At 32.1% G+C, this 72089-nt stretch overlaps 5 protein-coding genes and 1 long non-coding RNA gene across 6 annotated transcripts in view; 4 read left to right on the plus strand and 2 right to left on the minus strand.

The window, feature by feature from the left end:
- Positions 1–11182: 11182 nt before the first annotated feature.
- On the plus strand, positions 11183–13099 carry LOC136270040 (tyrosine-protein phosphatase non-receptor type 11-like). Its single transcript, XM_066066256.1, has 5 exons — positions 11183–11276; positions 11397–11525; positions 12036–12187; positions 12409–12545; positions 12959–13099. Coding segments are annotated over exons 1-5 (483 nt in total). The 5' UTR covers positions 11183–11213; the 3' UTR covers positions 12961–13099.
- An 802-nt stretch (positions 13100–13901) lies between these two features.
- On the plus strand, positions 13902–16578 carry LOC117689335 (putative inhibitor of apoptosis). The gene is made up of 4 exons (XM_066066260.1): positions 13902–14105; positions 14891–15079; positions 15292–15345; positions 16382–16578. Exons 1-4 carry the CDS (start codon positions 14024–14026, stop codon positions 16543–16545), a joined length of 489 nt encoding a protein of 162 aa, XP_065922332.1. The 5' UTR covers positions 13902–14023; the 3' UTR covers positions 16546–16578.
- A 2646-nt stretch (positions 16579–19224) lies between these two features.
- LOC136270042 (uncharacterized) lies at positions 19225–19939 on the plus strand. The gene is made up of 3 exons (XR_010707673.1): positions 19225–19483; positions 19589–19708; positions 19800–19939. It is a non-coding gene; the product is annotated as an uncharacterized lncRNA (long non-coding RNA).
- A 13739-nt stretch (positions 19940–33678) lies between these two features.
- On the minus strand, positions 33679–44141 carry LOC136275843 (bacterial dynamin-like protein). The gene is made up of 6 exons (XM_066085909.1): positions 44067–44141; positions 38687–38877; positions 37176–37447; positions 34349–34495; positions 33928–34140; positions 33679–33738 (listed from the first exon to the last, which is right to left on the minus strand). The coding sequence occupies exons 2-6, from the start codon at positions 38760–38762 to the stop codon at positions 33679–33681; spliced, it is 768 nt and encodes a 255-aa protein (XP_065941981.1). The 5' UTR covers positions 38763–38877; positions 44067–44141.
- A 13209-nt stretch (positions 44142–57350) lies between these two features.
- Positions 57351–59755, plus strand: LOC136275844 (tyrosine-protein phosphatase non-receptor type 6-like). The gene is made up of 6 exons (XM_066085914.1): positions 57351–57489; positions 57610–57738; positions 58247–58398; positions 58620–58755; positions 59169–59315; positions 59660–59755. The coding sequence occupies exons 1-6, from the start codon at positions 57427–57429 to the stop codon at positions 59753–59755; spliced, it is 723 nt and encodes a 240-aa protein (XP_065941986.1). The 5' UTR covers positions 57351–57426.
- A 9362-nt stretch (positions 59756–69117) lies between these two features.
- LOC136270043 (uncharacterized protein in xynA 3'region-like) overlaps positions 69118–72089 on the minus strand; it is a 17001-nt gene continuing 14029 nt past the window's right edge. Inside the window, exon 8 of the mRNA XM_066066270.1 lies at positions 69118–72089. This exon is cut by the window's right edge and continues 212 nt beyond it. Coding sequence (XP_065922342.1) covers positions 71495–72089 — 595 coding nt within the window. The 3' untranslated portion in view covers positions 69118–71494.

Raw genomic sequence — 72089 nt, forward strand, 5'->3', positions numbered from 1 at the left:
GTCATGTTTTATTAAAATATTAGTTTTTACGGGGTAAACATTTGTTTAAAAAAATCAGTGGACAAACCTTTTGATATTCCGTTTTAAATATGCACTAAAAGTTTACATTCAGCAATATTGTTTTCTGAATGATACTTCTGTTTAAGCTGATTGTGATTCGATCTATAGCATTGCTTTTGGTTCATTTAACTAAAATGCGTATATGTTCCTTGTTAAACTGAATCTTACCTCGTACGAGCTGTATTGATTTTCCACTGAACAAACATCACATGAATTTACGTTCATATAACATCGACAATGTTATCATTTATTATCAAATTATCAAATGTATGTACTCGTTATTCAGTTATACAGACTATAATCAATCCAATGTAAATAGTCATTCGCGATAACGCATTAAACAAACATATAATTTGCGTTTAACTGAAAAATAAGGAAGGCTGCACGGCTGTGTTTTAAAGAATACGGAAAATATACATACAACTGAACTAATATCGAAAATAGGAAAACTTGCATAATATATAGTATGCCTTTGTAATCTTAAAAATGACATTTTCTGTAATATAATTTAAACTTTGTCAACACTTTAAAGTATGAATTGATAACACAAAATGTTAAGACCATTTATTAACAAAATGGAATTTTATCACGTTACAGTTTGTTAGTAATGTGATCATGTGTCTAAGAAAGCAGAGTTGTAAGTAATATTTGTTGCGACTAAGTCGTCTTTCGAAAAAATATATACAATAGAATTTATTTGTGACTCTTTAAAAATATTCCAATTTTTTCAATGTTTCTATCGGCACATGTTTGCAAATTCAACTTACATTTCCTAAAAGTCAAGGAAAAATTAATCCCAATTTTTGCTTAAAATTAGCTTATTTCATGTTATATCTCAAATTTTACATTATAGACTCATACTTTTATTTTTATTTTCTGAAATTTTCAGAGGTTTTTGACAAGTTTATTATAAATTGAAAAAAAAGAGTTGGATACTTTTAAATAATTTCTTCACATGTTGAATCGTTACTGGATCAAAAAATGAAAGCGTTTTACCAGTGCAAAAAGGTCAAAATATCAATTAAGTGAAGAAATTGGGACATTGTTCTTTATAATAATTTTAATTTTATTTATTTTAAATAGTATAAATTTGTATTTGATGCCGTGACTTGCATTCAGTCACATTTCAGTCACATTTCAGTTGACCGAATGGCACAGATTCATCTCATGACACATTGCTGATCCCAACTCTCCACACCTTTACCTACATACGCACAAGTATAGCATTTTGTTCTTATCTCAGTAAATTTCAGCCTAATATTAACATGTTTTCGTTTATCTATATTTAAACAAACCGAAACCTTCCATTTTGCTCACAGAATGATCGATAAAATCTACCCCACATAAAAGAATGTGTCATCGGCGATTAAAAAAAATATGCAGCGATATAACATACGGCGGATATTCCTGCAATCGATTAAACCTGTACAATAGGATAGTGGATAAAGGTTTACGAAAACATTGTTATTTTTAAAAATATAATAATTAGCATCACACACTAACGCACTGACGATCATGCAGGTTTTCAATTAATGACTATCAGTGTTATGAGCGTGCAGCGGCTCCTTGCATTAATTTATAAGAATATATATCTAACTAGAGACGAGCTCGTTGCAAGCAACGATTAGGTTTTCCGTCGTAGCTGCGTCATACTTGTCACGTATTACAAAAAATTGATAGCTGACCATCGTACAATATTAGATGTGTAAACACTGAGAAATAAAGTATTATATTTCTGTGACCGCGTAGATTTTACGGTGATAGAGAATTCGTCTGGATCTGCATCGGTCGTGTGCAGTACGAACCGGGTGAGGGAATGTTGGCGTAAAGTGTATAAGGTAAAAGGTTAGGGCGCGCTGTGGGCCGTAAGCTAAAACGAAGCTAGGGTAGGTTTGCCGTATTCCCGAAGGTCAACCAGTATACAGTTCCAGAGAAATAAACAGGCAATTGATGCAGGATTCCACATTATTGGACGAGACTCAACGATGGCAACATTATAACAATTTAACAGACAGACATGTTACAAACAAGTCGGATATGGCCAGAAGTGGCCTCCGGACTCAAGACTCTGGGAGAGTCGGACGTGGCCGGGGTGGCCGCCGTATTCCAGACTGCGCATTGACAATTGTACATAACTATTTATAAGAATCTTAACAATGAGTATAAATTGCAATTAACAGGTAATGATATAAGTAAGCTGAGTGAAAGGTTCACAGATATAAAAATAATTAAATAAACTCAATGAGTATTTGATGTCCAAGAAATGAAAATATGATAATTGCACAATGTTGATTTAAGAGATAAACAGTCCTTGAGACATGACACTCTGTCTCTTTGAAATCACATATAAAGTCTGAAAAGTGTCAATCACTAAATATAAAAAGTAGCTATGTACATGTAAGAAATAAACAGTGAGAAAAAATTACGAAACAGATGTTGAATTTTACAAGTAAAGTAAAAAAAAAATATAATTGAACAGTGCATTTTGCACGATGATACTACATGTTTATAAGCAAATACAGATCTTAACACGTTGTCTCTAGTTTGATTCGCCGCATTTTATTCACAGAGTGGGACTGTGGTTATGCCCTGTACGATGGTAAAAAGACCACTGGCAAACGTTTTACACGCATTTTTATCGAACGCAAGCGCCAATGAATCTATTAGTATATATGCGTAGATCCTGGAAATTTTACAAGGGGTTTTGAAGAATAATTTTGTATTTCGAGGAGGGGCAACATGCGCGGATCAGAAAATTTTTCCGGGGTGGGGATTGAAAAGTCAGACGGTTATTTGAGTTTGCCAAGGGATGTCCGAGGCATATTTGGTAAGTTTATAATGTACACGTAATTGAAAGAAATTTCGCTGGGGGGGGGGGGTCTGGAACCCTTCCCCTTCTAGATCCGCGCACGGAGAAGACCGATGCCGGTAATTTTACTGTAATTTTAACCATTTTTATTTAATTATTCATGTTCATAATTATCAGAAAACCAATATTACCTTTCAAAGCAGTTAAAACTTAAAACTTAAGATACGAACCATTTAGTCTCTGTGAGTATTGCGTCCGCGTACGAAAATAATGGCAATTTTCAAGAAATTCGGATGGACGATCTGTGTCCTAGGTCGTCCATCCGATTCTTTTTCTGACTAAAATCTACAAACCTGAAGTTAGAGATTTTCAAACTCTTATTGATTATGTCAATTTGTTTGTCTCAAAGAATCCTTTTTTAAATCAATAAAGTTTTACCTTAAAAAAAAGAAAGAAATCGGGCACAGTTTTCAATGTTAGCATTTTACAATTTTATGGTCTAATAAAATTTCAAGAAACAACTCTTCATTGCTTTATCCGAAATATTGCATGGAAAAAATTTACATTGCATTTTTTAAATTACAAAAGGATATTCAAAATGAACTTGGATTAACCGCTAACAAACAGGCATAAAGAGAGACTGAGAACCAATTTCTTCTCTTTTTTTTTTTACATCAAAAGAAATTCAAAAATAAATCAAAATATATATGTTTTTCTTTGTACGCGTTAATGAAAATGTAGATCAGCAGGGGGTTCTTGTTCGTGCAAGCACCTTCTTAACAGATTGTTACACGGGTCTACAACGATGACAAATATCGAAAAGGCAATATTGTGGGTGAAGGATGAATGTGTAGTTTGTTTTTTAAGTTTATTTTTGATACATGTAATTATATTTATCTGGATCGGTTATGTTTGTTAGTTTGTTTTGATTATTAAAGAGGGGAATAAAGAAATGAGTAATTTCCAAGCACGTAGCATAGTTTTTGAAAGTGGGGGGGGGGGGCAAACTCATCCAACAAATCTTGACAAGCAAAAAAAGAAAACAAAATTGAATTTTCCAAAATTTCACTCATAATTTCATGATTTCATACCATTTCGTTTACATGCTACCACAATTGGGGGGGGGGGGGGGATGGTAGTCAATTTTTCCGGGATACAGACAGAGTGGTAAATATATGCAGCTAAGGTAACTAAGAATGATCCCAATAAAATACTTTGTTGAGTAATGCAAGCCTTTAAGAAAGCAATACTTATATTTGTTTAAAATATAACACCCAAATACTTCGTCTTACATTCGCTATTTATAGAACAAGCAGAACCGGTATCAGTCTGACCGGCCTCACCATATACATGTACATTGTTGGAATTTTATTGTCCTAGCATTGCAATGCTCTGCATGTACACAATTTCTTTTAAAATTTAAACACTTAAAGTGTTCATCTATATGGCTACACATAACGTACACACGTGATTCAAAATTACCCAGACGGAAAACGGTAAAGAATTCAGTCATTGAGTCTACGTTTTATAGAACTTGTAAGAAAACACAATGCGGGTCTGAATGTTTGTTGATATGTCAATCTATCAATATACAGTTTGTTAATTATTTTCGATTGATAAGGCTACAGCGTATTTGATGAACATTGAACAACATTTTTTCCATGCCACTTTTTTCCATGGAAGATAGCGAATACAAGTATAAAGCATTTATAAAATTTATTTAATTACCTCTTTAGAATTGTGTATGGAATAAACAATTTATAAGTTGCTGCTGAAGGTTGTTTGGTATTTTCGTTTGTAGATGCTTCGAAGTAAAAAACCTGAAACGCGGGGCAAGTCATAATTAATATCCCTAATAACCGTAACTTAAAACTAGCGGCTTTGGATTCAAATACTATCGTATACGAATATTAAGTTCACTTTTTAAAATCATCTCCACGATGATAATTATATTATATCCATCGCAAATCAGTTTTTTTTTTTTTTTTGCTTTAAAAGAATTGTTCTATCGGGAGCAATCCCGCGTTCGTTTAAATTGTCATGTCAGTAATACACATTGTGCTTTATATGACGGCCGTGTATACGTATTGTAGAAAAGTTGAGTTTAATTACCATGCATTGGAACCATTTTATAAACACATCTCCCAGTACTGAAACAATTCAAAATGTCTCTGTTACAGTGACACAGTGGGGCGTTAATCGTGTACGTCCAGCTCTACAAGCACATGCACTGTCGTCTAGGCGACGGCCTGAATACATCTAGCGACTCTCCTATCAATCGGTTACCTGAGTCTCGTAATGCATCTAAATATAGACAGGGGCACAGTTATGAAACAGACAACAAAAATAAGGTCAAAGAAGTTTATCTATATGAAATGAAAATGTACATATGTATAAAAACATTTTGGAATTTTATGTGGAATTATTTTTGCCCGCTACATGTATCAGTTAGTGCATTACAAGAAGCCCTTTCATAACCTCATAAACGTGCGCAACCCCACAAAAATGAATCGAACTGACAACAATTGTTTCTGCAAATACTGACTATAAATTACGAAAACATTAAATTGAATACAATAGAAGGATTCAAAATTAATTTCTTTACAACTTTGCTTCAATAATGCATCAGAAATATTTATTCTTTTTTAAGTTATTGACAAGAAACTTTGGACGCCTCTAACTCCCTAATTATAAGGGCCAGCCCCTTTTTCGGTATACCGAATGAAAGGTCTGGCTAAGAACATGTTATAACAAATTTTTATCGGGTAGAAAACTAACACGGAAAATACGCGAATTTTTTTGATTTTTTTTTCTTACCTTTGTTTCAACATCTAAACCACCCCTTTTATTTGCATTTAAATAATAAATGAAATATATCTCGCACAAATTCAATGTATTAGCTTCAAAACAAGCCCATCTTTGAGACTCTGCCAGTCATCGTTAAAGCTAAACCCCCTGGACAAAAGAAGTCGTTAAATTTTACTAAAAGGGGAATAACTCAAAACCGGATAGGGATTTTCCTCAACTAAAATATGCACCGACAACATCACGCGGCATGTTATCAGTCCTGAAAATTTCAAAACAATCGGTGAACAAACGAGCGAGATATTAAGGATCAAAGTTGGCGTCTAGAAGAAAAAAAAATAATAAGAAATTTGAAAAATTTTCAGAATAAAAGTAAGGTTTTCCGCTGAGAGCGGAAAACCTTAAATATAAGAAAGTTTGCTCATATAACAAAGGAATTTTTTCCATGCATAGACTTGCTGGGCCTGGTCTGGGACCCAAGGTTATATTTGCTTGGCATAAAAACGAGTGTTGAAAATTCATCTAATAAATTTCTAAGGCGTATGCAAAAACAAGGCTAAACTAGATAAGCTACCATGGCGGCATCAGTTTCATCTGTATCAAACCGATGTTAAAAGAATCAAAACACTACTCCGAATAAAAACGTTCATTTTGATGTTAAGTTTTGATGATCATTAAGCAATTATTTATACTCTGAAGTTTTGTAAACAGACATATATTTGTCCTAAAATTACAAAATCTGAAATAATTTTAGAAGATAACTATCTTCTTTAAATAAATGTACATATATATGTTCATTAAGATATTTTTACGCTATTCAATAAGTTAAAGACGTCATGCAGTGAAGTCACCAATTCTGGGTCAGGTCAGACTCTTTGTTGATAGTTTGCAAAATGTGTTAAATATATATCTTATACAATAAACATATTGAAAGTACAGTTTGTGAGCTATTCAACATTTATTTTGTTCCTCAAAATAATTTTTCGGAAATAATTTTCAGAGTTATTTCAACAAGGCTTAATTTCACTTTCATTTTTTTGTTTCCATTCCAAGGTCTATGTAGTGTCAAATAATCGTTTTGGAACACAAGTTTTATTATCTTCCATCATTGAATAAATAATGCTGATTAGAATCATTTTTTTCTACAACTTTTGAGAAACTTGGACCATTTTCTTAATTCAAATGGCAGCAATGATTCAGAATAATACAAAACTAAAAAATTAAAGGCAAAAAATAAAACGAAAATGATAAATAAAATGACACCGGAGCCACATGGAATTAAAATTGAATTGATTTTTTTTTTATTATAGTCGTTAAAGCACAGGAGAAAAATGTATCAGGTAAAGTGACCAATAAATGAGAGAAACTCCTCCGGTTTGATTTATTAAACAGTGTAAATTTATTTAAGGAATGATCATTCTGAAAAATCACACACATTTTACCAAATGCATGTGCAATACGATGCAGTTATTAATGTGCGCACACAATCTAATTCCATGTCCAATATCTTGGAACTGTAAATGTTCGAACAAAATTCTCTTATTAAAAACGCTCCAGCGTAATGAAATAATCGAAGTAGAATGTCAGCGATTTGTGAAAATCTCCATCTAAACATTAACAACACAATTTTATTCAGGTTTCATTTTCAGATCTTTTTAATGACGGAAAATGGAAATCCAAGTTTCTTACAGCCGCTTATGCAGACACCTTCGGGACTAGGCCTGAAAGCTAAATCTAGTAATATATAAGACTGCGCATATAACACTACGGGATCAATAGATGACACTTTACATACGATCAGTTCGGCACATACAATGGCGGGTTTTCTTATGATTCATACGGACCAAAAATGTGAACAAAAAGAAAAATTATATTAAACAAGCAGTCTGAGAGTATTGCATAAGCAATACACGTCACCTACCGGTTTGTGTCGTCCTTTGAAAGCTTCGAAGTATACATCTATTTCAAAACTATTAATAACGAGATGTTATTCTTTAATCAGAGATGAAAGAACAGAGGGAATTTAAACTACATACTTGATAAAGAAATTAAATAAAAAATAGGTAAAATATAATACTCTTTATTTTATCTCCTATAATTTCGCCAAGTCCATTAGGTATTTGCTGGTAGGAATTTATTTAAACAATGCACTGTTATGCATAATTTCATTTCTTACCGTCTTCTGTTCCCCGAATCAACAGACAAACCCGATAACGAATCCGATTGTAAAAATACAACAACAAAAACATGTCGATTTTTATAACACAATGGATGACACTGTTTTACAGAAATAATTTGTTTGTTAGAAACAATGAAAGGAATGGTACAACTAATGAACGACATTATTACTGACTACATACGTTCCTTCTTTATTCAATACACACCGAACCCGATAACTAAACTGAACATTAAAAAATTGGAATACAGAAAGTTATTTTTCTCGAAAATATGTCGACCAGACGCTTCAAAAGTATAAACTTGATCTGTATTTTGACATTTTAAAGCTGTTCAGTAAAAGTTATATTATTCCTCAAACGCATAAAGAAAAAACGTTGACAGCTTAATCTAGCTTAATCTAGCTTAATCTACCATGTTCGTGGATAGGACAAGATAAAGGTTGACAGTTAGATTCCCTAACTCCGCGCTATTCGTCGAGTTGGTTTCTTTTTTAAATGTAAATACTTGAATTGGCCCTGATCTATTCCTAATCACTTTTCTTCAAATTAAGTCTTCTTCGGAGGTAGATGGTAATGTTTACATCTCTTTTTCTGCGGGTTCAGTCCGAACCTTGCCGAGCTACCTTGTCTTCCTGATCATGACAGAGATATAGGTCCTTACATCACTATGTAGCTCTGGCCAGTAATAGTTTTGCCTAATTTTATTTAGGGTCTTTGTGACACAGAAGTGAGCACAAATTTTTGCATCATGCATTTGCACTAAGATACGTCTTCGTTGGGATAACAGGACAACTTTCTGATATGGTGTCATATTACTGTCATATTACTGTCGTCAAATCCCCACATACTGCATGGAAAATTATCCCTAAGTGTAAGCCTACTCCACTCCAAAATTGACTCAACTTCATAGCTCCCAGAGAATATAAAACTATATTCTGGACGCGTCTTATTTTGCAACAAAGACTCAACAAGTTTTATGTCCCTACATTGGATTTATCTTTTAAATTATTTCTCTTATTTTGTCCTCGATAATTCTGTCATGTCCTTCGGACACATCTTATTTAGGTAATCTAAATACACGCATTTGCCACGTAATAATCGGCTGAGTCCGTATGCATTCCCGTGAAGTTAACAAGCTCGATGCTTTATTTCCACTAGTATGTCTATTTAACCTTGATCCAACGAGCTAACTTCTCCTCGGGTCTTTGAATTGAAGTAGTGATTTTGCCGAGCTGTGATCTGTTATAACTGAGAACTTGTGGCCATAAAAGAAAGTCTGAAATGCTTTATGAAAGTGAAAAGAGCCAACAGCTCCTTTCTGGTGACGAGATATTTCTTTTCTGACTTACTAAGGACTTTACTTACGCCAAAGTCGACTGTAGTAGATCCGCCTCTACTACAGTCAACCAAGTGTATGTTTAATAGATCATTGCCACGAGTTTTTATCGTGCGTCTGACCTTGGCTGATCGGCCTGCATCTTCATTTGTCCCTAAAGATACAGCTGTATACTTAAAAAAAGCTTTTGCTTTCACGATATCATGGTTATCTTCATGGCTAGTGTTGCTTATGCATTTGCATCTTGCAAATGAGCTGGTAATTGTCTGTCAACATCCAAGTGTTTATTTCCCTCTGACACCTAATTAAGAGCCTCATCAACAGCATGTAATTTCCTAAAAACAGTGCCAGGGTAGATTGTCTTGCTATCATATAAAATAGTCATGATACGAACCGGAATAGTGTTCAGTTTACGGACAAGTGTTCTACAACGCATACAGTTACTCGGAGCAAAATTGGCCACCTTGTAGGAGCTCGCAGACCCTTCAAGCTGAAATATTTTCACAACATTTCGCACCGTTATCGAAATTTTGCGCAATTTTACATTTTAAGTTTGATTTACACAGAACATGGTCAATAGGCAGGTAGGTTTTTCACAGTCTTATTAAAACTGGTACATACTGTCTCAATTGCACGTAAAATATGCTACGATACCAAGCTTGTTTTACATTCATATGAATATCCCCATTTTTTTGTTTACTCGTAGCAAGTATAGTTTCCAAACCACCGTTTATAAAAAAAAATTCACCTTCTATAAAGTTTTAAAACTGCTGTTTTTTATACACAATCATGATTATACTAAATTCAGTATCATTAGTATATACAACATAATCAAGTGGTTTACACGTTGCGATACATTCCTTGATAACGATCAAAATGAATGTAGATTCTCACGTCAAAGTTAATGATATAATCGATCGGAAAGTGTTAACGTACCCGCTTTTTTTAATTAAACAAAAAACTTTCTTCTGTAACTTGTATGGGAGCTTCCTCAGGTAGAATATATTTATGTTTGCTGAAATCATGAAGTCATAGAATAGGGTTTGACTACAATGGCGATTGAATTTTTACATATGAAAGTATAGAGAAATAAAACAAAAATAGCCTTCTCAAAAACAATTGAAAATCTGTAACGTGTGGAAGCATATTCAGGAAGCGTAGATTTAAGTCTGTTCCAATCATGATTCCCCGGTGTAGGTTTGGGCCATCTTCTCAAAAAACAATCGGTCTTGTAACTCGTGGTGGAGCATCTTCAGGTAGAGTAAACTCAATTTTTTTTTTCTTCAAATTATTAATCCAGTGGGTGTGGTTGAGCTCAAGTAGGGGTGAAATTTTACATTCGAATGCAGATTTAAAAAATATTTTTGAAAAACAAATTGGTGAGGCAAGCTGTACATATACTTTGTAAGGAAAGATCTTTTGGTATTGTAGATTCAAGTTTGTTTAAATCATGATCCCCTGGTGTAGGATGGGCCACACAGGGCAGGAGTTAAGAGGATTGAAGTTTTACATAGGTTTATACTTTTGAACTTTCAAACATTTAAAATTGTAGTTATATATGGTTTTACTAATATGCAAGCATCTTGATGTCTGATGGCTCTTAATTGTTTAGACCCTGTTAATTCTATGTACAATTCTTGGACAACACAAAGGGCTCACAGTTTGACGTTGGTAGCTATTTATATGAACAGTTTTTTAGGATCTTCATAACAACTGCAATGTTCAAATGTGAATTGGCTATGAAATCGTCCAGTTCGAAAGTGGCTTAACGTTAAGCAAAGAATTTTCTAGAAAGTCTGGAAATATTTTTAAAGATGTTTTTACTTTTTCCAGATATTTCCATAACTACATAAAGATGATTTTTTCTTGTTTGCTGTTGATGCCCAGTTGAACAATATGGCTTATGGGCATGTTGTTTGTCATAAGTTATCACACTACCCATGATAAAATGTCAAAATTGCACATTAGTGTATAATCAAGCATTTTTACAGGACCAAAACAAAACACGGTGGATGACTTTTGGTGGATGATTTGGCAAGAACATGTGGAGCAGGTTGTAATGTTAACAAATATCATGGAAGGCGACAAGGTGAAAGATAGTCTGTTATATGCATTTTGTTTGATTTGCCAAAAAAATTTGTAATATTTATTGTCTTTAAAATAGTTTAGTTAAATCTGTCATTTATATGTCACTTATGTCATTCCAAAGTGGAAATGCATCCAATATTGGCCTAACTTACAAACATCTATAGAGTGCGGTAGTTTCACGGTTCACTCTCTTGAAGAGAAACAGTATGCGTTTTACGTTATCCGGAAACTTAAAGTCACCAATAAGAAGGTAAGTGTCATAAATTATTTTCTGTGGTTTTCATTGTTTTCTGCTTATATGTTTTGCTGTCGCATTTTTTTTTATATATGTCGACTACATTGAAATGCATAACATGAAAATAAAATAAACCATCTGAATAATAAGCATATCTCTACAATGGCTTAAAACGCAGATATATCTCAGAACGACCTATTGAGAGTCATGTTTCTTATAATTAGTTATTTGCATTAAAGATGAATTTCATAATAAGTAAGAATCATCAGCAGAAGATGGCTATAACATTGTTTAAAGATAACGTTGTATTATCATTTAATGAAAACGCACTACTTATCATCTGATTATCTAAATCAAAGTTCATTCTAATGTCACAAAACCTAAATGGGTCGTTGTTATATTCCTATGCGCGTTCTTCTATTGGATATTTTTATGATAATCATATTATAAAATAAATTGACATTAACAACTATGACCATCATCAACCAAGTTTTGCGTAAATTATTTCTTCATTCATTTTTTTAGCGCAAAAGCGCCAGTAGAACAATTACTCAATATCATTATACCGCCTGGCCGGATCACGGAATACCAGAACCGCTTTGTCTTGTACTATTTCATGATCAAGTGACGAGATCCAAAGTTGACAGCCACAATGGTCCTGTCCTTGTTCATTGCAGGTATATAGACATGACCGTGCCGTCTGTATAACCTATTATACTAAATTTTATTCAAAACATTAATACTATATATTAGAATAGACGGCATTCATCTGTATTTGACAGGTTAAAACCCTCTTGATTATATTAAAAGGGGTCACTCAAGTGTTAACCAACGATATAATAAACATTTTTAACAATCATGGTTAGACAGTTCTGAAATTGATGACTTATAACTTTAGTGCTGGAATAGGGAGAACAGGAACCTATATTGCAATAGATGTACTGATTGAAGCAGGGAAAAACGCACAGCAAAATCAACATTGCAGAGTATGTGAAGAAAATGAGAAGAAACCGGATGAATATGGTCCAGACCCATGTAAGTGTGAGATTTTTTGATAGAAAAAAATCATTAACATGAAATGCTATGTTATAATTAAAATTAGTTCTTAAAATGAATCAAAATGTCATTTAAAAAACCAGTATTAAATTTATGCAAAAGGAAAAAAATGGTTTTAAATGTACTCTGCTTTACATCATACCTCAAGAAGTAAATAAGTATAATGGACTAATAAAAAAATCAACTATATTAAATGCTCTTTTAATTCTGTATAGATTTGGGGGATTTTATATCAATTTGCATTTATTCATATTGCAACAAACAACAGATAAACTCTGGGTAAACCATATGTGTTAAAATATGATTTTCAGGCATTCATATTAAGTTTTGGGGCTCATATATGATACCATGTTGAACTTTAAAACATTGACAAATTGTATATTTGGAACAAGGAACAATACAAGACTATATTCCTTACCCTCCATGAGATGTTTAAAGCACCACCAACTGTTTTGAGTGCGGCAGCATTTCTTCAGAAACTTCAGAATGAACTCTGTAATAAGCCAGCTAATGTTTCAGCATTCAAAAAGGAGTTTCAGGTTGGTTTGTTTAAAGCATAAATCAAAAACAAAGTGAAAAGTGGATGATAAGAATAAGAAAAAAGTTTATCATTTATTTCTTTTGTATCTTAACCATGGAATTTTATAAATTTTCGCTCAATGAATAATTAAAAAAAAACTAACAATTACAAAATACATTTAAACTATTTTGCTTTTTTTAAATTCTAATTGTATTTGCTTCAGTCCATGAACATGAAAATTGTGACATACATAAAGTTAACAGATTTTACATTTTACAACATAGTATTTTTGTTCAATATCATGCCACAAAAGACAGATAATATAAACGTTTGTTTTTCATACAATATACACGTACCTTACAGAAACTACTGGCAGTTCGATCACAATACACAACAAAGGACTACAAAGTGACTTCACAGTGTCATGATTTTTCAGCGTCTATTCACCCTCGTAAGTAGCTCTTTTTTTTTACATATTTGAATTGTGTACTTTTTTTTTTCTTAATTTTGCCATGTTTCTAGTTAGGTTTCAAGAACTTAAAAAACCAATACAATACATTTTTGTAAATGTGTGTGTCCGAAAGGATTAACAGTTACAAAGCTACAAATCGTTTTAACAAAATATTTGGAAGCAATACTAATTTTTTTTTTTGAAAATGGCATAGATTTGCAACACAAATATGCTTTTATGTATCGTTATTATACATAGAGCGAGTAGTATAAGTTCTTTAAAACATCTAAATGACACTGATAAGTATCTGATTTGTTTAGTTGACAAGTACATCCTTTTCCTGACGTCAAAGGGTGTATTTCTTTCGTCAGTTCGGAATGCTCCGGACGTGTTCTACCCAATGAAGTGTACCAGAACTGTGTGCGCGCACAACCGGAATCGTGTTCGGCGCGCACCACGTTTAGAGGTAGTGCAGAAAGAAGAAAAATGGCGGCAACTGTGTTTATGTGTTCATCTTGTGGAATGTGTTTTGATAAAATGGGCTTATTCACGGCTCATAATTGCACAGGTAAACGCAGTATACAAATTATTTAAAATCAAAAAATGTTATTATCTTATAAAGCGACATATTTCTGGATTGGATGTAAGAAAATGTTAATAAAAGCTTTGTTGTATAGTAGTTTATACATCGCAGTTTCGCCTTATTTATAAAGTGTATTCCATTGAGGATCTTCTGCAGCAGCTTATTTTAAGGCTTAATGAAAGTACGAACTGATTACACGGATGTGATTGATGGGTATTTTTTTTTTCATTGAAATTATCGTCTCGATATTTTTTTAACACGCTATCGAAACCTCAGGTACCTTTCGGGGGGTCTGGAGGAGGAAATAATTGGAGTTATTCCTCACTTACTAATAAAACAGAATCCCAGGGTTGCGTTTTACGAAAGAATATGGCTTAATTTAAAAATACTAATTATTCATTAGTTACTGATAAATTAAACAGTAAAATATACCTGTAGCAGGGCCTATGATTTTTCAAAAAGAATTATTTGATATCAATTTTGCACCATTAAGATGACTTGTGAGACTTGAAATTTTTACGACTTTGTTGTAAGTTCTTTTGTAAAACAGGTCCCTGAACCTTTGTCGTATTCTCAACGGAGGAATTAATTTTTATTTTTTTTTGGGGGGGGGGGGGGAAGGATTTAATCAATGTCAAAACATATTCACAAATGTTCCTTACTTACCAGCCCATAATTTCATCACATGGTTGAAAGTGAGCAAACACTGAGTTTTTTTAAGATGGTCAATATTATTTGTATAGCTTAATCTTATTTTTAAATATATCTAGGCAGTAAAAGAAAACCTATTGGCATTGGAACTAGTGTTGAAGAGGCAGAGGACGTTGTATTAGAGATGAATACAACCCCACAAGAAAGAAGAAGAACTATGTTTGAATGCCAGGACTGTAAAAAGGTGTTTTACAGTATGGACATTTTTGCAAATCATGTCTGTGTCCAGGCTCAACCTAGCATTAAAGGTATCAATATATTAAATTTAAATTTAACAAAAAGTGACATCTCCATGTGAGTAAAGAATTCTCAAGCAGGATAATGCATCCCAAACATACTAATAAGCAAAACAATACTTGTAATTGTTTCATATGCATAGAAAAATTACATAAACAAGGGAATTTTACTTTTATATAAACGTTACACTGAGTGTCACATTTTTGATCTTTTGTCTCTGCAGAGGAATCAACAGCATCCAGCGCTTCAACTTCAGAAGGTCAAGATCAAGGTCAAGGTATGTTCTGGACCAGGCCAACAACCCTCCTTTTGATTGACGAATACAAAAGTAGAATGGATTTGCTAAACAGTGGAAAGCTAAGAAAGAAATCAATGTGGGATCAAATAAGTAAAGTTTTAAGTGGTAAAGGACATAAAATGTCAGGTGTGCAATGCGAGGGGAGATGGAAAACCCTTTTGAGGGGATTAAAAAATGTCCATGATCATAACAAGAAATCGGGAAGGAATCCCAAATATCACCCATATGATAAAGAGTTGGCTTTCATGGCTGAAAAGCCAAACATTGCAGAGTCCTATGTTGTGTCCTCTGGTAGTGGTAATTCAAAAGCTTCAAAACCTATAGCTGCAAGTTTAACTGCTACTGATAACCAACAAAATTTAACTGCGAATGAGTCTGATGCAGAATCAGAAAATTCAAGTAGTAGCGCTTCTAAGAAAGTAAAAAAGGAATCTATTGAATATGAGCCAAAACCAAAGAGAAAAAGGTCAAATGAAGTTGTTGAAGTCCTTAAAAATTTCATGGACACCCAACAGAGAAGGTATGATGACGAGTGTCAAAGAAAGGAGAAAATGCACAGTGAACGCATGGAAATCTTTGGCGGTTTCCTTGAGTTGCTTAAAAAAGGAGCCAATGATGCAAAAAAGTAGAAGGGTTTAATTGTTCAAAACATTGAATACTGGCCTTATAGGGTGTACCTATCCAATGCTGATTTGTCGGTTGTGATTTTTTTCCCTTCATATTTGCTCAATTTTTTTTAACAGAACACACAATTACAAGTAAACTCTCAGTCTGTATATAGTGGTATGTAAAAATGGGATGCCAAATGTGATAATTAGAATCTTGAAACAACACCCCCCCCCCCCAAACAAAAAAAAAAATTTGTTTCAACTGACGATTATTTGCATTAAAATCTATACTTTTCTGTAATACTTCCATAATTATATTTTTCTTGTTTGTATCAATAGCAAATGCATTTTGGTTTGGTTTCAAATTGTGTATGTCACATGTATTATTGCAAATTTATGTTTTACAGATACTGATGTTTGCAAGATATGCATGGAAGATGAAAATAAAATTGAATGTGCATTTGTTGAGTGTGGCCACATGTTGGCATGTAGAAGTTGTGCCAGTAAACTAAAATCTTGTCCAGTATGCAGGTCTGAAATACAACAGGTTTTAAAACTGTACAAGCCATGAAATTTTAAGAGTACACGCACAATACAAGGACATGTTAACTTGAGTTACATTTAATATGACATTGTGTAAATGTACAATAGTTTAAACAAAATATGTTCTCACTTTGAAATTTAAAACAGATAACTATTAAAATTAAGAAATTCTCTATTTAAATTCACAGTTCATTATTTTTGTATGTGTCTATCTGGTAAAATATTTTAAAAAAGAAAGATTTTCCAGAACTGTAATTTTAAAATGTGAATTTAGAGTGTAATCAGTAATTGCATTATTGTTTGTGTTTTTTACAATGTGACAAGGCCAATTTGAAAACATTCTTGTGTACTTTACTTGTAGTTCAGTTGTTCCAAATGCTATTTTTTACTAGTCAAAATTGTCCTTGTACTTTTTCTGGCAGATTTGATTGTTCTGTTGATGATTTTTGTGATGCATCTGAGTGCCATTTTTACATTCTTTACGTTGTTTTTTGTTATATGAGAGAAAATACTCGATTCCTTATTTTTATGATTGTTAAAAATATATATTGTTTTTGTGATATCTTGGAAAAAATACTCGATGTCTTCTTTAGATAGATATTGTTTTTTGTTATATCAGAGAAAATACTCAATTTCTTACTGATACTTTTGTTTAATAAAAACTATGGTACATATACAATACATTGTTTTTTGTTGAAAATTTTCACTTTGATTAAAAGTTAATTAACTAAGTCTTTGTTTTCATACTCAAGTGTTATAAAAAAAAATCAATAATCTAATCTTTAGACTAGATTGTACATGTCATTATTATATACAGGGTTATTTTTGCCCATCTTTTTTTCACCCAATATTACTAAAGCATGTTTTATCAGTTTCAAATATGCCTATAGTCAATTTTCACTATATAATGTTTGTAATCTTTTTTAATTTGACCCTTTTAAAATTCACCCATCAACTGTGAGCAACAATTTCCTTGTATACAGTAATCATATTAAGAGTTTAAATCGGCATGGATTAATGATGCTTTAATGAGTTTTTCCAAACAACACATAAATGTTACGAAATTATGTCTTTGTAATTTAAAAGTACATTATTTTGCAATTACATGACACGCCCAGGCAAGAAAGAAATCTGTAAAAAGGTTCAAACACTTCTTAAGTTCAAAGACTGTTTGCAATATTATCGCGTTTGGCATTTGCTTGAGCATTTCCACCTGCCTGATTTCTCGGCAGAGGATGATGATTTACCGCATTATCATCTTCGAAGTAGTCTGTCATTTCATCTTCGTTCAGAATACAAATATTGTGTAGAATGCAGCAAACAATAATTAAGTCAACAGCAGTTTCAACTTTGTGAGTGTCTACATATTGTAATCTTCGGAATCTACCTTTGTACACACCAAATGCACGCTCAACTGTTACTCGGGTAGTTGACAGGCATGTATTATAGTGGCGTTGAGTTGGGGTTAAGTGTCCATTATCTCTGTAAGGGGTCAACAGCCAATTCCTGAGAGGATATGCAGCATCCCCTATAATGTGAGCATCACCACACCTCGCGGGTCCATTTTCCCAGAGATCAGATGTTCTCAGCACCCTTGCATCATGACAACTGCCAACGCTACCTGCAACAACATGTGTGAACCGCATATCTTCCCTACATACTGCCTGCAAAATCACAGAGTGGTACCCTTTTCGATTGACATATGTCTCTGGGTGTTGCTTTGGTGCTTTTATTTTTATATGTGTACCGTCAATAGCACCTAACACATCTGGGAAGTTAGCTTTCCTTTCAAAACCATCTAAAACTTCTTGCCTGTGAAATCCTTCTTAGGGCCACGTAATGAACTTTGTTTTTAAGTAAGTCAAGAAAACATGAAAAACACGATTTCTACATCGTACCAAAGAAACTTCAGCAATATCAAATCTGTCGGCAATACGGTTTAGTGTTTCTTGGCTTGCAACGTACCATAATACGATTAGAAGTTGCTTGAAAATAGTAATATGCTCTCTGCCTCCTGTCCAACTTGGAAGTAGCACTTGATACATCTGAATATTTTCACAAATAGTTTCAAAGGTTGTTCTTGTCACTCTAAAGAAACGTTTAAAATCATCCAAAAGGTACTGAGGTACTACTTCATCCACGTATCCACTTATCTTAATTTTCTCCTGGCGGGCACTGAAAGAAAGGGTACACTAGAGGTAAAAATGTTATCATTTTTTCAAGTAGTTGCTAGGTTCTAAAATATAAAATTTGAGTATAGTTGTTGTTTTGTACATTCACTTTCTAACCTACTATACATGTTATTATCATTTTTGAAGTATGCAAAAATGGGAGGGGGGGGGGGCTCAACCAACTTTCGCCCCCTTTTCGAAAGGAGACATTAACCCCCCCCCCCCCCCTCCCCCCCCCCTGAAATTACATCACCTACCAAAAACTCGCTTTATAGTTAAGCAACGCGCATTTATTAAAGAGTCATGCACTAACGTTGATGAAGCAACTATTGCGGTAATTGATTCAGCATCGTAGGTGTTTTGATTATCCTCATCGTCATCATCCAGTTCAGCGACGAGAAATAAAATCAATGTATTGTCCGCCATGATGTTTACCCGGAATATCCTCGTGCATTTCATTGGTGCAGTGCGAATAGGACGTTCAGGATGCGTTCCGGACAGACGAAAGAAATACACCCAAATGTTCCAAAACGAGGAAGGTACATAAATGCTATAGCTGTTCCCGTAAGTTTCAAAAACCATCGTCTTTGTAAATTTTTGAATCGTCTTTTTTTTCAACATAAACAAATCATTATTCTACATGTAGTGTAATTTTTTTAGTCTTTCACCAATCAAAATGCGTTTATCATTACCAACTACCCGACACAAGGTGACGCTGTAGACTTCCTAAGACTGATAACGGATTATGACTCTGAAGTTGTTGTCTGTATGGAACCTCTCTGCAATATAGAATGTGTACGGTTTGTTGATTTGTATAGGGCTTTTTTTTAATCATTTGTTTTTTTTTATATAAAGTTTGTGTTGATTTTGAAAATCCACGTTTTATATTTCCTTTTTTAGGCGAGTACATGGCTTCCAACTACGACCAGATCAAAACCAGTTACTCCTTTCACAACAAAATTACGACACGAACAAACAAAAGACATCAAGAGCAGCATAATCGAAATAGCCAAAGAAGGAGTTAGTAAACAATATTTGAAAGGCATCAAAACTATAGTCAAAATACCATTTTTCCGAATGATTAAAACAAAATTGTCATATCTTTCTTAAGAAAAGCGACGAAACATGGTCCGTTGAAATAGCTGAGCCAATGAACGACATCAAAGAGATTAATTCACAGACAATAACTCACCTCCTCAGCTTGGTATCGTTTGCACGAAACATTGAAACAGAAGCTCCAATTATTGTCTTAAGCAGGTACATTTTGATACCTGTTGCAGGTATATATTTATAATACATGTACATGTACATCGTTGATTTGTTTTCATTTCTTCATTTACTTTGTTTGTTTTGTTTGGTTCATTATGTTCTTTGTTTTTTGTTTAAGATTTTTCTTTATTTGGGTGTTGGGCTGGTTTTTTATTTTCTTTTTTTTTCTTTTCTTTTTTTTTTGTGGGGGAGGGGGGTGTTTTGTTTTTGTTTTTTGGTTTTTTTTAAGGCACAAACAGTTTGTCTTTTTTCTAAAAAAAAAATCAATGAACCTTTCATATTATTAGCTAAAAATATACTAAAATGCTTTAATACTACATGTATTAGATTTATCCCTCTAATAACAATAATTACCAATATTTATTAAGGTTTTTGGATCTTTATGAAAAAATATATCATTGGCCGTGTATTGAATATTGACATAATGATATTTTTTTTAATTTAAAAAGAATAGTAAAGTAAATTGTTATTCTCCATAAAATAAAAACAATGATTGATTCTTAAATGATATGAAAAAAAGATGATTTATTGATGTCCAAACCTCCTTTATACCTTGTGTTTGTGTATTTATTTGAAGAATATAAAGATGTTTAATTAAACCAATGAATGTCACAAGCAATATTTTTAAACATAATTTCAAATGTTCTTTATTGTGAAAAAATCGCTGTAGGTAAAGTTTCCTTGACATTCTCAGAAAAATGATAAAAAAGAACAAAAAAACATTAAACATGACGAGTGTAGAGTCCGAAGATATATGCTGACATTCACAAAATTAAACTCTCGTTTTCTAATGATTATTACTTGATTCCAAATGAATAACATCAATCATGGTGTATATAATTGTTAATGTATAGCAACAAAGTTAAAACAGAAATTACATTTCATTTTATACTTAAAGTGATGGAGCTGCTCTATGTGGTGTGTTCTGTGCTGTAAACAACCTGATACAACAACTGACAATGGACGAGGAGATAGACGTGTTCTCTGTGGTCAGACTCCTACAGACACGACGTCCCGAACTGTGCTTATCATTGGTAAACAAATCGATGTTTATAGAGTTTTTCTTAAAATTTCGCCTGGAAAAAATGATTAAATAAAAAGATACATCAGGCCCTTAGCATTTTAATTAAATAAAGATAATTCAGTCGTATTATATCCTTTCCTTTTATTTTTACAAAATTTTGTAAACACAGATAAATGTAATACGTTAATTCAGTCTTTATAATAACAACTTTTAAATGTTGTATTTATAATTTTATTCGCTACAGGAAGAGTACCAAATGATTCATGAAGCCTTGCAGAGTTTCATAAAGTCGCACACGAGCGAGAGTATCTACTATAACCAATAGGTCTGCTTAATTGACATCTATTACATATGAGAATTTATGGTTCTGTATGTTGACTTTTTCGTCTTTACATTATAATTTATATAACGAGACATCACTTTTATATTAAGTTTCATATCTTGTATCACTATGCACACATGTAATCAATGTATTTTGTTTTTTTATATACAGATTTTTTGCTATGAATAATATTGGCTTATTTTTTAATTGAGTAAAGATTAACACTGTTTTTCAGAATGTTTTGAAAAAACAAATACAAATACATAAATATTTCTAACAGGATGATATAATCTTAGAAATTTGATCTATATTGGCTATTTTTTCACTTAGGTATTTTAACTGTTGAATGTTGAGTATTTAGAAGAATTATGGTTTGGCCTATGACATTTTATTGGATGATAGCATTTCGTCAATATCAACAACTGAAATGTACGTGCTTGTGTTTTAATAAATTTCAGTTTAGTAAATATAAGATTTGACAAAAAATATTGAACTACATGGACATTGGCTTTTAGTTAGATAATCGTTAGTTCATGTAATGTATCAGTTTGACTATTTGAAAATATAAGACCCACTGGATTTGATCTGTCGCATATGTGTTTTTATTCTTAAGATTTAAATACTGTAAAATCAAGCTTAAAAGTCATGGTTATTCATACGTTATATTAAGTTACCTGTCTTTGTCTAAATGCTAAGAACAATAATCCTTATACACCTTGTATATTTTAGCTCACCAGAGCTGAAAGCTCAAGTGAGCTATTCTGATCACATTTTGTCTGTCGTCCGTTTGTCCGTCCGTCCGTCTGTCCGTAAACTTTTCACATTTTCAACATCTTCTCAAGAACTACTAGGCCAATTCCAACCAAACTTGGCACAAATCATCCTGAGGCAAAGGGGATTCAGAGTTGCGAAAATTATGGGTCACACCCGTTTTCAAGGGGAGATAATTAGAAATAAATGGAAAATTCAGATAATTTTTTTAAAATCTTCTTCTCAAGAACCATAAAGCCAGGAAAGCTGAAACTTATGTGGAAGCATCCTTAGGTAGTGTAGATTCAAAGTTGTGAAATTCATGACCCCCAGGGGTAGGGTGGGGCCACAATGGGGGCTCTAAGTTTTACATAGGAATATATTGAGTAAATCTTTAAAAATCTTCTTCTCAGAAACTAATCAGCCAGGAAAGCTGAAACTTGTGTGGAAGCATCCTCAAGAAGTGTAGATTCAAAGTTGTGAAAATCGTCACCCCCGGGGTAGGGTGGGGCCACAAGTGGGGGGTCAAAGTTTTACATAGTAATAATAGAGTAAATCTTTAAAAATCCTCTTCTCAAAAAGTAATCAGCCAGGAAAGCTGAAACTTGTGTGGAAGCATCATCAGGTAGTGTAGAATCAAAGTTGTGAAATTCATGACCCCCAGGGGTAGGGTGGGGCCACAATGGGGGCTCTAAGTTTTACATAGTAATATATAGAGTAAATCTTTAAAAATCTTCTTCCCATAAACTAATCAGCCAGGAAAGGTAAAACTTGTGTGGAAGCATTCTCAGGTAGTGTAGATTCAGAGTTGTGAAAATCATGACCCCCAAGGGTAGGGTGGGGCCACAATGGGGGGGGTCGAAGTTTTACATAGGAATATATAGAGTAAATCTTTAAAAATCTTCTTCTCAGAAACTAATCAGCCAGGAAAGCTGAAACTTGTGTGGAAGCATCCTCAGGTAGTGTAGATTCAAAATTGTTAAAATCATGACCCCCAAGAATAAGGTGGGGCCACAATGGGGGGTCGGAGTTTTACATAGGAATATATAGAGGAATTTTTTTAAAATCCTCTTCTCAGAAACTAATCAGCCAGGAAAGCTGAAACTTGTGTGGAAGCATCCTCAGGTAGTGTAGATTCAAAGTTGTTAAAATCATGACCCCCCAAACGTAGGGTGGGGCCACAATGGGGGGTTGGTGTCAAAGTTTTACATAGGAATGTATAGAGTAAATCTTTAAAAATCTTCTTAGAAACTAATAAAAACTTTTAAAAACACCAATTTATTTCCCAAGGATAAATCACATTTCCCGAGAGCTCTGCCCGAGGGAAATACGATTTTTCTGGGGGAATAAATCTTCATATGTCCCGAACATTCGTGCAATAAAAGTTTATTGTACCGAACAACATATGATTAATACAAAATACGTCGAATTCCAATAATTTTCGACTTGCCAAAAGCATTTATCGTCGTGATTGTTTGGGTTTTTGTTCTTATTGTCTCTATTTTCTTTCATAAATTCGAATTAAATGTAGTAAAATTTGTTTCTGTGGCATAAAGAGAATTTAAATTATTATTTGATAATTTTGATTTTATCACATTTGTCAACATCGTACGCTCATATTGGCTTTTTCATATCTTTGAAATGGAGAATCCCAAAATCTCCGAGGAGGTGAGCCACGATATGTATTTCCCGGGAGACATGACGTTTTGTTCGCCCTGACACATGACTCTCTAAATTAATCAGATGACGCGTTATATAGAATAATCATATTGAGGTATAATAATACTTGTTATTTTATCATGATAAAAACTCTATTGCATTTAGCTTTATTATTGAAAAACGATATTTGATTAACAAAACGTATGCACAGCTTTCTGTACCAAACGAAGGTTGTTCGGAAATTGTTGAGACATTTAATGTTATTTACTTATGGAAAAATATAAACCCTTGAAATTTCACCAAACAACAGAATAGAGTTTATCAATGTAAAAAAAAAAATCTTGTCCATAGCATGATTAGATCAGTTCTGGTAAACTGACCAATTTGCTATCGCCCAGTGACCCGGAGTAACTGCAAACTTACCGCAACGTCATTTTTACGTTTCTTATTGATGCTGTGTTTTAAACACCTTACAAACATAGGGAAACTAGAATTAATTCTTCATTTCTCATCTTTTTTTTTACATTTCAAGGTGTCAGCATTCGCATGTTCCCTTCATTTTTGATTTTTGTGAAAAATCGGGTCATTTCTAACCGAAAGTCAAATTACTTTGAAATGTCTATATTACATATTTTATAACTGTTGACATCAGTTAGTGTGTAAAAAGTATTTGATATTTAGTCACTTTGTTTGAATTTTAGCTAAACAATTAGTGAAAAAAATACGATAAACTGAAGTTCTTTCACCTTTACCATCGTATTGTTTTTTGTTAAAGCAATTGGGTGGCATTAAAAGGTCTTTTCCCAAAATTCCATCAACTGGATGTATATTCGCTGCGCTGCCTTGACGTCAAATTTCTATATGCCGTCGTTATCAAATTCCTATTACTTGGTAAATATATCTGTACCATATCTGTTTTTTAACTCAAACACTAGTGAAACTTGATCAAAAGTTAGTTACAATGAATATCAAAATAAACGTATACAATCTGATTTCTTTTAGTATGAGCTGTAAGTTTGCAGACACTAGACGATATTTTAGTTTTCCTATTCTCCAAATTTATGCTGGCGCCGGGTACCCCGACCACCGATTTGTTTTTCTACCGTTGTAAGCAAACTATTAAACGTTTTTAAATATTACTTTCTTTAATTATTTGTTAAGGTTTCTTCAATGTTCATGCCAATTTTTGTCCTAATTCGTCACATAGACGGAACTATCAGTGTTGTCTCAATAATTTCTGAACAAACCTCGGATTTTATGTTTGCATCCGCAACAAATAGCCCAGGTCTACACGAGTGCGATCAGAAATGCTGTGCAGATATTGCAGAACCATTTCGTAATTTAAAAAGTAAAGAAAGCGCAACACATTTATACACAATGAATAGTTAATCAATATTCTATATTAGAGGAGATACGGTCTTACTTAACAAACAATTATCATGAAAGTAATATAATTGTTATAATGATATAAGCAATATTCATTGTTGAAAAAAATGCCAATCGAAGAGTGACAGATACTTTGTGAAAAAGACTAAGAAGGCAGGTACACAGGAATGTAAATTCTTCTTTACATTTCTGAACAAAAAAATTTGTTAAAAACAATCATTTTAACGTTAATTGTTTTTCTACGTATAGAATGTATGCATCGATAGTCTACACATTTCTTGTAATGTGTGTTTGCTTATCAGGCATAAAACTTTTTTTTCAGAACTTTTGTTTAGTGAAATATCTTAAATAAAAATAAAAATAAAATTTAAAATTTATCATTTTCCTATATCATTATTCACAACTTTTTAAAGAGATTTAAGTAGTCTATAAATGGCCACAACTATTGAGCCCTCTTAATATTTCCAGGTTCCTCGACACACAACAAATTTATTTGATAGATAGACAAACAATCTTTTTTAAATATGATTTAACAAATTTTCGACCAATATTGGCTTTCATGTACCGTCATTTCATGCATATCTTGATATGCTATTGTATGCGATTTCAATGATATGTAATGGAATCTTCATGCACTGCCATGGTATTTATATGCTATGAAAAGTTGAAATAAGGAACCTAGTGATTAGGTATTCTATGCTATACCATGGTACATTTTGACATTAATAAATGGTATCATGGTAAAAATTTCTTGTGAAATTTCAATTGTTTATATTATTCTCAAGGGAGTAAGAGTAAATGTCTCAATAATTTCCGAACAGTCCTCGTAAATAGCAATTGAACAGATTTTTTTTTCGATCATCTGATTTTTTTCTTTGCTTGCATTAAATTAAGAAAATGTTATTTTAAATCTCTATCAAATAGCTGTTCGATGCTTTGAACAAATTGTCCGATCCATGTTGAAATAATTCAAAACTTAATAAATTTCCTTAGTATCTAGGTTTTAATAAATTCATCTTTTTTTTTTTAGAAAATAAAGCAAGAGGAAAATCGGTAGCTTTTAGAACAAATTTTATCTTAGTGTGACCGATGCATGATGTAATCACTTTATTTGCGCGGTCGACGTCAACGCTAATATTTCCTAACTTTAAATGTACTTCTGCAACACCTTAATGATAAGAATTATAATCAATGCTGTACAATATCAGAACCAAAAGAAAAAGCTCTAGAAACCAACAAAACTGAAATTGCCTTTGCGTTTACAATTATAACAATGAAAATTATCTTAAATGTTTATTTATTCTTTCCCAAGTATTTTTTTTAAAGTTTGCTGTAGAGAAAAAATAAAAACAATATATAAGACGTTACAAAAGACATGATAAGAATTACGCAACAGTTGTCCTGAAAAATAAACGGTTATAAGGATATGCAGTAATCTTCATACAAGTTTTCAGTAGGAATTACTTTTAGCCGGAGTTCTATTGAAAACTCTTAAGCTTCAAATGTTTTACAACACACATTTATTCTATATAATGAACATAGAGAATGGAACATTGTACATGTATCATTGTAATTAATTATGATATTAAAAACAAAAAATCTGTGTTAGTTATCACGACAGAAGAATCTATTAGGTTTTACGCTTCAAACAATTGATTACTGCTAATGTCAGCTATGTGCACAGTGGATCTAAGCTTTATTGTTCAATGGTCACGTTATTGTATATGTATTCATAAAGTATGCCGTAAAGAAAACATAAAAACAATATATAAGAACTTACACAAGATATGATAAGAATTACACAACAGTTAGTTATTATCACCAATAATTTTATTTGCAATGTTTTGTAATTCATCAATCATTTGCCACCTTAAAGGAAAAAAAATAACTTATATGCCTCTTCGAATGAATAAAAGTAAATAAAAAGAATGATTTGTGTAAAACAGCGATAAATAGGCATGGACATAACACATAAGATGTGATTTTTCTTAATGGAAGTCGTATCAAAAAATAAACACATACAAAAATAAACAATATGTCGTAATAGAATCAATCAAGAACTCATGTATAATCTTCAATATCCTATCTAAATTCTTTATGAATATAAGAAAAAAGCGTTGTTACCATGATCACTTTCTAAAGCATTCCTACTTCGACAAACATAAACAACTTAAAACACATGCTAACTTGAAAAATAATAAAATTTAAAATGTGTTCTTGAGTACAGCGTCATTTACTTCAGTCAACTATTTGTTATACATATATGTTTGCAAGAGGAAACAATTTTAAAATCATTAATATAAGAATCGCACGTGAAAAAATCTTCCTTTTTGAATTTTACAAGATATATTTTTTTTCACTGATAAGTTTCTTTAAAGAGGTGTTCAAAATGAAAAAAAATAGCACATATCTTTATATCTTAAACAAATGAAAATAACATCAGGTATCTTTATATCTTGTGTAAAACGTGTACAGGAACAAAGTGTTTTGAAGTTAAAATGAAATTTAACGATAATAGACTTGATTTTAGTGTTGATATGTTTTAATAAAATAAATATGTGCCAAATAAGAAAGCAAAAGACAGGGTTGGATGAGGTATCTGTCATTATCATTGCTAAATTTGGATTTGATGAATGGGACGTAGGAAATCATAGGGTGTTAGATTTTGACACATAAAACATAGACAGTCATATAACAAGTAACAACTCTATCAAGGAACTTAGCTAGTGTTATTTTATATTTTATACTAAACAATTATAACATAAGGGCAACATGGGAATTGGTAAAAATCTAAGAAAAGCCACAACATACGATATTAACATATCATTTAGCTATATTTCTGGAATACAATATGTGTTAGGCATTTAAGGTAATGTTTTTTGCGGTTACAGGGAGATAACGCAAATTTTGACTGTGATATAACATCAACTACCATTTATTTCAGATATGAGGCCAAGTTGATATGACCTTGTACTTGATTTGCTGTTTTGTTTTTACTCCGTGGGTTTTTGTAGTTTGCAATGAAAAGGTAATAAGACAAAGCATTTTATCAAATTCACAAAAACAAAGTACTCCACTCATGTTTCTAAATAATATTTGAGAAACACAAGATTACACAAATGCCAATATATCTTTTCCTGAATTTTGCTATTTTTTTTCAATATTTGATAAGAGCATTATAAATACAAATCTTGGTATACGTAGTGACATTATGTTCAAACATTTTAAGCATAAATAGCCCCTTTGTAGTCACATGAAAGATGTACAATTTTTCACAAGATTATTTACATTTCATCAACATGACAATATGAAATAACGAATTTTGACCTTTTGTATGTCCCCGCATAATCATTTCAATTTTATAAGAAAAAATACTTTTCTAAAATGACCAAAACGTTTCAATTTGTAAAAAAAATTCAATCGGCAAACCTTTCATAAAAGAAAGAAACTGAACCGTTTGTACTGCATGATGAAATTCCTCTAAGAGAGTCAAAAGTCAGAAAAACTTACTGGCTATCGTGAATTGTACACAGCAGTATCTTGAGCGACGATACAAAATCAAGAACGTACAGATATGACAGTGCTATAAAATGTGTAGAAGATGAACGACACTGCAAACTGCAATCAGTGAGTATTGATGATAGTTCATTTCAGATACTTTTTTTAACTGTAAATTTTGCTTTGATCCAATTACTCGTTAACTAAAGCAATACACCCAATCTGCTTTAGACGCTCAATTTTCTGAATCACGGTCTGATGCAGTGAAGATAGAATCTCCTTTTGAGATATGTATGTTTTGTGCTCATTTCTCATCGATGAGATATTTTCTTTTATTTTATTCATTTCTTTTTCCAAATCCCCCTCTAAAAACGCCCTTTTCATTTCCTGTATCGGTTCAAAATAATTTTCGCGAAGGAAATATTTTACTTTTTTTTTTGTTAAAGCATCAACTCTTGCTTGAAAAGCCTTTTCACGTGTGGTTTCAAAATCATCAGCACGTGCAATCATTAGTCCCGAATAGATTATTCCACCTACAATACCCGCTGTTGCAATGCCTAGTAATACTTTACGATTAATTACATTAATCAAATTCAAACCCACTACAAGGACATATAGTTTTAAAGTAAATTCGGATTTTATAGCCGAGGCTATAACTGGAGTTATTTTGGTATCAACATCAAAAGGAGTTTGAAATCCTTTTAAATTTTCTTTGATTGAATGCAAAGATCTGTGAATGCTTTCAAATTTTTCAAAAAGATATTCCATTATGACTTCCTGAAAAATATTTTCAATATTTTGTTCCTGCCAAGCTTTTAAATTTTCTTCAATGCGGACATCCAATGCCCGTCTGATGGAAAACCTTGTAAAAGTGTCTGTATCTTTAAGAATTTCTGCTCTGAAGTGAAGACTATGAACATATTCATGTAACTGAGTCGTTGCCTCGTTAAGAAAAATATCAATTCTTCCTTCGATGTTGATAAGTTCCTAGCAAAAATGAAAAGACACCGAAATTGAATTAACGTACCTGTAGTTAAAGTAAAAATGTATTGTTAAGATATTATATAATTTAACGCTTTATGACTTTTTACTCTAGTCTATAAAAGAAAAAGATAATTTTTGTTAAGTGATGTATTTATATTAAGTGTTTGGTTTTTTATCTTCGATATAGCGAACTACGTAGAAGCTTTTAATAGGAGTTAACTCTAGAATAGTTTCAACATAATGTTTTGACTAACTTTTGTCCAATCCGATCGTAGCTGGGCGGAGTTAAGGTAGCTCGCGGGTTTACCTGCTTGTGAGAAAACCTACCTTGAAATTTGTCCACGTGATCCATAGGTTTCAGAGTTTTATTTCTAAAATTTATTTGAGATTCGTCTGCGCGGTAATAATGTAATCGTGTTTCAAATACAGTGTCATTGATAAAATCAAGCAACGCCATTTCAATGAAATAAATAGTAAAATGCACATCTTACTCGAGAAACGCATTACAAAACCATACTCCAAACTTTTAAACGATTCAGACGAAATTAATTATACTCAACAAAACAACAGAGGAGATAATTATGAATCGATTCATAAAAAATAATCAGTATGTGTTCTCGGCCAATTTTTTGCAAAACAACTTTAAAGATTTAAAAGATTTCTCAAAACCTTATATTTTCATTACGACGTTAGCCCGACGTCATCATTTCCTTACGTCTGAGAACCCAAATATTGAAATGCATTTATTGACAAGACTAGCTGATTAACACATTTTAGAACTTGTTATCAAATGCACACATGCAATTAATGTAAGTCTGTAAAGAAAATTGCTATTATTTTTATGAAATTCTGAGTCAATCAATGCCAAAACAAAAATGCCAGGCAACTACTGACATAATAAGTTTGTAATCGTATAAGCCAAAAGAATTTTGAGAAAATTGATCGGTAGTTAAAATTACGGAAGTCATAATTGTAAAAAAAACCCAAAAACTCCGATTTTAATGCATAGGGTTAAATTAATTTACTTGTCTATTTTAAAACATGATTTTAAATGGAAGAGTTCCAACGCACACTCTTACTTTATAGAACAAAATGTGACAAAGTATGTGACATCTTTAAATTTTGAGCACTTGATATTATAAATGTTTGTATAAAAAGTAATAAACTGCATTTAAGTTTTTTGAAATATTTCCTTTTAAGCTTCTAAATATCTCATTTGTCATTTAAAAAAAAGCATGTATGAGTTTACTATGATGGTCGACTCTTTACGTCGATCCCTATTGTGACGTCAGCAAACCCGCGAGCTACGTTAAAACATTGCCGCTCGTAACTTGAGAGAGAGAGAGAGAGAGAGAGAGAGAGAGAGAGAGAGAGAGAGAGTTGAGTACATTTTATGTGATGTCGTTTAAAAATTCATCATTTGTTATAAAATGGCGAAATACAAACGAATGATCAGTTATCACTTTTCGTCAAGTGAAACAGAAAGGCAACGCAGGCGAATTCTTAGTAGGAAAATAAAACAATAGCGGACAAATTCCTCCTTAGGTGAAGAATGTTTCACACCGAGTACCCATGAAGAAAGTTTTATATAAAGTAGAATCAAGACTTATGTTTCATTTGGGAAGATTCGTAATACTTTCATTAGAATGGTACCGGTAATACTTGTAATAAAAACAGTTTGTTAGATATTCGTACAGTCGTCAATGTTTGACATTACTTCATCCCATTATCTATTAGGCATCGTTGTTTCCCGGTTAAAGAAATTCATAACACCTTAAAGTGGATGGATTTATCAGATATACATGCACCTAACTTTGATTTGTTACTTTATAACTGTTGTTAGATAGTTCGCTCATTTGCATTGTTTTTAATTTACTCCATACAATGTTAAATCTCATTATCTCCTAAAAATCTATCCGTTTTTGTCCGTCGTCGTTCGTCGTGCGGCGTTCGTCGAGCGTAAACAATTTACTTTTTTAACTACTTCTTAAAAACTACAAGACTGATTGTTACCATTTTGGGTGTGGGGTACGTCATGTATCTCTATGTTAAAATGAATCTAAATTGTGAAATTCATGGCTTTACTACCCCCAGGCGCCAAATGTGGGTCCAAATATGCAAAAAAAAAAAAAGTCAAATTTTGAAAAATCTTCTCTACTCCCACAACTGGAGGGAAAAGACTGGTTGCATAGTTATATGATGTCCATGAATCCCTTCTACCTAAATTTTGAAATTCATGACCCCTGGACCAGAGGTTCAGGCTCTAGGGTGGGGCCAATATGGCCATATAGTTAAAATGTACTAAATCTTAGAAAATCTTATTTTCTACTCCCATATATATTTATCATTATATTTATATTAATTTTCATGTCCCCTGGAGTATGGATTTTGACTCTAGGGCAGGGCAAAAATGGATGTATAGGTGTTAAGGACGTTGTTTACTCAGGGTTTGAGTTCTCAAATTCGGATTCTTAAAAAGTTCAATTTCATGAATAAAATTTCTTTTAAATACAAAAAGTATTTATGAAATGAATTATTATTGATATAAAAATCGATATTTTTACAAAATTATGGAATAAAGATCTGACAAAGTTTAACTTTTAGCAAAACAGAGGAAAATTTGGACTAAATTTTTCAGATTTTGTTTTCCACTGAAATATTTTTGGCAGTACTATAATATTTAAAGGTAAGATTTTATTTGTTAATCAACATAATTTTGCATATTTTCTGTTGGTTTTATCTTGCATTTTCGTTTAGATAATCGTATGACACACACTACAAAAATATTGAAAAATGCTTAAAAATGTCTCAAAATGTTAATCATTGACCTCATATAAATTTTATACTAGCAGAGAAAGGTCAATTTACTTACTTAATACTATAAATGTTTTAGCATTATCATCATTCAGTTTTTATGTTATATTAAATCAAAAATGGGTAGTAATTTGAAAACTGATAGAGGAAATTCGGACTAGAATATCTATAGAAATTGTAAATGAAAACTTAATGCGTTGAATCTATTTAATGTCACTACCATTCATAAACTGTATTTCATTTGTTAAAGAGTTAAGCAATTTGTATTATTTTCACAATCAAAAAATCTGAATCATAGTGTAAAAGTTTTATGGATTTTTCAAAAAATATTCAATGGTCATTAACTAAAAAAGTAGGTCATTGACCTACTTTTTTGAAAGTGAAGAATAACACTACCGTGTAAGGTCCATAACACACAATAGTTGTTTTTTTCATTATCATCAGTTGATTTTTTTTAATTCTGAGTAAACGTCATCCTTAATGCATATAATGTTAAAAAATTATCTTCTTTACTCCCACACACCTGAAAGGAAAACTGAATTCATGATTTTGTAGACCAGATCTTTAAGTTTTTCGCCAAAATTATAGGTTTAACAGTTCTATTTGAAATATTTCAGGCATAGAGGTGGTCATCTTTACAAATTTATAAATGTTCTACTCCAGAATGAATCCTAATTAATTAAATGCATATACGAGACTCCTCGACAAGTTTGTGTATGGGTTATATGCTACTCAGGTGACCTTTAAGGCCAATTGACCTCTTGTTTACAATGAACGTTTTCATATCATTTTGATAATAGCATAGTACATATTATGAAGAACAAATACGGAATTCTTGATACATAAAAATACCTCTTCTCTGCTATTTTCTAGTTTTTCTAGCTCTGTTGACAATCTGTTTAATTTTGACTCGTTATCTTCAGCATTCTGCTCTGCACAAAGAAGCTTAGTGGAAAGAACCCTATTAAACTCATCCAGAATTTCATTCAGAAGTCTAAAAAAAACACACACACACACACGTTTTCATGATATGTACATGTACCTTGCATTGATACCAGAGGTCTCGAGAAAAATATCGACTGATTACTAATACAGTTATCTTTATATTGATGCATACTTGGTTCTTAAAGTTTAAGAATATATATTGGGAAAATAAATTTACGTTTTATTTTGATTATCAAAAATAGCAATTTATTAAATATGGAATAGATGTAAAAATAAATAGATTCAAAAAGTTTAAATACCTTAGATGAACTTTTACTCGCTTGTTTTCATTTCTTGTGATTACATCTTTGAGAGTCTTTTGAAACTTCTTAAATACTTTGGTATATTTTTCTTCTCCCTCTGAAACCTGAAAGGAGCAAATTCACAACTTAATGACTATGCCATTTTGACCTCATCATGTGTACACGGACGCATTTAAACAGAAAAGAAAAAAGTGCTAAATCAAAAAATTGCCAGGATTTTTGATAACTTATTTTTTACTGATTTGTTTTCCCTTCAAATCGATACATGTAGTTTTCTTTGTGATACCTTGACTGCAGAAATTTGAAAAATATACGAATCATCAGTTTCTTTCCAAGATGTGCGTATACATGTTTTGGTTTTTTCAAAATACTCGTCACGGTTGTTCTCCTTGACATGAGCAATAGTTTCCCATTTGTTTAGCAGGAAAATAACATCTTTTGGATTAAAACTAACCATCTCATCCATTGAATCTCGAACTTTAGAAATAATTTGAAGAAGCTGAAATGTGTTTGTATTGTTTGTTATTACTAGACAAATATTTAAGTATTTATTGTATTTTTTTTTAGAAGAAAAATGATGAAAAGAACATCATAAATATATTTTCTTTTTGCATAAAATCAAGTATCAGTGTGCTAGTTTTCTGCAGTGCATAAGTATTCCAGTATAGTCATTCAAGTTGTTTGAGAATGTATATAAGACACCATACCCTGTCATCTTGAATTCCACCAGCATTTGAAACATTTAACACAAAAACAAATGCTAATGCATTAGGTAGATACGACATCATCATGTCTGAAACTTCTTTTTGTCCCATATCTCCACAACCAGGTGTATCCACGATCATAACGTTTCCCTAAAAAATAAAGTTCGCTTTATATTGAAATTCAGCCCTGATATCGAGATGGATATGATTGTATCTTCGACATGACAATATTGCTATAAATAAAGATTGCATTGTTTGTGCTTATTATATAATTATGTATATATATATATGCAATGTGTATCGTTCCGATCCTCTCAAATTATCGTTTAACTGTATTCCACCTGTATCTCAAAAGATTGTGTAGTGCGCGGCCAGCGCGCTAGGTTCCGTTCGTCATCAAAAGGAAGATTTTTGTCTTGCCTAGATGGCCGAGTGGGTGGCGCAGTGGCCGCTCACTGCTAGGAGAATGTGTTGCCAGAATGTCAATATTTTGGTAAGGGTTGTCTCCTACCATCTACCTTGCAAAGAGGCAAAGCTTGGGGTGTTGTTGAACATTAATTTCATAACAGCATTATTTTTGGGCTTGTCTGAGGATGCATCATTAATGTGCTTTCCAAGCTTTTGGAAGATTCATACTCATCAATGCTTGTAAAATAATAATGAAAACAATACTTAGATAAAAAGTCTTATGTTACATATAAACAGATGCATTCATATGATGAAATATTATGGTCATATGAAAAATGCATGTGTTATGCAACAATAATGCATATCACAATATAGTGGTCACGATATATGAATCACAATGTATTTTTCAAAATTGAAAATACAAGGGCACCGAAAATCAGAGTATCCCTTTGTAAAATGAAATATTGGGGGGGGGGGGGGATGAAGTATTTATCTTCATAAAATCTCTTTGGATCGACATATTCCTTTTATTCCTATTATTTCAATCCCCATGCACGCTCTGGGGTGTATCCGGAGTGTGTGGGGGGGGGGGAGAGAAGGAGGGTAATAATTTTTCTTCTTCATACAAATAAAAACCTGAATCACACTACTATACCAGCTGCATGTTTCTGTGTTTCTCACATGCTTCTCACACGCTATACAATTTTTACAAAACGTTCCGAGCATAGCACGAATTGCTTTTGTACGATATGATAAATGTTACTCGCGCTGTATGGTCTTTTTTCACATGATATGATATCATATTGCTTTCTGTATGAAAAAGTGTATATATAGAAAAAGTGTTATACATGTACCATACAGGAAGCATATCATATCATGTAAAAAAAAAATGATCATACAGTGCTTGTAACATATTGATAATATAGTTCATTTCCAATAATTATGAATTTGATGTCTCACAATTAATGTGTATTTTCTTTTTTTTAAAACATCTTCATATTAACATGATTATGAATTTCATTAGTTAAGATTATTACAAGTTTAGATACAAAAAAATCATCATTTAAAATTTTAAATATGGAATGTTTAAAACAATGGCCTTTTATAGACAAAAAACCGCCCATTAAAAGTACCAGTACCTGGTTGCAGGGACAAAATAATTACAACAAATGTTGATTATAACCTGTTGTGAATTAAAAAAACAACCACTGAGTATAAGATTTTTTTATGTTTCCACAATTTAATTAATTTAATAATCATGGTTAAGGTCAAGATCTAGTAAATGAAAGGTGCCTAAACGTTTATGAAATTCAAGATAAGAATTTAAATAATGATGCTTAATAAAAATATCTTTGTTTCATAGGATGTACCCGGGCTTAAATCTTTGGTGAACAAGCTCCTGACCTCCTCTTTAAAATGATGCCAAATTATATATAGGTACCGGGATTACTTTAATCGTGATTAAATATAGAATGTCAAAATATTGTTTTATTTTCTACATAATTCTTTTAAAGCCGTAAAATACAGGAAAAAAAATTATCAAATCAATTATAGGAGTCTTTTCTGGTTTTCGACTTGGCAAACGTAAAATTGATTAATTGTTCATTAAATCAAGATGAAAGGAAATTAAAATAGAATATTTTTCTTTCTTTTTTATCATCATACAACTTGGCATAGAAAAAGTAATCAAAGTTTACAATCTAACAGGGACTATATTTTTGGCGTAATATTGGCGTAGGAAAATATTACATGTTGCGCAATTCAGAATTGCTGCAGATTAATGAGTCTGATTTAGCATTTTAAAAACAATATCATTAATGTTGGATTTTTTTCACTAATGTAAACTAATGATATGATACTTGAGTTTCAGAATATGTTTTTAAAATATGATTTGCCTATCAAACTACATTTTTATAGCATGATGTTTATAGATAGACAAAATGTTCAAAGCGAGGGGCTTTGACGCGATGTTCTAAAAATAGCTTTTGAGTTGTGGGACATTTTTTAATATATCTGTGTGGGTAAAAAAAAAATGTTTTTCGTTTTTTATGTTAATAATACCATTTTCAACCTCCCTGTGAATTTTGGACGACATGGTTTATGGGTCAAAATATAGATGACCCATAAACCACCGAAGGATCCCACAACGTGAGTCTGAGATACATGAAATATCACACAACACGGTTCTTGTATAAGTATATATATATATATATATATATATATATATATATATATATATATATATATATATATATATATATATATATATATATATATATATATATATATATTGAGCTAATATTTTGATTGGTTTGGCTTTCATTGACAAAGGCACCTGGACATTTAAATATCGTTAAACGTTATGGTAAAAAAATAATTTTGTTTTGATAAACAGATTATCAAAAGTGTTTCAAATATAAACCTGTAGCAAGGGAGCAGGCATATATACATCAACGTAACGGATTTTTTCATCGTCTGTTTTAGCAAGAATTTCCATTTGTTTAGCCATTTTGTTCAAGTTTTCAAATGACAATTCCTCTAGTTCTTCGTCGTTGTTGTCTTTGGTAGATATCACAAACTGTTCACCATGTTTGACTCTGCACACCCTTGATGTACACGATGTAATACCAGTAGGTAGAATCTCTTCATCAAGTATCAGATTGATTATGCTCGATTTCCCAGAACTGGTTTCTCCTTATGTTAAAAAAGGCATTTTTAAAGATTTATGTAAGCATAAACTCGTTTATGATAGGCTCTTTTCATTGATTTAAGAAATGTTCGTAAACATGTTTTGTTCATCTGCAACTATTCACAATATTTTCGATTTTAACTTGACCGACAAATTTTCCTAACTGTTAAAATGTAAATATATTATAAGGAATAGACAAAATGAAACAAAAGCAAAAGAAAAAAAGAACTAAAACGCCCGTAAATTTTGAATAACGATTTAAAATGTATGTACAATATCTTCAGTAGTATTCGAGGATTTTTTTTTAAAATGCTCGTGTCTTTAATTTGACTATGGTTAAATGCTAAGATAAGACATGAGTACCTTTAAAACAGAATGTAATTATAGTTGTCTTTTTGTTTTAGCAGTAAAGACATGCCAAGATCAAAACTCTGTATTATGTAAACAAGACGCATTTTAGTTAAGTTACATGAAACTGGTCATGATATAAGCTAACACTCTTCAACTTTTTATTTTTCAATTTTATTTACAACTTAATTATGTTTTCACAAATGTTAAGTTTATGAGTTTTACATGTTGTTGCCAACTTATAGGCGAAAAGCAGAACTTACAAGCATGTATGTTTTTTTATGCATTAAAATTCAAGTCTTTTGTTTATGTAGGTTGAATTCAGATGCTTTTATTTATTTATCTATTTTTTTTGGATTAAATATCAGTATCTAAACCGATACACAATTTTACTGACATAGGAATATGTTTGTGTTTTGCTAATAACTATATACCAGAAACTTAAAATTTCACTTGGCACAAACTCTGAGAGCATATATATTAAAACAAAATTTAATTGGACTTTTTAAACTGAGAGCATGGGTATACTTATTAACTAATACACGTAAGAAATGCCTGAACAAAAATACCATGTAAGTACCAACAGTATTATCACAGGCCTTAAGGATCAATTGGAATGAGAACACCAAGGGTCGGACGCGTTTTAATTTCTACGTACACCGTGTTTCAGTTATCTCCCCTTTTCTATCTAAGTTCTGAAGTGTGAAATAGCAAAACAATTTGAAAATGTAAATTAAACATATTCAGCTCAATGCATGCCCTGTCAAATAAGAGTATAGTGAAATATGTTTTTTTAAGAATGAGAAAAAGAATATTTTTTTAACTTTAGATCAACAAAATATGTACGCTTTGTAATGACCTTCTTGCTTTCAATAATAATGAAAAAATGTTTTCACCCGCAATCACTATTGGACATTCTGTCTTCATGACATCAGCTTTCTGTTGATTCAACTTTTTTTCGATATCATCCATACCAAAAGCATCTTTTAGTATATGCGTTTTGAATTCTTGTTTAACGACAAAGTCGTGCAACGATGAATAAAGTTCTTTTAGATCCTTTTGAATAACACAGTATCCCTTGGTGTATCTACAATGGACACACACTTTAAAAATGTTTTATATGAAAAATGACAATAAGAAACTGTCAACCATCTCAAAAATCCATAAAACGGAATACAATTTTAAATCAGAGCAATACGGACCTTTTAAAGGGACTTGGACACGATTTATGATCAACAATTTCATTTTCATTTTTAAGAGTTGATTTCAATCAACTCTCCTATGCAGTAACGAAGGCAAACCGAAAGTGAAACAGTGTTTTGACCTACGCTCAAATCAACACCGCTGACGACATTTAGCTCTAATCAATAAGTTCGATGTAACGAGTTCTTCAAGGAAATTCATTTATAGATACCATGTAAATAGTCAGATTTTAAATGGTACGAACAATTTAGATATTTTTGAAGTCGAACATTCTACGTATTCCTACGCCAGAGTTCAATATAATCTCGTTCAACCAGACGCCCTATTGTCTCCGTAAATCTCCGACTAGCACAGAGTCTCTATTGCTTGTCGGAGTTAACGGATACATCTGAGAGTCTGGTTGAACGAGAGTAGAGTTCAATTTTGCTTCGATCCATACAATTCCTCATAACTATTTCGATTACTAATACGGAGTTTGATAGAACAATTCTTTGAATATTAAACAAAACATGATTGATATTGGGTTTTTACGAAATTCCTGTAGGATTCATATTATAAAAATGTGCGTTGTTACAACGCACTTTGAAAAATTACGCACTTTGAAAAATGTTTGCAAAGTGCGTTAATTTTTAGAGCAAGTCAACGCACTTTGAATTATTTTTTTTTCAAAGTGCGTTGATATCGTCTATATTAATGCACTTTGAAAAAAAATGTTAATGGTTTAGTGAAAATAGTTGATAGTTTTATATACAATAAATGATTGTTTTAACATTGTTTAGCTTAATGTGACATATTTAAAAAAGAACCTAGTGCATTCCCAGCTAACTTGATAAACAGTTTTCTAGATGAGAATTTTTTTCTCATAAAACAAAATCGACAATTTACACGCAAAGAACAATTCGGGATGCTTGTAATCAAACATAGTGTGATAAAAGGATACGTCATTTATGTTTATCAAAACAAAACGTTCTTTAGAAGATCGGTGCGAGAAAATAACCAACTTTCTAAAGCGTGTTTTAAAGTTTATAATGATTTAATGTTCGTTAATGTTAATATTCTTTTCTTGAAATTAGTTTTTTGATTGAATACGAGACGAGGGTTACTGTTGAAACACATAGATTCTTTAACATAGCAATTAAGAAATTATTGTTCGGCCAGCTCTTTTTTTTCAATAACACTACTTATACAGAGCATATTTCTTTTTCCGATCTTAAATGTTTACTCAAAGTTGCTGAATGTCATATGTTTTGGAAGGAAAAATGAGGGTAGGGGGCCTTCTTTTTTTTGAAATCAATTAAATGATGCACTTGCATTTGACCAGCATCTTTGGTTAACCCTCACCTCCACCCCATCACCGTTCTAAATACGGTAAATTAAATTCACGAGTGTTAAAAAACCATCATACCATCAACAAACCAGAATTTGTGATATAAAATTTTTTTTTTCAAAGAGCGTTAACAGTGTCGATACTAAAAAAATGTTGATGTACCTTCATAACGCACTTTGAATAACAATTTTAAAGTGGATAAACTTGGTCCAAAATTTAACGCACTTTGATAAAAATTTATCCAAGTGTGTAATTTCTTTTCAAAGTGCGTTGCCGCAGTGCGTAATTCAAATACCTATAGGAATTTACTTGCCATACAAAATCACATATCGTTGCTTTCAAAATACATAACAATTGATAAAATCAACCCGTCAGTACTTCAGTTCTTTGATTTATGTATACAATTGTTAACTGGTGCATTTAAAATGATTGACCATAATATTGAATGTTAAAGTCAAGTTACAAGCGAGATACAAAGGTAATAATTGGTTGTTATGTAAAGAAATCTCGAGTCTTATCGTTGGTTACAAAAATGTAAGGTAAAGAATTACCATTTCTTAAACAAAATGACATGCAAAAACAATTTAAACTAATTCAATATCTTCATAATTACTATTATCAACAAAAGAAAGATACATTTGATTAAAACGTACACCAATACAACACATATGTAAACAATGACAACATTCTAGCTTTGTTCACAAAACAAAGATTTATGAACTCTGTTCCTTGCTCATAACTTTATATTTGACTTTCAAATTTTGACAAAGCATTCTAAAGTCTTTATTTATCAGTTTAAACATTGAAAATGGAAAAATAAAATTTGAAAACTTTTATGTCAAATCGTGTCCAAGTCTCTTCAAAAGATAAGGGTAGGATTTATCTAGGTATAAAATTGTTGACGATTTTATGTTGATGTACATGTAGGTGTTTTTTTTCTGTATATAATACAAGACATTATATAGTCGTACATATACCGCGTAAAATTAGTCGAATTTACTATGATGGAGAGGAAAGGCATAAACAGCATTATCTGGGGTCTGCACATAAGCCCGAAGGTGCATTAGTACGAAGGCCGAAGAGATCGAAGGTTCATCAGTATGAAATGCCCAGTAGTTTGAATGTTCATTAACCCGAAACTCCATGTAGAAAATGTGGTGAAGGTTAAAATAACTAAAAGAGTCAGGTTTGATCAATCATTTTTCACCTTTACAAGCTTTTACAACTATGAATGGTTTAATATATATAAAATATATACGGCTGTCTACGTTTATCTCCGACAAGCAAGAGATACTTTGTTTTGTCGGATATTAAAGGGGGCAGCCAATCGACTGGTTGAGTGAGACTCAATTGAAATCTAGCGTAGGAAAACATATGACTTTTAAAAATATCTAAACTGTTTGTACAATTTAAAGTCTTACTATATTCATGGTATTAATAAAAATAGGTTTTCTTGAAAAACAATGCTGCAGAATACATAGCATGGAATTTATCGATTATTTTCAATAACTAAGTGTTGTCAGCGGTATTGATTTGTGCTTAGATCCAAACACTGTTTCACTTTCGCTTTGCCCGAGTAAGTGCATAGGAGAGTCAACTCCCAAAAAGGAATGACGTTGAAAATGATAACAAGAGGCCTAAATGCATCGACGGTCACCTGCATACAACAGTACTATAGATTGATCTGTCAAGGGTCTCTTTATTGTGACCTAAACTCTATTTTAGAGTCTAAGCCTAATCAGAATTGATGTTTAAAAACATTTATGGTGGTGGTGCTGGGGGAGGGGGGGAGGGGGGGGGGAGAATTAACTCAAATTTTTATATCTAAGCTTCGATGCCAACAATTGTAAACGTTTGGTTGACAAAAGGCTCGTACATGTATGCCTATGAAGTTTTAAATTTACGAAGAGCGCAGCAGTACACTATATGCATAAAAGCATGCATTCTTTTATCTCCCACGACTGTGAAAGTACAGAAGAAAATATAAAATCTCAACCATCCCCACTATATGGCCATATTAGTTATACCAAAACTAAGGGCCCATAGGTCATGAATTTCACAATTTAGGTTTCATGCCTATCAAAACCATACGTTAATAAATATTTCCCTGCCTTGAATAAAGAGGTAAAAAATATACAGTTTCACTTAATAGCCATACTAGGCCCGCCCTAAAGCTCAAACCCTCGACACATGTTTATAGTGTTTTTAGATCTGATACAAAGTAAACTTTCTTAAATTTAATACACTTTCACTATGTGGTTATATAGGCGGTACCGTGTGACCTTATACCACTGACCCATCGACCCCCAGATTTCAGAATATGAATAAAAGGCTTCATGGACATCATAACCATGTATTTAGGTTTTCTTAAAATGTACATAAAAGTGGAGTTAAGAAATCAAAGAGGAAATGAACTTTCTCTGTTTGTCAATATTGACCCCGCAATAAAGCATGCACGTCTGACCGAGAAATAATGAATTTCACAACTTTGATAGAGAAATCAATGGACGTTATAATCATGCATTTACTTTTATTGTTAAAGTCCAAAGGAATATTTTTTTGCTAAGATGTTAAATACTTTCATTATATGTAAGCACACCTTAGTGCACCAATTCCTAACGCAGGGCCCATGGAATTCACATGTGCGGTAGAGGGCTTTATGGACTTAATGTTGCCTTTAGGTTTATTTTTCAACAGCTATGTTTGTATAGAAGAGGACATATGAAAAACGTGCCACTTTCTTGCTTTGTACCGGTCAATGAGCCCCGGGGCGGTGGTTCATAAATTTTGATTTATTTTTCTTGTACTTGAGATACCTACCTAAAACAAAAACGGTAATGATTAGCCTTGTAAGTGTTAAAAAGTTAAAATTATATTGTTAACGGATGATAACACATTAAGAACTATAAAATAGGTCAACTGATTGATCTGAAAGTGAATATTATAGTCCTCTGTAACCTTTTTGGGAGTAAACATATATTGCGATTATGATATGCTTCACCAAGAAGGTAATGTCCAGCTATGTATTTTTCAGTAAAACGATATAAAATTATCGACTTAACAATTCCATGTGTTAAGATTGATAAAATGACTAACAATTACAATATGTAACATTGTTAGTTTAATTTTCTCGAAAATAATACTTTTTTCAAGACGATATCCTATATACCAATATTTCTTTCTGATAAAAATAATAAAAGTTTTCAAATCTAAACTAAATCAGAATATAACACATTGTAGCTATTTACTATTATTAAGATTGTTCACTATCTATTTCAATGTTGACAAATTAACCCATCCCGTATACATAATTAGTATTCAACGATTGCAATATCTGTAATTCTCTGTTGAACTTTAAGAACGGTGCTGCTGGTTTAAACAGTTTTAACTTTCCTTGGGATTTGCTTATTGGTGCACTGAATTTTAATAAACAACGGTCACATTATTTTGGTATTATGGTTATGGGATAAACAGGACATATGTCTTACAGAAAAATGGTTACTCTATTTTCCCCATAAATTAAATTATACCAGATTTTGTTAAATTTTACCGAGTGAAAATAAAGATCTGAAAAGGGCTTTAACTTACGGTCGACACATCACAATTAAATCAAAATGGTTTTAAGAGAAAACAGAGATTAGAAATAGTAAAAAGTCCGCATAATTTATATCATTATTTTTTATTTCTCCAAGTTAAGATGTATAAAGCAATATAAGTTTGTCAATGAAAAAAAAGAATATATTTACAAGAAATCACTACTGCTATCCAAATTATTTGCACCACCCTTGTTTTCTCGAAGCCCCTGGTTGGTTATCGTAGATGCCATTGCATTACAGTTGTTACAGTGTATTTCTAAAAAACAAGAAGGTCATTAGCATATGAATCGTTTAAACTATATGTATTATTTGGCTTAATCTGTAATATCTAATTGATAATTTGCAAAACCAAAGCTATCTCAATAGTCTTTATCATATTTTATGAAAAAATTCAGTTCAGGTAAATCTACGTAATACAATCTAGTTTGTGAATAAAAATTGTCTTTGCAATTTTTTATTTGCTTTTGCTCTTCGTTTTGTTGCTTAAATATTTGAATATGTACATAATACATGTAATATATAATTGTGATTGCACGAATATAGATGTAACCAAGATTTCATATGCTTCCTTAATATCCCCGCGTAATATAAAATTGTATTTTATGACTAAACCAGATGGTCATTTCTTATTCCCAATCTTATATATCTCTGAAAAAAAAAATCAATGATTTTCGTATGAATTAAAAGTGGCTATTGAGCTCTGTTTTGTGAAATCGTTTTTTTTTTTAAAGAATTGTTTATTGATCCACCAAAAAACATATTGGTGTGTTGAGGTTCCGTACATGTAACTGCTTTGCCATGATTACATTGCATTCTAACGCATGTTAAAAAATCTATATGGAAAACCATTATTGTCTAACAATGAGTCCTACATTGTAATTAAACTACATTTCTCCCATCATCCTTATCATCTTCTGTCCTTACTCTTTCTTAATTGTGTGCTCGTGAAGCAAAACTTCATAAGAACTTAGAACCACAACATTTAAGTTGTTTTTGTTTTGTGAACTTTTATCCAAGTCAAGAGTAAGTCATTGGTGTTAAACATAGTAATATCACAAATTCTAGTCTTGGAGAAAATTTTATACATTTCCCCAATATACATATATTTATATGTTAAACTTTAAACTCCTGTTGGGACCTAAATATTGGGCATGAAGTCACGATCTAAACAACTGTGAATCTTCACTTTAAATACAAGTAGAGGTGAAAATATTGACATTTCTTGTGCAATGTTTTAAGAAGAAAACTTATTATGCAATTTTGCAATTCTCTCCCATTGAAAAAAAAAATAAAAATTGCTCTACATTTTAATTTTAAATTCCATTCAAATAAGGATGTTTTGTTCCAAGATTTGTTGAATTTGTTACAGTTCTATAGAAGGAACATGTAAAAAGAGTTTAAAGACAGATCGACGAGAGACAACAGATTCTTAGAACATCTCACATGAACCTTCAGAAACGGAAAATATATTTCAAATAGGCTTAAGATTTACTTTTGCCAAACAAAATGATTTTCAACCATAGATAACAGTTATAAGGAGAAGGGTTAAGATAATTTAACTCAAAAAGGGACATATTTCCATAGTATTTTAAGTTGTTTGAAACATTTCTTGCAAAAACAGCAACAATGGTATGAGACGTTATCCGTGAAATAGGGGTATCCTTATCACAATGTTATGCATACAAAAGATGACCTAGTTTAACAGCTGGTATAACTATTTCACCAACTACCAAAAAATAAAAATCCAAGTAATAGGAACATCGGCGATATATGTAATGTACAATCTTCATAAGAACAACTAATCTCAAACATTGTAGAAGGAGACATATACAATTGGGGTACCCTCTTCGCATTCACCCCTCCCCATACCGGTTATTTTCACCATTTTAATAACCATACTGTTCCTTTGAGAAAAAACAGGTTTAAAATTCATTTCTATTTTTACATTTCAATTCATGTTTTATTAAAATATTAGTTTTCACGGGGTAAACATTTGTTTAAAAAAATCAGTGGACAAACCTTTTGATATTCCGTTTTAAATATGCACTAAAAGCTTACATTCAGCAATATTGTTTTCTGAATGATACTTCTGTTTAAGCTGATTGTGATTCGATCTATAGCATTGCTTTTGGTTCATTTAACTAAAATGCGTATATGTTCCTTGTTAAACTGAATCTTACCTCGTACGAGCTGTATTGATTTTCCACTGAACAAACATCACATGAATTTACGTTCATATAACATCGACAATGTTATCATTTATTATCAAATTATCAAATGTATGTACTCGTTATTCAGCTATACAGACTATAATCAATCCAATGTAAATAGTCATTCGCGATAACGCATTAAACAAACATATAATTTGCGTTTAACTGCAAAATAAGGAAGGCTGCACGGCTGTGTTTTAAAGAATACGGAAAATATACATACAACTGAACTAATATCGAAAATATGAAAACTTGCATAATATATAGTATGTCTTTGTAATCTTAAAAATGACATTTTCTTTAATATAATTTAAACTTTGTCAACACTTTAAAGTATGAATTGATAACACAAAATGTTAAGACCATTTATTAACAAAATGGAATTTTATCACGTTACAGTTTGTTAGTAATGTGATCATGTGTCTAAGAAAACAGAGTTGTAAGTAATATTTGTTGCGACTAAGTCGTCTTTCGAAAAAATATATACAATAGAATTTATTTGTGACTCTTTAAAAATATTCCAATTTTTTCAATGTTTCTATCGGCACATGTTTGCAAATTCAACTTACATTTCCTTAAAGTCAAGGAAAAATTAATCCCAATTTTTGCCTAAAATTAGCTTATTTCATGCTATATCTCAAATTATACATTATAGACTCATACTTTTATTTTTTTTTTTCTGAAATTTTTGAGGTTTTTGACAAGTTTATTATAAATTGAAAAAAAAGAGTTGGATACTTTTAAATAATTTCTTTACATGTTGAATCGTTAATGGATAAAAAAAGAAAGCGTTTTATCAGTGCAAAAAGGTCAAAATATCAATAAAGTGAAGAAATTGGGACATTGTTCTTTATAATAATTTTAATTTTATTTATTTTAAATAGTATAAATTTGTATTTGATGCCGTGACTTGCATTCAGTCACATTTCAGTTGACTGAATGGCACAGATTCATCTCAACTCACATTGCTGATCCCAACCCTCCACACCTTTACATACATACGCACAAGTATAGCATTTTGTTCTTATCTCAGTAAATGTCAGCCTAATATTAACATGTTTTCGTTTATCTATATTTAAACAAACCGAAACCTTCCATTTTGCTCACAGAATGATTGATAAAATCTACCCCACATAATAGAATGTGTCATCGGCGATTAAAAAAAATATGCAGCGATATAACATACGACGGATATTCCTGCAATTGATTAAACCTGTACAATAGGATAGTGGATAAAGGTTTACGAAAACATAGTTATTTTTAAAGATATAATAATTAGCATCATACACTAACGCACTGACGATCATGCAGGTTTTCAATTAATGACTATCAGTGTTATGAGCGTGCAGCGGCTCCTTGCATTAATTTATAAGAATATATATCTAACTAGAGACGAGCTCGTTGCAAGCAACGATTAGGTTTTCCGTCGTAGCTGCGTCATACTTGTGACGTATTACAAAAAATTGATAGCTGACCATCGTACAATATTAGATGTGTAAACACTGAGAAACAAAGTATCATATTTCTGTGACCGCGTAGATTTTACGGTGATAGAGAATTCGTCTGGATCTGCATCGGTCGTGTGCAGTACGAACCGGGTGAGGGAATGTTGGCGTAAAGTGTATAAGGTAAAAGGTTAGGGCATGCTGTGGGCCGTAAGCTAAAACGAAGGGTAGGTTTGCCGTATTCCCGAAGGTCAACCAGTATACAGTTCCAGAGAAATAAACAGGCAATTGATGCAGGATTTCACATTATTGGACGAGACTCAACGATGGTAACATTATAACAATTTAACAGACAGACATGTTACAAACAAGTCGGGTATGGCCAGAAGTGGCCTCCGGACTCAAGACTCTGGGAGAGTCGGACGTGGCCGGGGTGGCCGCCGTATTCCAGACTGCGCATTGACAATTGTACATAACTATTTATAAGAATCTTAACAATGAGTATAAATTGCAATTAACAGGTAATGATATAAGTAAGCTGAGTGAAAGGTTCACAAATATAAAAAATAATTTAATAAACTCAATGAGTCTTTGATGTCCAAGAAATGAAAATATGATAATTGCACAATGTTGTTTTAAGAGATAAACAGTCCTTGAGACATGACACTCTGTCTCTTTGAAATCACATATAAAGTCTGAAAAGTGTCAATCACTAAATAAAAAAAGTAGCTATGTACATGTAAGAAATAAACAGTGAGAAAAAATTACGAAACAGATGTTGAATTTTACAAGTAAAGTAAAAAAAAAATTATAATTGAACATTGCATTTTGCACGATGACACTACATGTTTATAAGCAAATACAGATCTTAACACGTTGTCTCTAGTTTGATTCGGCGCATTTTATTCACAGAGTGGGACTGTGGTTATGCCCTGTACGATGGTAAAAAGACCACTGGCAAACGTTTTACACGCATTTTTATCGAACGCAAGCGCCAATGAATCTATTAGTATATATGCGGAGATCCTGGAAATTTTACAAGGGGTTTTGAAGAATAATTTTGTATTTCGAGGAGGGGGAACATGCGCGGATCAGAAAATTTTTCCGGGGTGGGGGTTGAAAAGTCAGGGGGTTATTTGAGTTTGCCAAGGGATGTCCGAGGCATATTTGGTAAGTTTATAATGTACACGTAATTGAAAGAAATTTCGCTGGGGGGGGGGGGGGGTCTGGAACCCTTCCCCTTCTAGATCCGCGCACGGAGAAGACCGATGCCGGTAATTTTACTGTAATTTTAACCATTTTTATTTAATTATTCATGTTCATAATTATCAGAAAACCAATATTACCTTTCAAAGCAGTTAAAACTTAAAACTTAAGATACGAACCATTTAGTCTCGGTGAGTATTGCGTCCGCGTACGAAAATAATGGCAATTTTCAAGAAATTCGGATGGACGATCTGTGTCCTAGGTCGTCCATCCGATTCTTTTTCTGACTAAAAGCTACAGACCTGCAGTTAGAGATTTTCAAACTCTTATTGATTATGTCAATTTGTTTGTCTCAAAGAATCATTTTTTAAATCAATAAAGTTTTACCTTTAAAAAAAAAGAAAGAAATCGGGCACAGTTTTCAATGTTAGCATTTTACAATTTTATGGTCTAATAAAATTTCAAGAAACAACTCTTCATTGCTTTATCCGAAATATTGCATGAAAAAAATTTACATTGCATTTTTTAAATTACAAAAGGATATTCAAAATGAACTTGGATTAACCGCTAACAAACAGGCATAAAGAGAGACTGAGAACCAATTTCTTCTCTGTTTTTTTTTACATCAAAAGAAATTCAAAAATAAATCAAAATATATATTTTTTCTTTGTACGCGTTAATGAAAATGTAGATCAGCAGGGGGTTCTTTTTCGTGCAAGCACCTTCTTAACAGATTGTTACACGGGTCTACAACGATGACAAATATCGAAAAGGCAATATTGTGGGTGAAGGATGAATGTGTAGTTTGTTTTTTAAGTTTATTTTTGATACATGTAATTATATTTATCTGGATCGGTTATGTTTGTTAGTTTGTTTTGATTATTAAAGAGGGGAATAAAGAAATGAGTAATTTCCAAGCACGTAGCATAGTTTTTGAAAGTGGGGGGGGGGGGCAAACTCATCCAACAAATCTTGACAAGCAAAAAAAGAAAACAAAATTGAATTTTCCAAAATTTTCAAAATTTCACTCATAATTTCGTGATTTCATACCATTTGTTTTACATGCTACCACAATTGGGGGGGGGGGGGGGGGGACAACTCCATGATAATTCAATTTTTTATGTAAATTTTATAAAAATAGTTGCTTCGAGAAAAAGTGGGGAGAGGACATCTTTATGTCATATAACATGTGAAACTGATTTCATTCCACCCACAAGCTTGAAATAATGAACTAATTTTAATGAAAACAATATAAATAGACGTCATAAATCCCATATCAAACGTCATATAACCACTTGATTCTGCGCGTCTTTTTAATGAATTTATAAACAGCGGCAAATTCTAAAATGTATTTTTAAAGGTAATGTTAGCTGCAAGTCTGTAGACCTTGTATGAAAAATTTCGGATGGTAGTCAATTTTTCCGGGATAGAAACAGAGCGGTACATATATGCAGCTAAGGTAACTAAGAATGATCACAATAAAATACTTTGTTGAGTAATGCAAGCTTTTAAGAAAGCAATACTTATATTTGTTTAAAATATAACACCCAAATACTTCGTCTTACATTCGCTATTTATAGAACAAGCAGAACCGGTATCAGTCTGACCGGCCTCACCATATACATGTACATTGTTGGAATTTTATTGTCCTAGCATTGCAATGCTCTGCATGTACACAATTTCTTTTAAAATTTAAACACTTAAAGTGTTCATCTATATGGCTACACATAACGTACACACGTGATTCAAAATAACCCAGACGGAAAACGGTAAAGAATTCAGTCATTGAGTCTACGTTTTATAGAACTTGTAAGAAAACATAATGCGGGTCTGAATGTTTGTTGATATGTCAATCTATCAATATACAGTTTGTTAATTATTTTCGATTGATAAGGCTACAGCGTATTTGATGAACATTGAACAACATTTTTTCCATGCGACTTTTTTCCATGGAAGATAGCGAATACAAGTATAATGCATTTATAAAATTTATTTAATTACCTCTTTAGAATTGTGTATGGAATAAACAATTTATAAGTTGCTGCTGAAGGTTGTTTGGTATTTTCGTTTGTAGATGCTTCGAAGTAAAAAAACCTGAAACGCGGGGCAAGTCATAATTAATATCCCTAATAACCGTAACTTAAAACTAGCGGCTTTGGATTCAAATATTATCGTATACGAATATTAAGTTCACTTTTTAAAATCATCTCCACGATGATAATTATATTATATCCATCGCAAATCAGTTTTTTTTTTTTGCTTTAAAAGAATTGTTCTATCGGGAGCAATCCCGCGTTCGTTTAAATTGTCATGTCAGTAATACACATTGTGCTTTATATGACGGCCGTGTATACGTATTGTAGAAAAGTTGAGTTTAATTACCATGCATTGGAACCATTTTATTAACACATCTCCCAGTACTGAAACAATTCAAAATGTCTCTGTTACAGTAACACAGTGGGGCGTTAATCGTGTACGTCCAGCTCTACAAGCACATGCACTGTCGTCTAGGCGACGGCCTGAATACAGCTAGCGACTCTCCTATCGATCGGTTACCTGAGTCTCGTAATGCATCTAAATAAAGACAGGGGCACAGTTATGAAACAAACAACAAAAATAAGGTCAAAGAGGTTTATCTATATGAAATGAAAATGTACATATGTATAAAAACATTTGGGAATTTTATGTGGAATTATTTTTGCCCGCTACATGTATCAGTTAGTACATTACAAGAAGCCCTTTCATAACCTCATAAACGTGCGCACCCCCACAAAAATGAACCGAACTGACAACAATTGTTTCTGCAAATACTGACTATAAATTACGAAAACATTAAATTGAATACTATAGAAGGATTCAAAATTAATTTCTTTACAACTTTGCTTCAATAATGCATCAGAAATATCTATTCTTTTTTAAGTTATTGACAAGAAACTTTGGACGCCTCTAACTCCCTAATTATAAGGGCCAGCCCCTTTTTCGGTATACCGAATGAAAGGTCTGGCTAAGACCAAGAACTTTTAAAATACATGTTATAACAAATTTTTATCAGGTAGAAAACTAACACGGAAAATATGCGAATTTTTTTGATTTTTTTTCTTACCTTTGTTTTAACATCTATACCACCCATTTTATTTGCATTTAAATAATAAATAAAATATATCTCGCACAAATTCAATGTATAAGCTTCAAAACCAGGCCATCTTTGAGACTCTGCCAGTCATCGTTAAAGCTAAACCCCCTGGACAAAAGAAGCCGTTTAATTTTACTAAAAGGGTAATTTCTCAAAACCGGATAGGGATTTTCCTCAACTAAAATATGCACCGACAACATCACGCGGCATGTTATCAGTCCTGAAAATTTCAAAACAATCGGTGAACAAACGAGCGAGATATTAAGAATCAAAGTTGGCGTCTAGAAGAAAAAAAAATAATAAGAAATTTGAAAATTTTTCAGAATAATAGTAAGGTTTTCCGCCGAGAGCGGAAAACCTTAAATATAAGTAAGTTTGCTCATATAACAAAGGAATTTTTTCCATGCATAGACTTGCTGGGCCTGGTCTGGGACCCCAGGTTATATTTGCTTGGCATAAAAACGAGTGTTGAAAATTCATCTAATAAATTTCTAAGGCGTATGCAAAAACAAGGCTAAACTAGATAAGCTACCATGGCGGCATCAGTTTCATCTGTATCAAACCGATGTTAAAAGAATCAAAACACTACTCCGAATAAAAACGTTCGTTTTGATGTTAAGTTTTGATGATCATTAAGCAATTATTTATACTCTGAAGTTTTGTAAACAGACATATCATTGTCCTAAAATTACAAAATCTGAAATAATTTTAGAAGATAACTATCTTCTTTAAATAAATGTACATATATATGTTCATTAAGATATTTTTACGCTATTCAATAAGTTAAAGACGTCATGCAGTGAAGTCACCAATTCTGGGTCAGGTCAGACTCTTTGTTGATAGTTTGCAAAATGTGTTAAATATATATCTTATACAATAAACATATTGAAAGTACAGTTTGTTAGCTATTCAACATTTATTTTGTTCCTCAAAATAATTTTTCGGAAATAATTTACAGAGTTATTTCAACAAGGCTTAATTTCACTTTCATTTTTTTGTTTCCATTCCAAGGTCTATGTAGTGTCAAATAATCGTTTTGGAACACAAGTTTTATTATCTTCCATCATTGAATAAATAATGCTGATTAGAATCATTTTTTTTCTACAACTTTTGAGAAACTTGGACCATTTTCTTAATTCAAATGGCAGCAATGATTCAGAATAACACAAAACTAAAAAATTAAAGGCAAAAAATAAAACGAAAATGATAAATAAAATGACACCGGAGCCACATGGAATTAAAATTGAATTGATTTTTTTTTCTTATAGTCGTTAAAGCACAGGAGAAAAATGTATCAGGTAAAGTGACCAATAAATGAGAGAAACTCCTCCGGTTTGATTTATTAGTCAGTGTAAATTTATTTAAGGAATGATCATTCTGAAAAATCACACACATTTTACCAAATACATGTGCAATACGATGCAGCTATTAATGTGCGCACACAATCTAATTCCATGTCCAATATCTTGGAACTATAAATGTCCGAACAAAATTCTCTTATTAAAAACGCTCCAGCGTAATGAAATAATCGAAGTAGAATGTCAGCGATTTGTGCAAATCTCCATCTAAACATTAACAACACAATTTTATTCAGGTTTCATTTTCAGATCTTTTTAATGACGGAAAATGGAAATCCAAGTTTCTTACAGCCGCTTATGCAGACACCTTCGGGACTAGGCCTGAAAGCTAAATCTAGTAATAAATAAGACTGCGCATATAACACTACGGGATCAATAGATGACACTTTACATACGATCAGTTCGGCACATACAATGGCAGGTTTTCTTATGATTCATACGGACCAAAAATGTGAACAAAAAGAAAAATTATATTAAACAAGCAGTCTGAGAGTATTGCATAAGCAATACACGTCACCTACCGGTTTGTATCGTCCTTTGAAAGCTTCGAAGTATACATCTATTTCAAGACTATTATAAACGAGATGTTATGCTTTAATCAGAGATGAAAGAACAGAGGGAATTTAAACTACATACTTGATAAAGAAATTAAATAAAATATAGGTAAAATATAATACTCTTTATTTTATCTCCTATAATTTCGCCAAGTCCATTAGGTATTTGCTAGTAGGAATTTATTTAAACAATGCACTATTATGCATAATTTCATTTCTTACCGTCTTCTGTACCCCGAATCAACAGACAAACCCGATAACGAATCCGATTGTAAAAATACAACAACAAAAACATGTCGATTTTTATAACACAATGGATGACACTGTTTTACAGAAATAATTTGTTTGTTAGAAACAATGAAAGGAATGGTACAACTAATGAATGACATTATTACTGACTACATACGTTCCTTCTTTATTCAATACACACGGAACCCGATAACTAAACTGAACATTAAAAAATTGGAATACAGAAAGTTATTTTTCTCGAAAATATGTCGACCAGACGCTTCAAAAGTATTAACTTGATCTGTATTTTGACATTTTAAAGCTGTTCAGTAAAAGTTATATTATTCCTCAAACGCATAAAGAAAAAACGTTGACAGCTTAATCTAGCTTAATCTAGCTTAATCTACCATGTTCGTGGATAGGACAAGATAAAGGTTGACAGTTAGATTCCCTAACTCCGCGCTATTCGTCGAGTTGGTTCCTTTTTTAAATGTAAACACTTGAATTGGCCCTGCTCTATTTCTAATCACTTTTCCTCAAATTAAGTCTTCTTCGGAGGTAGATGGTAATGTTTACATCTCTTTTTCTGCGGGTTCAGTCCGAAACTTGCCGAGCTACCTTGTCTTCCTGATCATGACAGAGATATAGGTCCTTACATCACTATGTAGCTCTGGCCAGTAATAGTTTTGCCTAATTTTATTTAGGGTCTTTGTGACACAGAAGTGAGCACAAATTTTTGCATCATGCATTTGCACTAAGATACGTCTTCGTTGGCATAACAGGACAACTTTCTGATATGGTGTCATATTACTGTCATATTACTGTCTTCAAATCCCCACATACTGCATGGAAAACTATCCTTAAGTGTAAGCCTACTCCACTCCATAATTGACTCAACTTCATAGCTCCCAGAGAATATAAAACTATATTCTGGACGCGTCTTATTTTGCAACAAAGACTCAACAAGTTTTATGTCCCTACATTGGATTTATCTTTTAAATTATTTCTCTTATTTTGTCCTCGATAATTCTGTCATGTCCTTCGGACACATCTTATTTAGGTAATCTAAATACACGCATTTGCCACGTAATAATCGGCCGAGTCCGTATGCATTCCCGTGAAGTTAACAAGCTCGATGCTTTATTTCCACTAGTATGTCTATTTAACCTTGATCCAACGAGCTAACTTCTCCTCGGGTCTTTGAATTGAAGTAGTGATTTTGCCGAGCTGTGATCTGTTATAACTGAGAACTTGTGACCATAAAAGAAAGTCTGAAATGCTTTATGAAAGTGAAAAGAGCCAAAAGCTCCTTTCTGGTGACGAGATATTTCTTTTCTGACTTACTAAGGACTTTACTTACGCCAAAGTCGACTGTAGTAGATCCGCCTCTACTACAGTCAACCAAGTGTATGTTTAATAGATCATTGCCACGAGTTTTTATCGTGCGTCTGACCTTGGCTGATCGGCCTGCATCTTCATTTGTCCCTAAAGATACAGCTGTATACTTAAAAAAAGCTTTTGCTTTCACGATATCATGGTTATCTTCATTGCTAGTGTTGCTTATGCATTTGCATCTTGCAAATGAGCTGGTAATTGTCTGTCAACATCCAAGTGTTTATTTCCCTCTGACACCTAATTAAGAGCCTCATCAACAGCATGTAATTTCCTAAAAACAGTGCCAGGGTAGATTGTCTTGCTATCATATAAAATAGTCATGATACGAACCGGAATAGTGTTCAGTTTACGGACAAGTGTTCTACCACGCATACAGTTACTCGGAGAAAAATGGCCACCTTGTAGGAGCTCGCAGACCCTTCAAGCTGAAATATTTTCACAACATTTCGCACCGTTATCGAAATTTTGCGCAATTTTACATTTTAAGTTTGATTTACACAGAATATGGTCAATTGGTAGGTAGGTTTTTCCAAATCTTATTAAAACTGGTACATACTGTCTCAATTGCACGTAAAATATGCTATGATACCAAGCTGTTTTCACATTCATATGAATATCCCCATGTTTTTTGTTTACTCGTAGCAAGTAAAGTTTCCAAACCATCGTTTAAAAAAAAAAACTCACCTTCTATAAAGTTTTAAAACTGCTGTTTTTTATACTCAATCATGATTATACTAAATTCAGTATCATTAGTATATACAACATAATCTATGTAATGGAATCAAGTGGTTTACACGTTGCAATACATTCCTTGATAACGATCAAAATGAATGTAGATTTTCACGTCAAAGTAAATGATATATTCGATCGGAAAGTGTTAACGTACCCCCTTTTTTTTAATTAAACAAAAAACTTTCTTATGTAACTTGTATGGGAGCTTCCTCAGGTAGAATATATTTATGTTTGCTTAAATCATGAAATCATAGGATAGGGTTTGACTACAATGGGGATTGAATTTTTACATATGAAAGTATAGAGAAATAAAACAATGCCTTCTCAAATACAATTGACTAGAAAATCTGTAACGTGTGGAAGCATATTCAGGTAGCGTAGATTTAAGTCTGTTCCAATCATGATTCCCCGGGGTAGGTTTGGGCCATCTTCCCAAAAAACAATCGGTCTTGTAACTCGTCTTGGAGCATCTTCAGGTAGAGTAAACTCAAGTTTGTTTTTTTTTTCAAATTATTAATCCATTGGGTGTGGTTGAGCTTAAGTAGGGGTGACATTTTACATTCGAATACAGATTTAAAAAAAAATATTTTTGAAAAACAAATTGGTGAGGCAAGCTGTACATATACTTTGTAAGGACAGATCCTTAGGTATTGTAGATTCAGTTTGTTCAAATCATGATCCCCTGGTGTAGGATGGGGCCACATAGGGCGGGGGTTAAGAGGATTAAATTTTTACATAGGTTTATACTTTTGTACTTTCTAACACTCAAAATTGTAGTAATACATGGTTTTACTAATATGCAGGTATCTTGATGTTTGATGGCTCTCAATTGTTTAGACCTTGTTCTATGTACAATTCTTGAACCACAGAGTGGATTCAAAGTTTGACGTTGGTATATATTAATATGAACAGTTTTTAGAATCGCCATAACAACTGCAAGGTTCAAAATGTGAATTGGTTATGAAATCGTCGTGTTTAAAAGTGGCTTAATGTTAAGCAAAGACTTTTCTAGAAAGTCTGAAAATATTTTTAAAGATGCTTTTACAACTTTTTCCAGATATTTCCATAACTACATAAAGATGATTTTCTCTTGCTTGCTGTTGATGCTCAGTTGAGAAATATGGCTAATGGGCCTGTGTATGTCATAAGTTAACACACTACCCATGATAAAATGTCAAAATTGCATATTAGTGTATGATCAAGCATTTTTACAGGACCAAAACAAAACACGGTGGATGACTTTTGGTGGATGATTTGGCAAGAACATGTGGAGCAGGTTGTAATGTTAACAAATATCATGGAAGGCGACAAGGTGAAAACTAGTCTGTTATGTGCATTTTGTTTGATTTGCCAAAAAAAATTGTAATATTTAATGTCTTTTAAATTGTTAAGTTTAATCTGTCATTTATATGTCATTTATGTCATTCCAAAGTGGAAATGCATCCAATATTGGCCTAACTTACAAACATCTATAGAGTGCGGTAGTTTCACGGTTCACTCTTTTGAAGAGAAACAATATGCGTTTTACGTTATCCGGAAACTTAAAGTCACCAATAAGAAGGTAAGTGTCATAAAAAAAAAATTCTGTGGTTTTCATTGTTTTCTGCTTATATTTTTTGTTGTCGCATTTTGTTTATATATGTCGACTACATTGAAATGCATAACATGAAAATAAAATAAACCATCTGAATAATAAGCATATCTCTACAATGGCTTAAAACGCAGATATATCTCAGAACGACCTACTGAGAGTCATGTTTCTTATAATTAGTTATTTGCATTAAAGATGAATTTAATAATAAGTAAGAATCATCAGCAGAAGATGGTATAACATTGTTTAAAGATAACGTTGTATTATCACTTAATGAAAACGCACTACTTATCATTTGATTATCTAAATCAAAAGTCATTCTAATGTCACAAAACCTAAATGGGTCGTTGTTATATTCCTATGCGCTTTCTTCTATTGGATATTTTTATGATAATCATATTATAAAATAAACTAACATTAAAAACTATGACCATCATCAAACAAGTTTTGCGTAAATTATTTCTTAATTCGTTTTTAGCGCAAAAGCGCCAGTAGAACAATTACTCAGTATCATTATACCGCATGGCCGGATCACGGAATACCAGAACCGCTTTGTCTCTTACTTTTTCATGATCAAGTGACGAGATCCAAAGTTGACAGCCACAATGGTCCTGTCCTTGTTCATTGCAGGTATATAGACATGGCCTTGCCGTATGTATAACCTATTATACTGAATTTTATTCAGAACATTAATACCATATATTAGAATAGACGGCATTCATCTGTATTTGACAGGTATAAACACTCTTGATTATATTAAAAGGGGTCACTCAAGTGTTAAGCAACGATATAATACACATTTTTAACAATCATGATTAGACAGTTCTGAAATTGATGACTTATTACTTCAGTGCTGGAATAGGGAGAACAGGAACCTATATTGCAATAGATGTATTGTTTGAAGCAGGAAAAACGCACAGCAAAATCAACATTGCTGAATATATCAAGAAAATGAGAAGAAACCGGATGAATATGGTCCAGACCTATGTAATTATGGGATTTTTTCGATAGAAAAAAATCATATACATAAAATGCTAAGTTATATTTAAAAAATTGTCCTTAAAATGAATCAAATTGTCATTTAATAAAACCAGCATTGCATTTATGCAAAAGGAAAAAAAATGGTTTAAAATGTACTCTGCTTTACATCACACCTCAAGAAGTAAATAAGTATAATGGACAATAAAACAATCAACTATATAAAATGTTCTGTAAATCTGTATAGATTTTGGGGATTTTATATCAATTTGCATTTATTCATATTGAAACAAACAACAGATAAAGTCTGAGTAAACCATACATGTTAATATGATTTTCAGGCGTTCATATTAAGTTTGGGGGCTCATATATGATACCATGTTGAACTTTAAAACATTGACAAATTGTATATTTGCAACAAGGAACAATACAAGACTATATTCCTTACCCTCCGTGAGATGTTTAAAGCACCACCAACTGTTTTGAGTGCGGCAGCATTTCTTCAGAAACTTCAGAATGAACTCTGTTATAAGCCAGCTAATGTTTCAGCATTCAAAAAGGAGTTTCAGGTTGGTTTGTATAAAGCATAAATCAAAAACAAAGTAAAAAGTGGATGATAAGAATAAGAAAAAAGTTTATCATTAATTTCTTTTGTATCTTAACCATGAAATTTTATAAATTTTCGCTCAATGAATAATTTTAAAAAAACTTACAATTACAAAATACATTTAAACTATTTTGCTTTTTAAAAATTCTAATCGTATTTGCTTGAGTCCATGAACATGAAAATTGTGACATACATAAAGTTAACAAATTTTACATTTTGCAACATAGTATTTTTGTTCAATATCATGCCAAAAAAGACAGAAAATATAAACGTTTGTTTTTCACACAATATACACGAACCTTACAGAACCTACTGGCAGTTCGACCACAATACACAGCAAATGACTACAAAGTGACTTCACAGTTTCATGATTTTTCATCGTCCATTCACCCTCGTAAGTAGCCTTATTTTACATATTTGAATTGTGTACTTTTTTTTCATAATTTCGCCATGTTTCTAGATAGGTTTCAATAACTTAAAAAAAACTAATACAATACATTTTTGTAAGATAGATTAACAGTTACAAAGCTCAAATCATTGAACATTTGGAGAGTAAAATATTTGGAAGCAATGGTAATTTTTTATGTTTTGAAAATGACATAGATTTGCAACACAAATATGTTTTTATGTATCGTCATTATACATAGAGCGAGTAGTATAAGTTATTTAAAACATCTAAATGACACTGATAAGTTTCCGATTTTTTAGTTGACAAGTACATCCTTTTCCTAACGTCAACTGTTCCAAAACGAGGAAGGTACATAAATGCTATAACTGTTCCCGTAAGTTTCGAAAACCATCGTCTTTGTAAATTTTTGAATCGTCTTTTTTTTTCAACATAAACAAATCATTATTCTACATGTAGTGTGATTTGTTTTTAGTCTTTCACCAATCAAAATGCCTTTATCATCACCAATTACCCGACACAAGGTGACGCTGTTGACTTCCTAAGACTGATTACTGACTATGACTCTGAAGTTGTTGTCTGTATGGAACCTCTCTGCAATAAAGAATGTGTACGGTTTACTGATTTGTATAAGGCTTTTTTTTAAATCATTTTTTTTTTCAATATAAAATTTGTAATGATTTTGAAAATCTCAGTTTCAAATTTCCTTTTTTAGGCGAGTACATGGCTTCCAACTACAACCAGACCAAAACAAGTTACTTCATTCACAACAAAATTACGACACGAACATACAAAGGACATCAAGAGCAGCATAATCGAAATAACCAAAGAAGGAGTTAGTATACAATGTTTGAAAGGCATCAAAACTATACAGTCAAAATACCATTTTTTCTGAATGACTAAAACAAAATTGTCATATCTTTCTTAAGAAAAGAGACGAAACATGGTCTGTTGAAATAGCTGAGCCAATGAACGACATCAAAGAGATTAATTCAAAGACAGTAACTCACCTCCTCAGCTTGGTATCGTTTGCACGAAACATTGAAACAGAAGCTCCAATTATTGTCTTAAGCAGGTACATTTTAATACCTGTTGCAGGTATATATTTATAATACATGTACATGTACATCGTTGCTTTGTTTTCATTTTTTCATTTACTTTGTATGTTTTGTTTGGTTCATTTTGTTCTTTGTATTTGTTTAAGATTTTTCTTTATTTGGGTGTTGGGCTGGTTTTTTATTTTCTTTTTTTTTTTCGGGGGGGGGGGGTGTTTTGTTTTTGTTTTTTGGGGTTTTTTTAAGGCACAAACAGTCTTTTTTTCTAAAAAAAAAAAAATCAATGAACCTTTCATATTATTAGCTAAAAATATACTAAAATGATTTAATACAATTACATTTATCCCTCTAATAACAATAACTACCAATATTTATTAAGGTTTTTGGATCTTTATGAAAAATAATATCATTGGCCGTGTATTGAATATTGACATAATGATATTTTTTTAATTTAAAAAGTACAGTAAAGTAAATTGCTATTCTCCATAAAATAAAAACAATGATTGATTCTTAAATGATATGAAAAAAGATGATTTATTGATGTCCAAACCCCCTTTATACCTTGTGTATTTATTTGAAGAATATAAAGATGTTTAATTAAACCAATGAATGCCACAAGCAATATTTTAAAACATAATTTCAAATTTGCTTTATTGTGAAAAAGTCGCTCTAGGTAAAGTTTCCTTGACATTCTCAGAAAAATGATAAAAAAGAACAAAAAAACATTAAACATGACGAGTGTAGAGTCCGAAGATATCTGCTGACATTCACAAAATTAAACTATCGTTTTCTAATGATTATTACTTGATTCCAAATGTATAACATCAATCATGGTGTCAATAATTGTTAATGTATAGCAACAAAGTTAAAACAGAAATTACATTTCATTTTATACTTAAAGTGATGGAGCTGCTCTATGTGGTGTGTTCTGTGCTGTATACAACCTGATACAACAACTGCCAATGGACGAGGAGATAGACGTGTTCTCTGTGGTCAGACTCCTACAGACACGACGTCCCGAACTCTGCTTATCATTGGTAAACAAATCGATGTTTATAGAGTTTTTCCTAAAAAAAATGATTAAATAAAAAGATACATCAGACCCTTAGAATTTTAATTAAATAAAGATAATTCAGTCGTATTATATCCTTTCCTTTTATTTTTACAAAATTTTGTAAACACAGATAAATATAATACGTTAATTCAGTCTTTATAATAACAACTTTTAAATGTTGTATCTATAATTTTATTCGCTACAGGAAGAGTACCAAATGATTCATGAAGCCTTGCAGAGTTTCATAAAGTCGCACATGAACGAGAGTATCTACTATAACCAATAGGTCTGCTTAATTGACATCTATTACATATGAGAATTTATGGTTCTGTATGTTGACTTTTTCCACTTTACATTATAATTTTATATAACGAGACATCACTTTTATACTAAGTTTCATATCTTGTATCACTATGCACAAATGTAATCCATGTATTTTGTTGTTTTATATACAGTTTTTTTGCTATGAATAATATTGGCTTATTTTTTAATTGAGTAAAGATTAACACTGTTTTTCAGAATGTTTTGAAAAAACAAATACAAATACATAAATATTTCTAACAGGATGATATAATCTTAGAAATTTGATCAATATTGGCTATTTTTTCACTTAGGTATTTTAACTGTTGAATGTTGAGTATTTAGAAGAATTATGGTTTGGCCTATGACATTTTATTGGTTGATAGCATTTCGTCAATATCAACAACTAAAATGTACGTGCTTGTATTTTAATAAATTTCAGTTTAGTAAATATAAGATTTGACAAAAAATATTGAACTACATGGACATTGGCTTTTAGTTAGATAATCGTTAGTTCATGTAATGTATCAGTTTGACTATTTGAAAATATAAGACACACTGGATTTGATATGTCGCATATGTGTTTTATTCTTAAGATTTAAATACTGTAAAATCAAGCTTAAAAGTCATGGTTATTCATACGTTATATTAAGTTACCTGTCTTTGTCTAAATGCTAAGAACAATAATCCTTATACACCTTGTATTTTTTAGCTCACTTGAGCTGAAAGCTCAAGTGAGCTATTCTGATCACATTTTGTATGTCGTCCGTCTGTCCGTCCGTCCGTCCGTCTGTCAATAAACGTTCACATTTTCAACATCTTCTCAAGAACTACTGGGCAATTTCCAACCAAACTTGGCACAAATCATCCTGAGGCAAAGGGGATTCAAAGTTGTGAAAATTAAGGGTCACACCCGTTTTCAAAGGGAGATAATTAGAAATTAATGAAAAATTCAGATAATTTTTTTTAAAATCTTCTTCTCAAGAACCATAGAGCCAGGAAAGCTAAAACTTGTGTGAAAGCATCCTCAAGAAGTGTAGAATGAAAGTTGTGAAATTCATGACCCCCAGGGGTAGGGTGGGGCCACAATGTGGGTTCTAAGTTTTACATAGGAATATATAGAGTAAATCTTTAAAAATCCTCTTCTCAAAAACTAATCGGCCAGGAAAGCTGAAACTTGTGTGAAAGCATCCTCAGGTAGTGTAGAATGAAAGTTGTGAAATTCATGACCCCCAGGGGTAGGGTGGGGCCACAATGGGGGGTCTATGTTTTACATAGGAATATATTGAGTAAATTTTTAAAAAATCCTCTTCTCAAAAACTAATCAGCCAGGAAAGCTGAAACTTGTGTGGAAGCATCCTCAGGTAGTGTAGAATGAAAGTTGTGAAATTCATGACCCCCAGGGGTAGGGTGGGGCCACAATGTGGGCTCTAAGTTTTAGATAGGAATATATAGAGTAAATCTTTAAAAATCTTCTTCCCAGAAACTAATCAGCCAGGAAAGCTAAAACTTGTGTGGAAGCATCTTCAGGTAGTGTAGATTCAAAGTTGTTAAAATCATGACCCCCAAGAGTAGGGTGGGGCCACAATGGGGGGGGGGGGGGGGTCGAAGTTTTACATAGGAATATATAGAGTAAATCTTTAAAAATCCTCTTCTCAAAAACTAATCGGCCAGGAAAGTTGAAACTTGTGTGAAAGCATTCTCAGGTACTGTAGAATGAAAGTTGTGAAATAAATGACCCCCAGGGGTAGGGTGGGGCCACAAAGGGGGCTTTAAGTTTTACATAGGAATATAATGAGTAAATCTTTAAAAATCTTCTTCTCAGAATCAGCCAGGAAAGCTGAAACTTGTGTGGAAGCATCATCAGGTAGTGTAGAATCAAAGTTGTGAAATTCATGACCCCCAGGGGTAGGGTGGGGCCACAATGGGGGCTCTAAGTTTTAAATAGTAATATATAGAGTAAATCTTTAAAAATCTTCTTCCCAGAAGCTAATCAGCCAGGAAAACTAAAACTTGTGTGGAAGCATCTTCAGGTAGTGTAGATTCAAAGTTGTTAAAATCATGACCCCCGAGTGTAGGGTGGGGCCACAATGGGGGGTCGAAGTTTTAGATAGGAATATATAGAGTAAATCTTTAAAAATCTTCTTCCCAGAAACTAATCAGCCAGGAAAACTAAAACTTCTGTGGAAGCATCTTCAGGTAGTGTAGATTCAAAGTTGTTAAAAACATGACCCCCAAGTGTAGGGTGGGGCCACAATGGGGGGTCGAAGTTTTACAAAGGAATATATAAAGTAAATCTTTAAAAATCTTCTTTTCAGAAACTAATCAGCCAGGAAAGCTGAAACTTGTGTGAAAGCATCATCAGGTAGTGTAAAATAAAAGTTGTGAAATTCATGACCCCCAGGGGTAGGGTAGGGCCACAATGGGGGCTCTAAGTTTTACATAGGAATATAATGAGTAAATCTTTAAAAATCTTCTTCTCAGAATCAGCAAGGAAAGCTGAAACTTGTGTGGAAGCATCCTCAAGAAATGTAAATTCAAAGTTGTGAAAATCGTGACCCCCGGGGGTAGGGTGGGGCCACAATGGGGGGGTCAAAGTTTTACATAGTAATATATAGAGAAAATCTTTAGAAATCCTCTACTCAAAAATTAATCAGCCAGGAAAGCTGAAACTTGTGTGGAAGCATCATCAGGTAGTGTAGAATCAAAGTTGTGAAATTCATGACCCCCAGAGGTAGGGTGGGGTCACAATGGGGGCTCTAAGTTTTACATAGTAATATATAGAGTAAATCTTAAAAAATCTTCTTCCCAGAAGCTAATCAGCCAGGAAAGCTAAAACTTGTGTGGAAGCATTCTCAGGTAGTGTAGATTCAAAGTTGTTAAAATCATGACCCCCAAGGGTAGGGTGGGGCCACAATGGGGGAGTCGAAGTTTTACATAGAAATATATAGAGTAAATCTTTAAAAATCCTCTTCTCAGAAACTGATCAGCCAGATTTCAAGTTGTTAAAATCATGACCCCCAAGAGTAGGGTGGGGCCACAATGGGGGGGTCGAAGTTTTACAAAGGAATATATAGAACACATTTTTTAAAATCCTCTTCTCAGAAACTAATCAGCCAGGAAAGCTGAAACTTGTGTGGGAGCATCCTCAGGTAGTGTAGATTCAAAGTTGTGAAAATCATGATCCCTGGGTGTAGGGTGGGGCCACAATGGGGGTGGGTGTTAAAGTTTTACATAGGAATGTATAGAGTAAATCTTTAAAAATCTTCTTAGAAACTAATCAGCCAGATGATTCTTTATAATTGTTAAGACTTTGTCTCCAGGACAATTCTTCAGCCTCACAAGAAGGTTCAGAGTTTTATGTAGCTTTATATCCCATATATAAACAATTGTTAAGGATCTTTTTGAGAACTGCAATACTCAACATGTGATATGACTATAAAATCATCCTGTTAGGAAAGGGACTAATGATTATAAAGATAAGAATATCCAGGGGGGAAAATGGATTTTATTTATACAGGATCTACATGTTTTATTGTACATTGTCCATATTGTTTGTATTATGACTCCATTAAGTTGATTTTATCATACCTATTGTTCCTCAGGTGAGCGATGTGGCCCATGGGCCTCTTTTTTTAAGTATACAGTAGATGACCTCTTTGAACTTTTTTTTTTTTTTTTTTTTTTTTTACAGATATTGATGATTTATCTATTTTCAGAGGATCAGTTTGTCCATAAACTCATAAACTGTAAAATATATTGAGTTAAACAACATAAGGAATGATAGAATAAATATTGTTGTTTTATATTAAGGAATTGAGAAATTCATATTTTTTTAAAAACACCAATTTATTTCCCAAGGATAAATCACATTTCCCGAGAGCTCTGCCCGAGGGAAATACGATTTTTCTGGGGGAATAAATCTTCATATGTCCCGAACATTCGTGCAATAAAAGTTTATTTTACCGAACAATATATGATTAATACAAAATACGTCGAATTCCAATAATTTTCGACTTGCCAAAAGCATTTAACGTCGTGATTGTTTGGGTTTTTGTTCTTATTGTCTCTATTTTCTTTCATAAATTCGAATTAAATGTAGTAAAATTTGTTTTTGTGGCATAAAGAGAATTTAAATATTTATTTGATAATTTTGATTTTATCACATTTGTCAACATCGTACGCTCATATTGGCTTTTTCATATCTTTGAAATGGAGAATCCCAAAATCTCCGAGGAGGTGAGCCACGATATGTATTTCCCGGGAGACATGACGTTTTGTTCGCCCTGACACATGACTCTCTAAATTAATCAGATGACGCGTTATATAGAATAATCATATTGAGGTATAATAATACTTGTTATTTTATCATGATAAAATCTCTATTGCATTTAGCTTTATTATTGAAAAAAGATATTTGATTAACAAAACGTATGCACAGCTTTCTGTACTAAACGAAGGTTGTTCGGAAATTGTTGAGACATTTAATGTTATTTACTTATGGAAAAAGATAAACCCTTGAAATTTCACCAAACAACAGGATAGAGTTTATCAATGTAAAAAAAATCTTGTCCATAGCATGATTAGATCAGTTCTGGTAAACTGACCAATTTGCTATCGCCCAGTGACCCGGAGTAACTGCAAACTTACCGCAACGTCATTTTTACGTTTCTTATTGATGCTGTGTTTTAAACACCTTACAAACATAGGGAAACTAGAATTAATTCTTCATTTCTCATCTTTTTTTTTTACATTTCAAGGTGTCAGCATTCGCATGTTCCCTCCATTTTTGATTTTTGTGAAAAATCGGGTCATTTCTAACCGAAAGTCAAATTACTTTGAAATGTCTCCTACAGTGATTCTGTGTACATATTTTATAACTGTTGACATCAGTTAGTGTGTAAAAAGTACTTGATATTTAGTCACTTTGTTTGAATTTTAGCTAAACAATTAGTGAAAAAAATACGATAAACTGAAGTTCTTTCACCCTTGCCATCGTATTGTTTTTTGTTAAAGCAATTGGGTGGCATTAAAAGGTCTTTTCCCAAAATTCCATCAATTGGATGTATATTTGCTGCGCCGCCTTGACGTCAAATTTCTATATGCCGTCGTTGTCAAATTCCTATTACTTGGTAAATATATCTTTACCATATCTGTTTTTTTAACTCGAACACTAGTGAAACTTGATCAAAAGTTAGTTACAATGAATAGCAAAATAAACGTATACAATCTGATTTCGTTTAGTATAAGCTGTAAGTTTGCAGACACTAGACGATATTTTAGTTTTCATATTCTCCAAATTTATGCTGGCGCCGGGTACCCCGACCACCGATTTGTTTTTCTGCCGTTGTAAGCAAACTATTAAACGTTTTTAAATATTACTTTCTTTAATTATTTGTTAAGGTTTCTTCAATGTTCATGCCAATTTTTGTCCTAATTCGTCACATAGACGGAAATATCCGTGTTGTCTCAATAATTTCCGAACAAACCTCGGATTTTATGTTTGCACCCGCAACACATAGCCCAGGTCTACACGAGTGCGATCAGAAATGCTGTGCAGATATTGCAGAACCATTTCGTAATTTAAAAAGTAAAGAAAGCGCAACACATTTATACACAATGAATAGTTAATCAATATTCTATCTTAGAGGAGATTGTGTCTTACTTAACAAACAATTATCATGAAAGTAATATAATTGTTATAATGATATAAGCAATATTCATTGTTGAAAAAAATGCCAACGAAGAGTGACAGATACTTTGTGAAAAAGACTAGGAAGGCAGGTACACAGGAATGTAAATTCTTCTTTACATTTCTGAAAAAATTTTTTTTTTAAAAACAATCATTTTAACATTAATTGTTTTTCTACGTATAGAATGTATGCATCGATAGTCTACACATTTCTTGTAATGTGTATTTGCTTATCAGGCATAAAACTTTTTTTTCAGAACTTTTGTGTAGTGAATTATCTTAAATAAAAATAAAAATAAAATTTAAAATTTATCATTTTCCTATATCATTATTCACAACTTTTTAAAGAGATTTAAGTAGTCTATAAATGGCCACAACTATTGAGCCCTCTTAATATTTCCAGGTTCCTCGACACACATCAAATTTATTTGATAGATAGACAAAAAATCTTTTTTAAATATGATTTAACAAATTTTCGACCAATATTGGCTTTCATGTACCGTCATTTCATGCATATCTTGATATGCTATTGTATGCGATTTCAATGATATGCAATGGAATTTCCATGCAATGCCATGGTATTTACATGCTATGAAAAGTTGAAAGGAACCTAGTGATTAGGTATTCTATGCTATACCATGGTACATTTTGACATTAATAAATGGTATCATGGTAAAAATTTCTTGTGAAATTTCAATTGTTTATATTATTCTCAAGGGAGTAAGAGTAAATGTCTCAATAATTTCCGAACAGTCCTCGTAAATAGCAATTGAACAGATTTTTTTTCGATCATCTGATTTTTTTCTTTGCTTGCATTAAATTAAGAAAATGTTATTTTAAATCTCTATCAAATAGCTGTGCGATGCTCTGTACAAATTGTCCGATCCATGTTGAAATAATTCAAAACTTAATAAATTTCCTTAGTATCTAGGTTTTAATAAATTCATCTTTTTTTTAGAAAATAAACCAAGAGGAAAATCGGTAGCTTTTAGAACAAATTTTATCTTTGTGTGACCGATGCATGATGTAATCACCCTATCTGCGCGGTCGACGTCAAAGCTAATATTTCCTAACTTTAAATGTACTTCTGCAACACCTTAATAATAAGAATTATAATCAATGCTGTACAATATCAGAACCAAAAGTAAAAGCTCTAGAAACCAATAAAATTGAAATTGCCTTTGCGTTTACAATTATAACAATGAAAATTATCTTAAATGTTTATTTGTTCTTTCTTTCTTTTCAAGTATTTTTTTTTAAAGTCTGCTGTAGAGAAAACATAAAAACAATATATAAGACGTTACAAAAGACATGATAAGAATTACGCAACAGTTGTCCTGAAAAATAAACGAGTTATAAGGATATGCAGTAATCTTCATACAAGTTTTCAGTAGGAATTACTTTTAACCGGAGTTCTATTGAAAACTCTTAAGCTTCAAATGTTTTACAACACACATTTATTCTATATAATGAACATAGAGAATGGAACATTGTACATGTATCATTGTAATTAATTATGATATTAAAAACAAAAAATCTGTGTTAGTTATCACGACAGAAGAATCTATTAGGTTTTACGCTTCAAACAATTGATTACTGCTAATGTCAGCTAAGTGCACAGTGGATCTAAGCTTTATTGTTCAATGGTCACGTTATTGTATATGTATTCATAAAGTATGCCGTAAAAAAACATAAAAACAATTTATAAGAACTTACACAATATATGATAAGAATTACACAACAGTTAGTTATTATCACCAATAATTTTATTTGCAATGTTTTGTAATTCATCAATCATTTGCCACCTTAAAGGAAAAAAAATAACTTATATGCCTCTTCGAATGAATAAAAGTAAATAAAAAGAATGATTTGTGTAAAACAGCGATAAATAGGCATGGACATAACACATAAGATGTGATTTTTCTTAATGGAATTCGTATCAAAAAATAAACACATACAAAAATAAACAATGTGTCGTAATAGAATCAATCAAGAACGCATGTATAATCTTCAATATCCTATCTAAATTCTTTATGAATATAAGAAAAAAAGCGTTGTTACCATGATCACTTTCTAAAGCATTCATACTTCGACAAACATAAACAACTTAAAACACATGCTAACTTGAAAAATAATAAAATTTAAAATGTGTTCTTGAGTACAGCGTCATTTACTTAAGTCAACTATTTGTTATACATATATGTTTGCAAGAGGAAACAATTTTAAAATCATTAATATAAGAATCGCACGTGAAAAAATCTTCCTTTTTGAATTTTACAAGATATATTTTTTTCACTGATAAGTTTCTTTAAAGAGGTGTTCAAAATGAAAAAAAAATAGCACATATCTTTATATCTTAAACAAATGAAAATAACATCAGGTATCTTTATATCTTGTGTAAAACGTGTACATGAACCAAGTGTTTTGAAGTTAAAATGAAATTTAACGATAATAGACCTGATTTTAGTGTTTATATGTTTTAATACAATAAATATGTGCCAAATAAGAAAGCAAAAGACAGGGTTGGATGAGGTATCTGTAATTATCATTGCTAAATTTGGATTTGATGAATGGGACGTAAGAAATCATAGGGTGTTAGATTTTGACACATAAAACATAGACAGTCATATAACAAGTAACAACTCTATCAAGGAACTTAGCTAGTGTTATTTTATATTTTATACTAAACAATTATAACATAAGGGCAACATGGGAATTGGTAAAAATCTAAGAAAAGCCACAACATACGATATTAACATATCATTTAGCTATATTTCTGGAATAAAATATGTGTTAGGCATTTAAGGTAATGTTTTTTTGCGGTTACAGGGAGATAACGCAAATTTTGACTGTGATATAACATCAACTACCATTTATTTCAGATATGAGGCCAAGTTGATATGACCTTATACTTGATTTGCTGTTTTGTTTTTACTCCGTGGGTTTTTGTAGTTTGCAATGAAAAGGTAATAGGACAAAGCATTTTTTCAAATTCACAAAAACAAAGTCCTCCACTCATGTTTCTAAATAATATTTGAGAAACACAAGATTACACAAATGCCAATATATCTTTCCCTGAATTTTGCTATTTTTTTCAATATTTGATAAGAGCATTATAAATACAAATCGTGGTATAAGAAGTGACATTATGTTCAAACATTTTAAGCATAAATAGCCCCTTTGTAGTCACATGAAAGATGTACAATTTTTGACAAGATTTTTTACATTTCATCAACATGACAATATGAAATTACGAATTTTGACCTTTTGTATGTCCCCGCATAATCATTTCAATTTTATAAGAAAAAATACTTTTCTAAAATGACCAAAACGTTTCAATTTGTAAAAAAAATTCAATCGGCAAACCTTTCATAAAAGAAAGAAACTGAGCCGTTTGTACTGCATGGACGCTGATGAAATTCCTCTATGAAAGTCAAAAGTCACAAAAACTTACTGGCTATCGTGAATTGTACACAGCAGTATCTTGACCGACGATACAAAATCAAGAATGTACAGATATGACAGTGCTATAAAATGTGTAGAAGATGAACGACACTGCAAACTGCAATCAGTGAGTATTGGTGATAGATCATTTCAGATACCTTTTTTAACTGTAAATTCTGCTTTGATCCCATTACTCGTTAACTATAGCAATACACCCAATCTGCTTTAGACGCTCAATTTTCTGAATCACGGTCTGATGCATTGAAGATAGAGTCTTCTTTTGAGATATGTATGTTTTGTGCTTATTTCTCATCGATGAGATATTTTCTTTTATTTTATTCATTTCTTTTTTCAAATCCCCCTCTAAAAATGCCCTTTTCATTTTCTGTATCGGTTCAAAATAATATTCGCGAAGGTAATATTTTACTCTTTTTTTTGTTAAAGCACCAACTCTTGCTTGAAAAGCCTTTTCACGTGTGGTTTCAAAATCATCAGCACGTGCAATCATTAGTCCCGAAAAGATTATTCCACCTACAATACCCGCTGCTGCAATACCTTGTAATACTTTACTACGATTCATTTCACTAATTCCACTAATCAACCTCAAACCCATTAGAAAGACATTTAGATTTAAACCAAATTCTGATTTTATAGCCCAGGCTATAGCTGGAATTATTTTGATATTAACATTAAAAGGTGTTTGAAATCCTTTTAAATTGTCTTTGATTGAATGCAAAGATCTGTGAATGCTTTCAAATTTTTCAAAAAGATATTCCATTATGACT

This window comes from Magallana gigas, chromosome 1 (assembly GCF_963853765.1).
Source record: "Magallana gigas chromosome 1, xbMagGiga1.1, whole genome shotgun sequence".
NCBI lineage: Eukaryota > Metazoa > Mollusca > Bivalvia > Ostreida > Ostreidae > Magallana > Magallana gigas.

Coding starts and splice junctions, on each gene's coding strand:
- LOC136270040 (XM_066066256.1), top strand. CDS start 11,214: ATGATTTGGCAAGAACATGTGGAGCAGGTTGTAATGTTAACAAATATC. Junction 11,526..12,035: donor TTAAAGTCACCAATAAGAAG/GTAAGTGTCATA, acceptor TCATTTTTTTAG/CGCAAAAGCGCCAGTAGAAC. Junction 12,188..12,408: donor CCTGTCCTTGTTCATTGCAG/GTATATAGACAT, acceptor TTATAACTTTAG/TGCTGGAATAGGGAGAACAG.
- LOC117689335 (XM_066066260.1), top strand. CDS start 14,024: ATGGCGGCAACTGTGTTTATGTGTTCATCTTGTGGAATGTGTTTTGAT. Junction 14,106..14,890: donor CACGGCTCATAATTGCACAG/GTAAACGCAGTA, acceptor AAATATATCTAG/GCAGTAAAAGAAAACCTATT. Junction 15,080..15,291: donor GGCTCAACCTAGCATTAAAG/GTATCAATATAT, acceptor TTGTCTCTGCAG/AGGAATCAACAGCATCCAGC.
- LOC136275843 (XM_066085909.1), bottom strand. CDS start 38,762: ATGGATGATATCGAAAAAAAGTTGAATCAACAGAAAGCTGATGTCATG. Junction 34,141..34,348: donor GTGGAATTCAAGATGACAGG/GTATGGTGTCTT, acceptor AACACATTTCAG/CTTCTTCAAATTATTTCTAA. Junction 33,739..33,927: donor TTCAAATTTCTGCAGTCAAG/GTATCACAAAGA, acceptor TTCAGGTTTCAG/AGGGAGAAGAAAAATATACC.
- LOC136275844 (XM_066085914.1), top strand. CDS start 57,427: ATGATTTGGCAAGAACATGTGGAGCAGGTTGTAATGTTAACAAATATC. Junction 58,399..58,619: donor CCTGTCCTTGTTCATTGCAG/GTATATAGACAT, acceptor TTATTACTTCAG/TGCTGGAATAGGGAGAACAG. Junction 58,756..59,168: donor TGAATATGGTCCAGACCTAT/GTAATTATGGGA, acceptor ATTTGCAACAAG/GAACAATACAAGACTATATT.